Source organism: Carya illinoinensis, chromosome 8 (genome assembly GCF_018687715.1).
Source record: "Carya illinoinensis cultivar Pawnee chromosome 8, C.illinoinensisPawnee_v1, whole genome shotgun sequence".
In the NCBI taxonomy this organism is placed as follows: Eukaryota; Viridiplantae; Streptophyta; class Magnoliopsida; order Fagales; family Juglandaceae; genus Carya; species Carya illinoinensis.
The window spans coordinates 27075649-27147737 of record NC_056759.1 but is presented as its reverse complement, the minus strand read 5'-3'; the positions used below and the strand labels follow the sequence as shown (position 1 = coordinate 27147737).

Below are 72089 nucleotides of genomic sequence, written 5' to 3'. Positions count from 1 at the left end.
AGGCAAGCCAAACCCTAACTCATCAAATTTACGTTCAAACACACATCATTAATTGAAATTTCAGTGCATTATCCGTGAAAAATAATTCATACTCAAACTCAATTTGGGGTTTGGTCCTACTTAATGCATCATAATTAACTTCATCTTCATCCGTTGTTTTTTTCTGGAGCAGCATGCATGTGTGTGGACCTTGATACAACGGGGACAAAGGCTCCAACAAGTAGAAGCATATGATGTCGACTTTGGATGTTTCATTTGTAAATTATTGTCAAAAGATATCGTCATAGAAAAGATCAGACAAAGTAAAGAAAGAAAGAACGTGTTGACAGGTTCATGAAATAAGGGATACCGGTGGAAGACCGGTAGCTAGCTCTCTCTGATGCTGATGGAAAGTCTCTATGGATTATCGGAATGATGAATGACAACTTTTCTTTTAAAATATTGTTAGAATTTTCTTTGTTTTACAAAAGATGAGGTTGTCGTTCTAATTAGATGCGACTGTTCAGCAGATTTACATGAACCATAAAAACCACACAGCTTGACTAGTACTACTAGCCTACTTGTGACACATGAAATCAAAGAAAATTCAAAGAGCAACGTTTTTTTTTTTTTTTTTTTGGCTCGGGAAATGGGTGACTTTTCTGTAGATTTCCTGAGCACATGACTTTTCTGAGCATGGAAATTAGAAAAAGTGGCACTTGAATTTGGTGTTATGTAGCACATAGTCTTCATTCAGCTACAGGAAAAGCTATACTAGATAAGAAGCAGAACAAAATGATTAGATACTTGTTGAATTATATGATATTTTCAAAACAAGACCAAAATTATAATTAATTAGGTGTCTAATGAATATGCATGATCTTTCCAACACAAGACCAATGATCATTAACACAATTAACTCAGTTAGAGAGAGAGAGAGAGAGAGAGAGAGTAAAGTCTTCTAGGTCAGTAGAAAAAAAGTTATATTTCCTCAACTAAAGTTGGAGACATAATCATGGTGAAAAGATGTAGACAGGCTCTAAGCTTCTAGAGCATGTATTATTATTATTTTTTTATTTATTTAGAACATGGTTATGTTTTGCATGTATAATTATTTTTATAATTTTTTTATATAATTATATTTTAAATTGATGATATTTTTTTAAAATTGTGATATTTTTATAAGTTATTTTAGAAAAACACTTCTCATTTAAAATAGAGTTGTGTAGAAAGTTATGAAAATATTACTTAAAAGACTACGTCTAGTATTTTTCATAACCCTTTTCATATGAATAAATCTTCCCAACACCCCAACACCCCACCCTTTTTTTATTTTTTAATATTTTTTTAATATTTTTTTTTGAATTTATTTTTTTTAAATTAATTTAATTATTTTATTTATTATTTATATATTAAATATTGGATAAAAAATAAAATAATAAAAATTAAAAAATAAATGCTGTGTTAGGGTGTTGGGGGTGTTGTTTTCATATTAATATTACTCCTTAAGAAAACCATTTTAGGTGCTAGCTAGCCTAAGTTGCTGTTTACTAATATATTTGAGAAGAAAGAGGAATATTCTTGCAAGATACTATTTTATAAAAATAATAAATTTATTTTTATAAATTAATATGATTTATCGTAATTTTTATATTATAAAATTATTTTTATTATAAAATATATAGTACTAATTTATAAGATAAACATCAATTCATAAGATGGAATTTTATAAAATCCTTTCGTGGTTCTCGAAAATATTGTGGCAGCCACTTTTTTCAACTTCTTCGTCTTCTTATTTGCCAACTTTTTCGTCTTCTTATTTGTCACGGCAAAGCATGCATACACGTCGCTTTCTAGCTAGCCAGCAATAGTAGACACATCATGAACATCTTACACCATATATATATTACATTACTTTCAACGAAAAATACATGCATGTATGTGTATGCATGATGTGTTACATGCAATTCATGACACAGCTTTGAATGATCTTGTATATCTTCTTAGGACAAACACATCCAAATTATCTTACTTTATTTTATTTAATGGGCAAGAAAATATCCTAAACTGTATCTTATTTGAGGATTGCTACAAATACAAAAAAATTATATAAAATAAATTTATAAACTGATATAATTTTATAGGATCTGTTAGATTTATTTTATAATAAAAATAATTTTACAATCTGACGTACCACATCAAGTCAAATCAGTTTGTAAATTTATATAATTCTTTTGTGACTAAACTATTTTCCTTATTGACTATATTCCAAAGGAAGAACAAGTCCCAGTCAGCCATGGTACTGAAAGCCCTTTCTTTAATTATTTTCTTCTCATCTACGAAATAATTATTTGAGTTAAAAAATAAAGATCTCTTCAAGTTCTTATCCAAATTTGAGAACATCAAGTAAGAAAGAGATAGATAATATATGCTCTAAAACATATATTGAGTAATTAATATTGCCTCTAAAATCCGTAAAATCCATACAAATAACAAGAAATATTGTAAAACTTACGTCATATGTCTATATTTTTTGTACGAGAGCTCTAAAATTTGGACATTTGAGCTCTGAGATTTCAGAGTTAAAACCCAGTTCCAAATGTTGAGATTTAGGCCCAAGGTTGCAAATTTAACTCACCTATTGAAAAGGCCGTACAATATGGGCCCCTGCAAGCATGGGCTCCTCATTATTGCTGGTTGTGATCCGACGCAACAAGAGTTGGGCCAAGTAAGTTCTTCATATCATTAAAGCATTTAAAACACATTTGTATTTTCTTAGTAAACCTTTATAAGATTTTATTGAAAAGAAAGTTTTTGTCAACTTAAAGAAAAAATAAAAATAAATTATTCACTTTTATATAAAAAACAGAAAGACATGTAAAAAGCTTGATGACCTGATGATGTATGACCCGATTATCCAAATAAAAAATCTGGGTTCAAAACCCATACTCCTTTTATAAAAAATAAAATAAAAACAAAAACAAAACAGAGAGACATTTAAAAATAGGAAAAAACCCAGATCTAAGGAAAGTAGACATCTAAAAATCCTAACAAGTACACAAATTCAATGAAATTAAGACATATGCATATATATAGAGAGAGAGAGAGAGAGAGAGAGAGAGAGAGAGAGAGAGAGAGAGAGAGAGAGCTTAATTGCTTATATATTTACTAAACACTTGACAAGTTTTAATGTCCGTTCTTTATATTTTTCTTAATTACCAGAGAATATAAAATAGAAAAGACATGGGATGTGATGCCATCAGAAGATGCCCTCTTGCTATTTTCACCCTAGGGAAATTAATCAAGAGGATTCATTACTCAAGAATTAAAAACTTGCATAAATTGGGTTTGAACAACCTTGTCATGTATACATGAGGAGAGTCTCAAGCATATCTCTCTTTTTTTCAACTGTCGAGGGTAAAATATCACAGGGTCCTAAAATGGTTCTTGGGACCTAGCTCATCAAAGAGTAATCACTAGAGAATAAAAAAAGAGAAAAAGAGAGGGGACAAAGATGGGAAGGCAAAGAGCGGTGTTAGTGTGTTAGGAGGAAAATAGGGGAGGTGACATAAAGAACGAGTGAGGTGACATAAAGCAGGAATGAGGGAGTAGGAGATAAAAAGGGAGGGACTGACGGCTTTGGGAGACTTTTTGGTCAGGCTTCTCAAATAAGGCTTCTTTAACCTCAAGACATGGGTTCTAGCAAAGGGAACGGACTTGGAACAGAGATCTACAAAATTTGTTGTACAGTGAGGATAAGAAACCACGAGAAATTGTAAAACAAGTTTATTATAATGGAATATTCCCTCTCCAAAAGCTCGTGGACGTAGGTCTAGTATCGAACCACGTAAATCTACATATCCATCTCCCTTTACTTTTCTTGCATTTATCTATTGTTCATTATCATGGATGTCCACATAGCTGCACCGAACCACTATTAGGGGTCTACACAACACCGATCCAGGCCTAGCACAGCCTCAACAGGGCCGAGGATGGATCATTCTCCCTTTTCGAATGTCTGTGACATTTTGGATATTAATAGTCCTTTTGTAGAAAAGAACTGGAGGAGATTGTGAAATGAGAAAAAATAAATAAAATCTTAAAAAGAAAAAAGATCATAATAAATAAAACGAAAAGTGAAAACATAGCAACCAACAAATATATGCATGCTCACCGTATTTTGGTTGATTATAAAATAGTTGTAAAATTATTATTAAGATATAATTATACTACCAATCGAGTCGTAGCCGATCAGAGGCTATATTATTTAAATTAAGAATTGAATTATCCTGAATAATTAGTAACTTCTATTGCATAAGACTCATTTAATCTTTGAAATATATACCAAAGGCTAGGGGGCTAATGAAACGGTTGAATTAAAAATCAAGCTATAATGATTCTTAAAAATAAAAAATAAAAAAATCAGGCTTTAATGAAAGGGGAATTACCCCCTATTCGTGGCCCAATGGAGGTTGTTTAATTTGGATTGTTATAATGGTTAGGTTCACTGTTAGGCTGTAGTTGGGCCTACCTATAGTCTGTAGCACTTGGCCCATGAGTGTCAGTTGGTGGGCTTGGTGTTACTGTTTTTTTCAATTTTAATACAATGTATAGATGGCCCAATCAATGTGCCACCTTGCTTGCTCTTTGGTGCGTGAGCTACACGTGTCATTTTCAATACTTGTGAATTTGAGGCGTTGTCATTTGACGTAACATTGCTCCTAATTTCGATTCTCTCTTTTGCCAACACTTTCGTATTATCCCAACCAACAATGTGATATTATTCCCAACCAACAGTATCGCATCATCATGCAAACGTGGCATTTTCTATGCCAAGGTTTTAGCCCACATTTTTAAATACGAGAGTTTTACATTATGTATCTTCACTTAATTAATATATAATTTTTTTTTCTTTTTATCTCAATACTTAAATATATGTATTTGAATAAAATAATAAAAATAATAAATAATATATTTATTTGATAAAAGATGTAGTGTAAAACATTCTTTTAATATTTTCCTTTTTAATTTTTTTTTCTTTCTTTTCTTTTCTTGAAATCCACGATCGCGAAAGGCCACCATGCTTGCAACCGAGTACCAAGTGCCTATCAAAATGATGGGACTACCGGGAAAAAGCCAGCTATCACTCGAAGACACAGCTCCACCTTTTGAAAAAAGGGACCCTATCATCAGGCCAGACTGAGCTGATTCAGCTATACAATCTTACGTTGGACGAGGTTTCTACTCTTCATAATTTGTACATCATTTTTCACCTATGTAAAATCAATTAGGGCTTAAAAGATCATATATTAGCTGCGTTTGGACTTTAAATTGAGTTGAATTAAGTTAAATTTAATTTTTTTTTATAAATGATAATAAATTAAAATGATGGAGTGAGTTCTGTAAATTTCATCTAAGATAAATTTATATATTTTTATATGTTAAAATTAGTTTAGTACTATTTATGAGAAGTTAAAAAAGATTGTAGATTTAATGTGTAAAGATGTATTGAGTTGAAAAAGATTATAAATCTTATTTGTAAAAATGTTTTGAATTGAGATAGAGAGAATTGTGTGTTTGGATATTAAACTCAACTTAAAACTATTGAACTGAGTTGATTTCGATACAATCCAACAATCAAACTAGTCCTAATTAGTTGGTTATCTAAAACATTTGAGTAACAAAAATAAATCAAGATCTAGTTGTAGATTAGGATCCTACACATATATAGATATATATATATATATATATTTATATATATATATATATTTATATATATATATATATATATTTAAACTTGTCACGCTGTTACTGATAATCATTTACCCGATGATAGAGACGGAATCGAAAAATACAGGAACATCTAGAACTTAGTTTGAATACAAATTATCATCATCATCATGTATTAGAAATGAGTTTCTTTTTCCTAATTTTCTCTTTATTTCATGTATTACATTATGTACGTTGGGTTAGTCTACCGACAATAAATAAGCCAGCTAGGTACGTTGAAGTGTGGGATTGAAACACACTGAACTAGAAATGAATTAGGGATGAAATCGATACATATATTCACGTGTATAACATGATAACTAATGTTTTGGGAAGGGATTTTCATGAATAATGCAATAAGTACGTACATGCAACTGTAGTTTTAGCCTAAGTTAATTAATTATATATATAATATATTAAGGGATTAAAATGGAAGAAAATTAAAGGGCAAGTACTATCGCTTCTTTTAACCTACTTATTACCCTAAAGTACTCTAAAAGTGGTTCGAATTTCATTTCATCATGTGGTCAATGTTGATATATCTCTCATGTATATATGCATGCGTGCATGCATGCATCTCCCTTCCTATGTCACTTTCACATTATTAATAAAGGAAAAGAGAAGCCCCTAGCCTACGGTTTGTACGTAGTACCCGGCCCCATTAATTATTTTTACAAGAAGAAAACGTAAAGTTATGGACCCTGCATGCACGAATAGGAGAATGAATGTACGTACATACACTGAAAATTTCAAGTAGTACTACGGCACCATCGACAAGCTATCTCAAAATATTCAAATTAGTAATAGCTATACATATATAGCTAGCAAAGGGAACCCTGCCTTGGTCGGTGACCATATGCATCATGTTCCTCGTGGCATATACCTACACACACATATATATATAAATTATATTTATAATTTTAAAGTGTGTAAATCTCATATATTCTTTTAAATATATATATATCAAAGATTTTTATGAAAAAATTATTTTTTAATAGTAGAATATATTTAAAATAAATAAATACGTACACAGAAGTTATACACCATAAAACAGTATAAAGCATTATTCTATAATTAATTGTAACATGTTTTCATGAAAATATATGTGCATACGTACGGTTTTATTTCAGAAAAAGTACATGATGAGTATTTTGGAAGATATGCATGCAGTATGGATGCGTGTTCTACATCTTACTGTTTTCATTGGAAGACCCCGCAACAGTAGTACCGTATATACCGCAAAGAGCTCGAGGGACATACATAATATTGTTCAAGAAGTATGTACAATATTTGGATACGACGAGCTACCAGCTTCTTCTTTTTTGTCCTTCATTTGTATTTTTATTTTTATTTTTTTTGAAATGAGAACATGACTTGCATTAACAATAATCAAAGAATACAAGACTTGTCAAAAGAAACATAAGGTAAAACCACAACAGGTACTTCCTCCATCCAAACAATTTCGGTATTAATTATATATATATCGGTATTTATATGCATCAGGTCCTTCATTTGTATTTATATATATCGGTATGATTATGTTTTATTTTTTTAACATAGAGAGAGAATAAAAACGTGCAAAAACAGTGGTACTAGTACTACTTCATGATCAAGTTCCTCTCACATTTACACTTCAATATATATATATATATATATGCCTCTCGAAAACTTATTCCAATAAATCTGAGTTTATTAAATGTAATATATATATATATATATATTATACACACACTTGAATAATAAATCTCCATTTTTATTGTATCCTAATGTAGCGTTAGATCAGTTAGGAGTGATAATATGTGACACAACCTGTTAATCCAACATGAATACGACACAATAAAAGTAGGTTTGAGTTTAGTTTTAATGGGTACGGGTCATAACAAATTGACCTATTGAGACACGATTGCTTAAAAGGTCATTAACGGGTTGACCTGTTACTATCTATTAAGAAAGTTAAATTTATATTTTTACCATTATACCTAAAAACTAAAAAACCCTACTCACGCCGCACTCTAACTCAGACTCCCTCACAATCTCACATTCATTTTCAGATATATTGGCAGTTTGACAAGTGAGATAAGATACAAAATTCTTATTTTATCATTATAACTTTTTAAACTTTTCACATAAAATATAATAAACAATTCAACTTTTTAAATCTTAATTTAACTTTTTTAAATCTTAAAACAATAATAATATTAAAAAATAATATTTTAAACTTCCATCTAAAACTAAAAATTTTCATCTCAATATCCAAACCTGAGTTTCTCTTAGTTCTTAGTTGAGTTAGTTCTTACAAGTCATGACCGCCCCCCACACTTCCTATGGATTGTAATTTTGGTGTTTTTAATATTTGGATTGTAATTTTAGACTTATGTAGTTAGTTTTATATTTTTAAAAAATATTATGATTTTAAATTTTATGTGAAATTATATTGATCAGGTCAAATTGATTATTTGAGTCAATTCAACACATTTACATAAATAAGTCAAGGAAAATTCTATGTGCAGTCATTTTTGCGGACTCTTTTGTGCACTCCAGTGATATGATTGGTTGTGTATTAAAAAAAATTAATCCAGCCAATCATATCAGTGGAGTGCGCAGGGAGTGCGCAAAAATGACTGTATGTAGCATTACTCATAAGTCAAAACGAGTCTTGCTGTGTCGACATATTTTTAATTAATTCATAATAGGTCAAAACAGGTTATGTCGTGTAAACCTATTATTTTAATGAGTCGTATTAAGGTTTGGAAATTTGACTGATTAATCTTAACGAGTTTTGTTCAGGTTGACCCATATTATATAATATACACGACTTGACACGATATAAATATGACCCATTAACACAATTTGCCACCATGCAGTAGTTGTTCTCAAGATGTATGGCTACTTCGTATTAGTTGTATCTAATTTATTGGGTTATTTTTTGCATTCTATTTCTAATTTCCATACGAGTAGAAGACAAAATTAAGAAATTTTAGACCCTATTTTGATTGAATCTTAAGTGAACTTGGATGGTAATGTTAGAAACTTGGACTAATATTAATTTAAATGTATATATTTTAGTACTCAACGTGTAATTATTATTAGGAGAAAGATCTCCTTACTAATTCAGGGCTTGAAAACATATATATATATATATATATTTATAGATATATATGAAGTCGGTCTTACATCATTTAAAAATATTTATGCTAATATTTTTAAGCATTAAATGCTAATTAATAAATACAGCAGACTCAATTTATATATGTATCTCTCTCCCTCATAATCTTGATCTTATTAAATTAAAAATCAAGTTGATCATGTGGTTCCTTCTAGTAGTCTTAGATTTATATAACTATCTTCTTCTTAATTGTTTTATTTAGGAGCGTTTTCTATTTTTAATTTCTAACGACAGAGATCGATTAATAAGCTACATACTCAACCTATTAATAAAACTTTCCAACTAAATTGCGGTGGAGTAGAATCTAGTTCTCTAGTTACTACTAAAAAATACCAACCATTTATCTTCTTTTATTTTATTCATTGGATATATGCAATCACACATAAGATTCTTTAATATTGTTGGAATAACGTCTCAGCATATATTATATATGGAATATTATTGGGATCAAGATCTTCTAGCACACTCACACTTTCCTATACTTTGTAATAGTTAAGGATGTCAAATCATGTTAACAGGTCGTGTTTATGTCATGTCAAAATATGTATATTATATTATATAGCTCAACCATAATCTGATCCGTTAAGTTTATTGTGTCAAAATCTCAAATACTAACACAACCCATTAATATAACGAGTCATGTCGTGTCAATCCGTTTTGACCTATTAGTGAATATTACGAAATAAATTAACACAAAACAATACGACCCGCTTCAAACTGTTTATATAAATGGGTTGAATAGATCCGAAATTAACCAGTTTAACTTAATTAAATTTAACATAATTTTATATCAATTTTAAAATCACAATATTTATAAAAATTATTAAGCTAACTACAAGTCTAAAATTACAATCTAAATAATAAAAATATCGAAATTGAAATTTTAACAATTTTACTTTTAGGTATAAGGATATAATTGTAACTTTAACTTTTTTAACGTGTCATAACGGGTTGACCCGTTATCAACCTGTTAAGCAATCGTGTCTTAACAGGTCAATCCATTTTGACCCGAACTTATTAAAATTAAATCCTAATCTATTATTATTATGCCGTGTTCTTGTTGAATTAACAAATTATGTGACATATTATCAATCCTAATTACAACTATAAATTTGCCGCTAACAAAATCCTAATAGAGAAAATAAAAGAGATCAAGACCTCTCCATGATTTATGGGGTTTGGCATTTTAGAGAGAGAAAGCAATGGGTGTGAAACAAAAGTGACCAGTTTTTTTTCTGCATACTGTGGTGGATTAATGAGAATGAATCTGATATGCACAGTACGTACAGATTGGATCTGTCTCTGCAATTAATTACTTGTACTCTTATACATTATTATTAGTGTCGACGACGATGGAGCTATCGTATGTGTAGTCATGGGCGTAGCTTCACGGAAACAGCTGTCCGTCTGGCTGCCTCAACCAGACAGACATACATATATATTGGTATAAACCATTTAACTAGCATACAAAAACTGAGGAGAAATTAAAACATTATTTTTATGCTCAACGGTAACCAAGTGATCTGGTTCATTCATGTACAACATGTCCAAAATCGATTTTTTCCGAATAAAATATTAATTTCCCGAGGACTAACCGCAGGCTCAAACAGACTCAAACTTCGGTTTTGGTGTTCAGAGTTCCTCGATTCAGGCATTAGTATTCGATCAATAAAACTGAGTAGCAGGCCCACTTGGCTGCTGTTACTGCAGATCAACAAGTGTTTATCTGCAGACTCACTAGGCTGAGTAGCATACTAATGTTTTTCTATAAATAAATTCAATTGCAAGCTAAAAACCTAGCATGTTGCTTTTGGGTACCGTACGTGTTGATCAGACTCCTCGATAGACGTTTCATAAAACAGACCCTCTTGGCTGCTGCTGTTAACTGCAGATCAACGAATGATGGAGAGAAATAATCCATTTAAAGTTTGGGTAAAGTTAATTTAATTGTATTAATTTTGTTGATTGACACAATTAATTATACATTAGCATTAATAATTTAAATATCATAATATATTATAATGCAGGAAGTAGCTTGGGATAATCAAACACCTATTGCATTTCCATCACGTGATTTTAAGGAGTTGTTTACATTTTCACATAATTAAGGTCGGTTATGGACAAAAGTTAAAAGATGTTTCACAAGATCGATGCAAGGCATGCATGTGATTTTAAGGTGCATCGTGCATGTGTCTATATCGTTTTTATAATTTTTATAGGAATAAAGAATTATATTCTGCTGTCAACACAACACATGTCTTGCATCCATTCTGCATGGGAATAAAGAATTATATTCTGTTGTCAACACAACACATGTGTCATGTCTTGCATCCATTCTGCAAATTTTCTATTCCTCGGAGATTGTGCAGCTGAATGCATGTATGGCTGTCTGGCCTAGGAACAGGATCAGAAACAGGGACAGGTATAGCTGAAATGATTGTTAAGTACTATTCTATTACACCATTGATTCGAGTGCTTAATTACAAAGTTCGCTTTCACTATCAAAATTGTCTTTGTCACTGTGGTCCTTTAAAGATTGTGACGTTCCTAGCTCTCAAGTTTCAAATCGGGGTTGCTTCGAGGAAGGTCGTACATTCGGAACCAGACAAAGAGTTTAACCACAAACTTATTTTACTAATTGTTAGGTATCAGTTTTGAGAGAAAGTTAACTACTTTTGTTGAGCGACGTGTCCACCGGCCAATATCATTCCGAAACACTCCTGCTAGTATACGTTTCTTTTCTTCTTCTCAATTTGATTCTTTTGGTGAATACTGATATAAAAGTGCGAGTTTCACACTTCCAGGAAAAGAGATCAAAACGTACGACAGATGTAGCATATATTTTGGATATAAAACAATAATATATGGTATACGTACAATGTCGTTTCTTCATAAGTTTTTGTAAGAATTTAAGATTGTTTAAGTGGGAAATCGTTTAAGATCGTTTCTTGGAGTGGGCTCTTCTATATTCATTGTTACTGATAACAAATTTTTAGATAATAATACAAAATGCTACGTACGGTTCTCTCTCTCTCTCTCTCTCTCATCTTTTTTTTTTCTTTTTTTTTTTCTTTGTTTTTTCCCTTCATAGTTGGTTCCTTTCACGTTAAAGTAATGGGAGATTAATGGCCACGAAATCAATATGGGACCATGCGTGCATCAATCTCCACCTACCAGCCTTATCTTAATTATGTCCTTATAATTAAAGACAAACAAAAGCAGTACTGATATATATCATATTTCCATTTTAAACCCTTTACAGACATTATTTCTTTATACAACCGGCCGGCCATCACGTGAAGGAATCTCAACTCTCAGAGTTTAATGGAGGTCACGGTCGTGCGTGCGCGCGCCGGCCACCAGATAAGAGTAAAAGATGAAACGACGCAGGAGCTGCAAGCTAGCAACCCTAAAGAATAGAATATATAAATAACAGTACTGACAGATGAATATATAATATACAACTTAGATGTTATAATCTTTTAATATGTTAGGCTCCTAAAATATAAAGTAATTAAGCTGGTGCATGCGTGGTTTCTTCTCTACGTTTAGGGCATGCATAGAAGGAGTAGAATTCGTTTTATTTGATCAAAACGACGCAGAAGATCTAAGCTTAAAGATATGGGTAACGGGACAACCGATTCCACGAACCATCCTTATATTGTTCGCATATATCCACGATTGAAAATGATCAGTTTTTAGCTAGTTGGTTGTTCCATGCATGGAAAGTTGAATGCAAGTGGCCGGTGGGTGTGGCTGAGAGAACCCCCGAGGACTGCACCATCGTTTAGCGATGATCAATAAGTAGTTAATCGCTATAGATATCAAATGTAAATAATTAAAAAAAATAAAACTTTATTAGGTTTGATAGAAATAGCAATCTAATCCAAAGAAGGAACACCAGTGTAAGATCGAGTTCTTCCCCAAATAACAGAGAATATTTTGATTAATATTTTTTAACTAATAGTATATACATATTCAAGTATTTTAATTAAGAGTTTTGCTAGCTATAGTCATTTTTATGTAGTATTTTTTATACATTTTACTGATATAATTAGTTAAAATAATTATTTTATAATAAAAAAAGTTACGTACACATATTAATAAAATATACAATGAATATGAAAAATTGAATACATGTAGAATTTTTGTTTAATTAAATTTTCGTAACAGATATATATGATCAACTAGTGAATTATTTAAATCAATATTAATTCCTGAATACTCACTCACTTTAATTCATGTTGAAATCATCTAAATATTAAAAAGGAAGGAAAAGTGTGTGTGCATGCACGAAGTGTACACAGATAGGAAACAGCTTGTTATATATATCACTAACTAACTATTCAAGCAGCTGCATGGTTGGTCAGCCTTCTATATTGACGAGTGTGATCTTTCACATACACATACGAGTTTGCTAGGTTTGTACATGTGGCAGATCAGTGCGAATTTACCAACCATCTTTGCAGATATGTATTTATAATACGTACCTTCCCGGCCATCCTCGACAATGAGGGTTCCTCTTTGCTCATATATATATATATATATATATATCATTATTTTGATATATTACATTTTTGATATCATATAAAATCATCGTTTATTTTAAAATTTTAAATTAATTTTACTAAGTAAATTTAGTTATTTAAATTATACATTTAACAGTTATATATGTATATATGTTTTGGATAAGGATATCATCCATCGTGGCTCTCAAGTTGTTTGATCAAGATAGATCTAGTCCATTTGATGGAGTAGTTCCATTAAACAAATAGACCGACTTCATGAGGGCTTAATCTATTCATCAGCCTTACACCATATGCTATCTGGTTTTTGAATTCCATCTTGGTATGCATACGGCTAGCATCACTCCGATTCAAAGGCAAGACCTCCAAATCGGCTTTTTTTTACTTAGTTTTATTTTTCTTTTTTCAATGCTAGAAAAATACATATTTACAGCTTTCTGGCAACTCTTGAGTGACACACGGCACAAGCATATTCACAAGTCGAAAATTATTGAAAAAAAAAAGTGATAGTTCTGCAAAATTACCGCTCACATCTGTGAGTAATCCTCTTATAACTAACGAAAAGGACGTGTCACATCTATGTGTGGTTCTCTTATATAGGTAACTTTTCTCGACACATATGCCAGATTATTGAACTTGTCCCCACTAGTATGCGTGCAATTTTCTCAAATTAATAATAGTGAAATTTCTCTATGAAAAATAATTATCATAGAATGAATTTAGGTCCAGAGAGATAGAGAGTGCAATTTACCAATTAAGAATTCAAGCCACTAGATAATAGAAGAAGTCACTGATAATTTTTTTTAATGGAAATGACTTGTATAATTTTAAGGATGTATACAAGTTCTGTGTATTCTATTTAAAATAATTAGACATTTAAAATCCACATGAAAATTGAAATGATTTTGTAGGAGTGGAGTATACAAGCCACGTACTCCATCTAAAAAAAATAGGCGAATTTAAAATCCACATTAAAAATCTCACTTTTCAATTACGAGTCTAGCTATTTTTCGAATGAATAATTGGGGGTTACACACTTTAAGTTACATGCATCATTCTAAAATTACGCTAACTATTTTTAAATGATAGACTTTACTTTTATTCAAATAAATATATAAAATCTATATATGCTCAAATTTATATCTAACTTTGCTCCTTTTTAAATAGCCGAACACCACCTTGACCAAGCTGCCAGAATGAGAGAATAGGAGTCAGAGCTAGCATATTTGACCAAAGGAAAATACTATGATGTCCTCTCCCGTGTTCCCTTAAAATGACAGTTGGTCACAAAACTTTTTTTACTTAATAATTAAGGAAATAATTTTAAGTATATTGGTATTTTTTTATATTTTTTAAAAATATTTAAATATATTAAAAAAAAAAGAAAAAAAAAAAAAGGCTGTGCGTGCAAAAGGAGCGGTGCACTTTGCGGCGGCAGAGTAGCTAGCACCGTCCTTGGCCAAATCAACTTGTCAGAGGAGACCTTAAATTCTTATTTTACTATTAAAGGATTTTGTTACATGCAAGTAAAATCGCGTATTAATCTACGTATCAATACTGATTTTTTTATACTTAAAAGTTAAATTAGCACTGTTTTTAATAAAATCTACTTTTTGACCAATCACAATAAATTAATACACATATTAGTGCACAAATATGCTTACAACTAGACTTTTCCACTGTTAAATCCTACCTAAAAGATTTGACTATCCTCTAAAGAGTGCAGAATTCGTGGGAAAGCACCACTAATGGTCAATTTTTATTCTTTATTTTAAGGGCTGGTGAGCTGGTTTGGAATTAAAATCAGATTAAATTAGATGATTTTAGATAAAATATAAAAATTAAATAAAATAAAATATTATTTTTAAATGATTAATATTTTAAAATTTAAAAAATTAAATTGTAATTTAAAAAAATTAAATTATATATTATTTTTATTTTTAGTGTAAGTCTCAGATTTATATAATTTAAACATAAAGCCTACCATTAAAAGAATTTATTTTTAGTGTAAGTCTCAGATTTATATAATTTTTTTTTAAAGAAAAGTTTACAAAAATTATGTATCTGTACAAATCAGAGTAATTAAAATAAAATAAAAATCCAATAAAAATAAATTTATTAGAATATGTTTAGATAGTGAAATAAGAATTTTTAATTTTCGATGAAAGTTAAAATATTATTTTTTAATATTATTATTATTTTAAAATTTTAAAAAATTTAATTAAAATTTAAAAAAATCAAATTATTTATTATATTTTATATAAAAATATTAAAAAATTATAATAAGATTTGTCAAATCTTAACACTGTCCTAAGTTTCGTTTACCGGTGTGAGTGGTTTTACGGTGTCTTGGCCCAAGATCAGAAAAGGCTGAACTAAAGGAATCGTCCTGGCCCAACAAGTTTTGTTCCACGCGGATCCTACTATATAATTTATTGGAAAAATATAGTTATAAATATAATTGTGTATTAATCTATATATTAATATAACGTGATTGGTCAAAAAATAAATTATATTAAAAATAATATTAATTTAAAATTTAAATATAAATAAATTAATATTAATATATAAATTAGTCACGTGTATATAATAAAACTTAATAAATAATAATGTATGTACGTACGTACACAATTTACAAAAAAGCTTTCGCCAGCCAACTAGACTGATTTGTACCGTTTTATTAGAGCCTGTGCACCTGCTGCCTCAGAGGATAGCACCTCACCAGAATCTTCCACTGGAGCAGACCTTTCCAACGTCAGACATACCACTTGAGCATTTAGGAAATAACTATAATGTTATAAATTTAAACATCTTTTTGTTTATAATATGTCATGAATTAAATTATGCCCGAATTGCTTTGATGTAACAGCTTGTGAGACTTGGTCCAATTTCATTAAATTAAAAATGTTGAACCAAAAAAAAGTTATATTTGAAGTTTACGATATTAGTAATATATTTCGATAAAGAAATAATATTTACAGTTTTATAATAACAAAATTTAGTATACTTCTTTTTAAAAAAAATAAATAAATTTAAGATTCATATAAAAAAATTATTTTATTAATGATGTACCTTATATTTTTTCGAGAATGGTGCTATTCTGTCAGTTAAGTAGCATCGCTTATTGTTACTGCTAGTACACTTTTAAATTTATATATATATATTTAATATATTTAAATATTTTTAAAAAATAAAACAATGTACAAATATATTTAAAATTACTTTCTTAATTATTAAATAAAAAAAATTACGAGCTATCAACTAGAACAGTATATCAACTATCCATTGAGAACTAAATTAGAGAGATGAGAATAACTTATAACCGGTGGCTCCTATAAGCAGTGAAAATCAGAAACTAATGGCAACGTGCCACGTAAGACGTTGATGAAGACTTTACCTCCTCTGCAGCGTAGGGTATCTATTCCCTCCTCTTTCTCTGCTCTATCACTTTCTCTCATTTCTTTTCTTCTTCACGAAAACCATTCAAAAACAATCCAGAAAATCCCAGATTTTTTTCATCAAACCTTGTTAAACTCAAGAAGATGCTATTCTGCAATTGATTTAGACCTAAATAGATTAAAGATTCAAAAAATAAAAGTAAAAACCAATGCAAACAAAAACATTGATTTTTCATTCTAGATTACACAGATTTTACCATGATGAAGATTGTGGGTTCGTTGTTGTGCGAAAAGTGAAAAATCTAAGCCGAAAACCATCCTTCTCACGCCAAAACTTCTGTCGTCCTTGCGAGAGCCCGTGAGAATTCTTGTCTTCGATCGCCGTCGTGGGCGAAGGATTTTCTGGGTTGCGGTCGTCATCTCTTCGCCGTCTTTGATAGCCATTGTTGATCTCTGAAGGATTATGGTTATATGCTTTTATGCTTCGTGTCCAGGTCCTCACACTCCAGGTTTACTCTATTTTCTCTCCCATATCTCCTCCTGGTTTTTCTCCTTTACGGGTCTTTATCCTTGGACATTGCTGCTTTGTGTTTAACACAGAACAACCAAGCATTATCTAGCTCTCTTTTTGATTTCTCAGCCAGCCCCTTCCTCACCACGAAACTATCTGTTCAGCAACCCAAGCATGCATGCCCACTACGTCTCCAACTTTTACAACAAACTCCTCCTTCGCGTCTAGCCGTAGCACCCCGCAGGCATCAATGTTGCCCTTCAACACCATGCTTCAGCCCGTCATCTCTAGGCCGTAGAACCCATATCCTCAATTTCTGAAACCAACCACTATCCCTCCACGCCAACAACCACCCATCACCCTTAAGCCAACTGCACAAGGAAATCTACACTCTGTTTTCAAGCACCGAAACAGAGGATTTAGTTCCATTGGGAGCACCTCAGCCATCCATACTCAGCCATAGCCACCGTGTAAGAGAGATCAACCAAGAACAAGCTGATCATGCCCAGATCAGTTCGGCATTTCCTCGACCCAAACCCGACGTAGGAAGAGGGATGGTGAGAGGGATGATTTCGGGTTCGTTTTCATGGGTTTGGGTTAGAGTTTACGTGAAGGAGGAAGGTGAGACTTGGGAAGGAGAGTTATGGAAGGGGAGAGAGAGAGATTTCTGCAGACCAAACTCATCGGGAGAGAGAGAGAGCGCAGCGAAAGGGGGAGTTGGGGGAAAGATCCCCTGCAGCGTAATCTCTATACATGTCTTCCTCAATTTCTTATGTGGCAACTTCTTATTGGTCTCCGATTTTCTTCCCTTACAGGTGACATCGGCCCGAAGCGGTCCCCTTAGAGAGATCTAAATCAACAAGTTTCTTTTATTAGAACTCTAAGATATATTTATAATAATCTTAATTAATACTTAAATGCTGTTGTTCAACATCTTGATTCTAATTTTTTCTAATACATATTAACAATATACTCTTGTTTGGTTAATTTGAACATAACTTGTTTCATACAAATACAAATAAGTTGAGCTGACTTGCATATTTATTTTAGTTTTATTAATATAATTTCATATATAATATAAGATTAAATATATAAATAATTCAAAATTATAACAAAATTCATGATGAAATATTTTATAATTAATAACCAACCTAATAATAATTAAGAAAATTAACATAATAATATGACATATTAACAAACAAAAAAAGTTGAACAGTTTTGAGTTATTACACTAATCATTTTTACATTATATCTTCGTCTCTCATATTGGTAACTTAAGAAGACATGTAAGGGAGAATATTTGGATTGTAATGGTAATATTATATATAATTATGATTGTATAAACGTCGAGCATTTTTATTTTTATTTTTCTAAAAAGTGAGATGTATTATTATAAAAATTAATTAATTTTTTTTAATTTAAAATTTATATTTACTTTATTAAAAAAAAAAAAAAAACGCTTGGGTAATCCATGAGTTGCAAATATGAAGCCTGGACCGCAGTGCATACCTAGTTGAAGTCAGGGGATCTGAGTCTGGGTTAGGTCCAAAAGAGGCGACAGCAGTGTTTTTCTTAACTTTAACTGCAACCCTGCACGTCGGTATCGCATCGGGACTTGCATGGGGACCCGACGCCGGTGGGGCTTCTGTTTCTACAGGAGTATTTTTTTTTTTTTTTTTTGTAGTGAATAATTTATACAGTAGTTGGACAGCTCTTTCTGTGGTTTCTTTATTACCTATTTTGTCTTTTCCTTGTATTATTTTTATTTTTATTTTTGCAAACTCCTTTATATAATGAGCAAATGGGAGCACCAGCGTTTTGACCTCGTAAACCCCGTTCACCATTTAGCTCAGGCGCAAAGTCTTCAATGGTGTTTTGATGCCCATATGCTCCTCCACCCCCAAATTCAAGGGCCAAAACTATTCCTAGAAGGCAATACGGGAAGAACCCATCTTTCTTTAGCTTCCTTGGTTCTTGATCTGATCTTTGTGTTGTAGTCAACTGTGGTGAAAGACTTTGAAGGTTGGTCCGCCGTGGTGGCCATGGCGGACTTTGTGAAACAAATCTTGGCAACGCCGATCCAATTAGCTGACCAAGTTGCCAAGGCCGCAGAAGAGGCCAGTTCGTTCAAGCAGGAGTGTGCGGAGATTAAATCCAAGACCGAGAAGCTTGCCGGTCTGCTCCGGCAGGCTGCCAGAGCTAGCTCCGATCTCTACGAGCGACCCACCCGGCGGATCATTGACGACACCGATCAAGTCCTCGAGAAGGCTCTGTCCCTCGTGGTCAAGTGCCGCGTCAACGGCATCGTGAAGCGCGTTTTCACCCTCATCCCCGCCGCTGCCTTTCGCAAAATGTCCGCCCAGCTCGAGAATTCGATTGGGGACGTGTCTTGGCTGCTCCGCGTATCTGCTCCGGCCGACGATCGCGGCGACGAGTACTTGGGTCTGCCTCCTATTGCAGCAAACGAGCCAATTCTGTGTCTCATATGGGAACAGATTGCGATTCTTTCTACGGGTTCGCTCGAGGACCGATCCGATGCGGCGGCTTCACTGGTTTCCCTAGCCCGGGACAATGATCGCTACGGCAAGCTGATCATTGAGGAAGGTGGGGTGGGACCCTTGTTAAAACTGATCAAAGAGGGTAAACAGGAAGGGCAAGAGAACGCTGCCCGGGCGATTGGGCTACTGGGACGCGACCCGGAAAGCGTAGACCACATGATCCTCGCGGGTGTATGTTCGGTGTTTGCGAAAATCCTCAAGGAAGGCCCCATGAAAGTCCAGGCGGTGGTGGCTTGGGCTGTTTCGGAGCTCGCGGCTAATTACCGCAAGTGCCAAGATATTTTTGCCCAGAACAATGTAATTCGGTTGCTGGTGAGCCATCTTGCGTTTGAGACCGTTCAGGAGCACAGTAAGTATGCCATTACCAGCATCAGAGCAACATCCATCCACGCCGTTGTAATGGCAAGTAATAATCCAAACGCCATGAACAAGGCATTTGACGAGGACGACAAACATTGGCAGAATCAAATTCCCCATCCCATGGGGAATAAGACCCCGAGTCAGATGCACAATGTGGTAACCAACACCATGGCCATGAGGTCCCAGTCCAAGCCACTTCAACCGCAAGGCAATGTTTCGCCTCAAAACAACCACAACAATGCCACGAACAACAACCATAACAATGCGAAGCAGAATCACCAACTCCATCTACCCCACCATCAACATAACCATTCTCTTTCAGGGGCTGCTCTTAATCTCAAGGGGAGGGAACTGGAAGACCCTGATACGAAGGCCAACATGAAGGCAATGGCTGCAAGAGCTCTTTGGCACCTTTGCAAAGGAAACTCATCCATCTGCCGCAGCATTACTGAATCAAGAGCATTGTTATGCTTCGCAGTTCTCCTAGAGAAAGGGTCCAAAGATGTCAAGTATAATTCCGCCATGGCTTTGACGGAGATCACTGCGGTGGCTGAGAAAGATGCTGAATTGAGAAGATCTGCCTTCAAGCCCAATTCGCCTGCCTGTAAAGCTGTTGTTGACCAGTTGCTAAAGATCATTGAGGAAGAAGATTCAGACCTCCTTATTCCATGTATCAAGGCTATTGGGAATTTGGCAAGGACATTCAGGGCAACAGAGACAAGGATGATCGGCCCCTTAGTGCAGCTTCTCGATGAGAGAGAAGCTGAGATATCCAAGGAGGCTGCAATTACTCTCACAAAATTTGCCTGCAAAGAAAACTATCTCCACCTTGATCACTCAAAGGCAATCATCAGTGCCGGAGGACCAAAGCATTTGGTCCAGCTGGTGTATTTTGGAGAACAAGTTGTTCAAATCTCAGCACTGCCACTCCTATGCTACATTGCACTGCATGTCCCAGACAGCGAAATACTTGCGCAGGCCGAGGTGCTCACCGTGCTTGAATGGGCGTCCAAACAATCTCACCTGACCCAAAATGAAGCATTGGAGGTATTGTTAGAAGAAGCCAATAGCAGGTTGGAGCTCTATCAATCCAGACGTTCAAGGGCATTCCATTGATTCAATCAACAAAAACTGTAACTTCTTGTTGAAGAGGGAAAAAAACGAATAATTTCCCAAAATTCTTCTCATTTTGTGTTTTTTTTTTTTTTGGGGGGGGGGGTCTGTAATCATTCTCATGGGGTGTACAATGTACATACACTTAATTTTACTGCATTCTATAGTTGTTAAGAAGCATTTTCAATCCTTTAGATTGCATTCTCTTGTTCTGTTTTTCGTTTCCTGCGGATTTATGTTTACCCACGAGGCACCCAAATTAATTGACATTAAGTTGGATGTTCTGGATTTTTGTATTATTCCCTAGAATGATGTAAGAAAATCGAAGAGAGGTAAAACTCTGTGCCAAAACGTGAAGCCATGAATGGTCTGGTTACTGTTGCATATATCAAAGCATTTCCTCCCCATTTCCCCAGTGGTGTTGTCTCATAAAAGTCAAAACAACCTCAAAGCGAGTCGTAAACTAATGCTAATGTGAACAGACTAATCTGTTTTCTTCGAACCACAAACCTTTGTCTTGTACTTAGAAACAGACTCACACTGTCAATCTCAAGAGCGATAACCAATCTAAAACCTGAAGCCCAAAAAGTGCGTTATTAGAATTTTGGACACTTGGCATATATCAGATACTCTGGCGTTCTTTACCCTATATTTTAGGACCCCTTGACGTGAATCATATTTTGCTGGTTTTAGCAGAAGTAGATTTGTTCAAAGTGGTTGCAGTTGGCATAATTGATTGGAAAGGGTTTTGCTATATATAATCACAGTCATATATTAATCTGTATATCAATATTAATTTATTTATATTTAAAATTTAAATTAACACTATTTTTAATAAAATTTATTTTTTAATCAATCATATCACATTAATATATAAATTAATAATTATACTTGTAATTATATTTTTTTCAGTTGAAAATAATGTTGCTGATATGGAAGGAAATAATTTAGGTTGAGATAGGGCAGCTGGAAAAGAAATAAGGTGGGGAAAAGATGTCTCAAAGGTTATTATCACGACAGAGATTGTTGGATTTGAAAGCGTATATATATATATATATATATATATAAAGAAGGAAGAATGATATACTTACTAATTTATTACAACTTATTTACTATTTTTTTTATATTTAATTCTTTTAAAATTTTTTATTTAAATTAATGATTAAGGAAGTGAGTATTAGTAAAGTTATATTTTTTTTAATTTTTTCTTAATGATTAAGAATGTTAAAAAAATACATAAAAAAATAAAATAAAAATAAAAAAACTTATAATACACTTGAGTAGTGGATGGATAGTAATAGAATGGTAAGCCTATCACTACCCTATAAAGAATAGAGCATTCGTTAGAATGAGACCTTGAAATGGTACACTGGGAGATTTTCAGCATCGGGGCTCAGGCATAATTCGAACTTACTAAATTTAGATTACATGTCCTTTGTTTGTGTCCCCTGATGTATTCAACCCAGATTCCACACTATATTGTTCTTATCTTACATCCCATTCAGCAGAAAAATAAAACAGAAAAAAATACATTTTGCAGCCAAAAACCATAAGTAGTTTCCTTTTCTCTCTTTTTAAGGAACAGGGAAAAAGAATGGTACAGCAACATGGCTATACAGTTCAGGGAAATAAAATGAATAGGATCTGCAACGAATTCCTAGGTGTGGTTAATATTCGTTTCTTTTCCCAGAGTAAAAAGGGAACAAAGGAGAAGTTAGAACATCTAATCCAAGGAGGGAGGGCCGAGGGGTGTGTGAAGGATAAAAAAAATTTAAGTTCTAGAAATGGAAAATCGTTTCTATAAGATTGTGACAACTGCCCAATTAGTTGTGATGTCCTTCTCATGGTGGAAGATTCTCCAATCGGTGGTGATGTGGCTGTGCTAAATGGTCATGATTACATCAAGCGAATCGTCTTCAAGATGATGTTGCCGATCGGATCTCCTTCAAGGATGATGATGTTGATTAGTGGCTAATATCCTCGTCTACATCTATCATGATGATAAGGTAAACATACCTCAGCAAATGGGTACCACATGACCTCCTCCAAGTTTTAAGGTATGATATTATTCTCCCAGAAGCTGCATTCCATGATGACAATAATGGTGCTGAAACCCAGTGATAAAGTGGAGTATCTGTCATAGGAATCTGCTATATGTACCAACTGACGACTTTCCTAGTCCTCAGGGCCCTCATGAAAAAAGTGAGAAGTATCTACCTTAATTCTTTTAGTTAGAAGTGATATGAAGTTTAACAATAAAACAAAAACGAAGTTAATCCTCCAGAACCAAATACTGCAGTAAATGAATTATGAAATACTTTAAGCAGCCATGTATCGTTATCAGACTCCAGTGTGAAGCATTTCAACATACAAAATAGTGAGTAGACAGAGATGTGCTGAGATCAGATTATGCCTTACCGATTCAAACCTTCTTCCTCTTTTCCTCTTCTGTTGCCTTCAAAGACACTGTCAACACCCTGATTATTTATTCTTGGCATCAAGAAAGCAATTTTTTTGACTGGTCTACTAAGCAATCTTAAAACTTTTTTAGCACGTCAACAAACGGGTTTTAGACTAATTCAACCTAGACATTTAAAAGTACAATCAACTTTAAATACGCATCTCTTCCCACAATAATTGACCAAATGGACATTTCATTCAGCTAGGCTCGCTAATTCAAGGAGCAAAGGCAGGAGATCCAAAAGGCATATGAAAGTGAAAAAGAAAGTGAACATTCAAGAACTCACCATAGGTAGGATGCACAAATGCCTCAACTTGGTCATATTGCAGAGTTTGGACATTCTACCAGACATTACAGCAAAATTATTATTCGGAAATATCATATCATTAAAAGTACATTTAACAAAAATAATAGACAAGTAAACTTGTTGATAAAGATCAACCATCTTTAAAACTTATTGGGAATTAATCATCCTTCAGAAGAATCTATTTTGGCTTTTATCATCCTATGAGATAAATACCAATGCCCGAAATCAAACTTTGAAAACAATCTTCTCCAAAAGATGCCACCTACAATACTAGTGATAACCTAATGCTTTTTGATGTTAAAATTTGAGATTCCATTATACCATCAAGGCAATTCAGCTCAACTTTAAGACATGCAAGACATAATTGGTGTTAGAGTGTCACTCCCAAAATAAAGGCACAGAAAAACTGTAATCATTTAGACTCAACATTACTTTTTCTGATCAGAATGTAACATGCCTCCTCATTGATGCAACCATGAGACTTGAGACACGAAGTGACAAGTCTCTTTTAAAAGAAAATTTGATGCACCATTCATCCACAATTTTTGTTGTCAGACCACCATATGGGAGGAAAGCCTTGCTTAGCCCCACAAGTGCAGACAGAGAGGACGATGGTTTGCAGGTTCTATACATGCAACTTATATAATTGAAACTAAAGTGGAACCATATGCTTACAGAACTGAACTATCACGTGAAGCTCAATCTTGGCAGCGGATAGAGCTAACCAAACACATCACAAGAGCTCTGAGATTCCTACAATTTTAAAACATACTGTAGAATGATGAGAAAAATCCCCATCTCATAACAATGAAAGTTCTCTCTCGTTATAAATAGCATATATCAAACTCTATGCAGAATGAAATAATTCCATACAAGAAGATGGTGACATATTCATAATTCATCTTCCCAATGGACCAAGTGTAATACCCCACAATCCACATTCATTACCTTACAATTCTCATCCATTTTGTGTATGATTAGGAGAATTCTAAGGGCACATTCCCTATGAAATATGCAAATTTCATGAGTAATCATAAGGATATACAATCAATACTAAGAAAATAATTTCTTATGTGAGGATATGCAGAAATTGATCAAAGCCACCCTCTCATTGAAGCAGCCTTGAAATAGCTCTTTAAGCTCTAATAATAAACCCTCATATAATGTAAGCGGGGGAAATCTGCAGCTCAGAGCAAAACGTGGCACTGATATTACATGATGAACCAGCACAAAACAGCATATCGATAGTTAAATAGTGGGGAAAGAAGTCATGCAGTAGAGTAAACATGTGAACAGTAAATAAGATCGATGGCATGGTATATTATTTATTCTAGCAGTCTCTGTCATCGGCTCAAAATGTTTTAATGTCACTGTAAAAGTTGGACCAGGTTCATAGTGACTGATTAATCCCTCTCATCACCCACGCAGGGACCAAAGAAAGAAATTACAATTTAAATAATTTAAATATCCATCTTTCACTCTAATCTGGCTTTTCCGTATGTCTTTTGGTGGCATTTTACAATCAGTACATAACTCGCTTAATTGGAGAGATTAATTCTTGGCTAATAGAGTGGAAGAAGCTGTCATATATGTATCAAGAGACGCCGAAACCCCACGTTTCACTTGGAAAATTGAACTTTATATGCTTAAAAGCTTGTCAGCAAAGTTGGGAAGTACAAAATCGAACATCGAACTGCTCCTAGCACACTGGATTCCAAGGAGTCTGATCTCATCAACAAGCCAATCTTCTTAGAAAGTAATTAATATCAGATTACAACTATGGAAAGAAGTGATTCTAAGTATACATGAGAGAGAGAGAGAGAGAGAGCCTCAACTGTATAAATTGCAAGATGTCAGTCGTAAGTGAAATCAAAATCCTCCACTATTTAAGTTCTAACATTCTGCTACAACCAAATTGTCACTGACATGCATGTTATACCTACAACTGCAGAAACCTAAAGAGCCTGTGAAAATTTCTGAATGCTTGCTTTAACATGTATCTGAATTGGGTGTGGAGTGAAAGGAATGGAACATCCCTACTTCAGCACAGTATTAATACTAACTTTCTGCATTATCTGTAAAACTATCTATATGCAATCAATGTTGAAGAAAGTTGTGTGGATATAGTAATCTGAAAAAAATAATTGCAATTTCGAGGCGTATAAAACACTATCTTTAAGATGATAATTGCCCCTACTTGAAAGAGTTTGCTACTGGATTACAAGCAATTCACCTCCAGGATACAATAAAGTCACCAACTGCAGATAGTAATTCTGAAGTTTTTCCTTTAGAGTTTCTCTACAAGATTGTATAAGTGACTAAAAAAAATGAGAGAATGGAATAAATAAATTTGTGGGTCTCATCCTCTATTTATAGAGAATAAAGTGACACTATGTGAAAAGTCACAAGATAAAAATCACAACTCTTAACTTGTCACTTTTCAACTGATAGTTATAGTTTAAAGGTCATGATGTTTCATTTAGAGACTAAAGGACATGCCCGGTCAAGTGGTTGGACACCTCCCTTGCCCAAGGGAGGTTAGGGGTTCGAAACACACAAGTGGTTTGATGAAGCATTGCACCCATCTAAGTAGGTCTTCATGGGTCGGACCATGTGTGGCGCCTCTTTGGCCCACGCATCATGTCTCTTCTGCTCAACTGGTTTAGCCCATATGTTGTGCCTCTTTGGTCCAAGTATCATGTCTCTTCGGCCCAAGTATTGTGCCTCTTTGGGCTTGGCCCTCGAGCGCCTTCGGCTATTCCATAGGCTTGTTAAAATTAAAGCATCAAAGTTCTATGGTGGTTTGAACCTATAACCTCTCATTTGAAACAACACACTCTTACCATCAAACCAATGTATCTCTTTAAGCCTTAGACATAGTAGCTTCACTATCATAGTGCAAATAAATGGCTGATATCAGTAATGGCCATTCTGCCCCTTTGCTCGCTGCTGGTAAGGCTATAAATTCAGATTCCATTGTAGAATGTGAAATACCCGTCTATTTGTTAGAAGCCCATGAAACAGCTCTACCACTAAGGGTGAAAACCCAACCAGACGTAGCCTTATTATCACTTACACTAGTAATCCAACTAGGATCACAATATCCTTCTAGTATAGTAGGAAAATTGGTGTAATACAGTCCTAACGAACTAGTTCTTTTAAGGTATCCAATGACTCTACCAATTGCTTTTCAATGCTCCGTATTAGGATTACCCATATATCTAAAAAGTTTACATAATGCAAAGGAAATATTTCGCCTGGTGCAATGCATTGCATACATTAAACTACCAATTGCACTGGCATATTTTAATTGAGCAACTGCTCTACGAGCATTCTCAGTTAATTTAAATGAAGAGTCATAGGGGTATTTGCTTCTTAAATTTTAACATCTTTAATTCCTAGATGTTAAAATTTAAGAAGCATTTTCTTAATGTAATGAGATTGACATAAAGCATAGCCCCAACTATGTTTCTTTAATTTGACACCCAAAATAGTGTCAACTTCATTTTGGACTTTGAAAATAAATACTTCTTAGTTTCAGATATTCTTTTCATATTTGTTCTAAATATAAGCAAGTCATCCAAATGAAGACATATTATCACATCATAACAATTAGTGATTTAGAATAAATACATTTATTAGTATTATTATGCCTAAATTCATGAGATAAGATTACCTAATCAAATTTCTCATGCCATTGTTTTGGTGCTTGCTTTAACCCATACAATGACTTAATTAATTTCCAAACTTTCTTTTATTGCCCATGCATAACAAATCATTCTGGTTGTTCTATATACACCTCTTCATTTAGTTCATAATTTAGAAAAACGGTTTTAACATCCATTTGAAGTACATATAAGTTAGATATTGAAACTAGAGTTATAAGCACTCTAATGGATGTAAATCTAACCACTGGGCATATGTATAAAAATAGTCTATGTCATCTTTTTGTTTAAAACCTTTGGCTACTAATTTGGCCTTAAAAGTTTGAAGAGACCCATCTGTGTTGTATTTTCTCCTAAATACCCATTTACAACCAATAAGATTTGATCCAAGAGGCAAGTCAACTTAAACCCAAGTATTGTTTGACAATATTGAGTCCATTTTATCATTTATAGCCTCTTTCCAAAATGCAACATTTGTAGAAGTCATAGCTTCATGTTTTTGGATCTTCTTCTATATTTAATAGAATGGGTATCTTATTTAAAACATCATCTCTATTTCCTTTCAAAAGGAAAACAATAGCTTGAGATGACACAAAATCTATATTCAAGTTTTTCTCTTTTTTGATTCTTTGACTTCACCTCGGTTTAGACAATGTGTCAGGAATTATATAATTCATTTTCCAACTCAAGTCAGTTTATGGTATTTGAGTAGGATTTGATATTGCTTTAGAGTCATTATAGAATTTATTGATTCTACTATAGCATTAGAATCCAAATTTAAAAGTTTATATGCTTTTGAATTCTCAGCATGTCTTACAAAAATACTCTTGATTGCCCTTGGACCTAATTTTGTTCTTTTTAGGTCTGGAGCTCTATAAAAGCCTAAACAACCTCATACCCTTAAGTATTTCAGATTTGGTTTCCTACCTTTTCACAATTCATATGGTAAAATTTTAAATTTCATAGAAGGTATTCTATTATGCAAATAACATGCCGTGAGCAATGCTTCCCCCCACAAATTAAAAGACAATTTTATTTTCAAAATCATAGCATTTAACATATCAACTAGTCTCCTATTTTTTCTTTTTGCTAAATCATTTTGTTGTGGGATATAAGGTGCACTAGTTTGATATATTATGCCATTTCCCTCGTACTACAAAGAAATTCAGTAGGAAAATATTCATCACTTCTGTCACTATGAAGTATTTTAATTTTCTTTTTCTTTTGATTTTCAACAACAGACTTATAAGATTTGAACATATTGAAGGCCTCATCCTTTATTTTCATTAAGTAGACATGTATATATTGAAAAATCATCAATAAAAGTAATAAAATATCTATTGCTTCCTTTAGTTAAAAATTAAAACACCATTTAATTCACAAATATCAGAATGCACAAGTCTTAATAATTGTGTATTTCAGTCTATTTTAGGAAAACATTTCTGTCATTTTTGCTTGAATGCAAATTTCACATTTAGCACTATGTCCATGATTACAAGGAATTAAATTATGTTTAGACATAAACTTTAAAAATTTAAAATTCAAATGTGCTAAATGATTATGCCACAAAGTTGAAGACTCAACAATATAAGCAGAATCAGAACTTATTTTATTAATACTTAGTTTATAATTCCATCACAAAAGTACCATTTTCCAACAAACACTCCCTCATTGAAAAGAATTACATTAGTAGACTAGGGGTGTCCAGAAACCGACGCCACTGGCTGCCTCCGACGTGAACCGACAAGCCGCGTCAGGAACAGGTTGGAACTGCCTGTGAACCGGTCGACAGACGATAGATATTCTTCAAAACCGATCAACGTCGGTTCAACAGCGGTTTGACCCTGGTTCAAATCGCTGAACCCGCCGACTTAATAAGGTATATAATTTTTGATTTATACTTTACTTAAACGATGCCGTTTCACTTAAATAAGTGAAACGATGTTGTTTAATATCTGAAGTTAAAAAAAAAAAAACTTAATGAAACAATGCCGTTTGGCTTAAGCCAAAATGGTGCCGTTTTATTCTAGGGTTTAAAGTCCCCAAAGGTACCCTTCTTCTTCCTCGATTTTCTTCTCTCATTTCGTTTGTTCATCAGACACTGCCCCTCTCTCTCTCTCTCTCTCTCTCTCTCTCTCTCTCTCTCTCTCTCTCTCTCTCTCTCTCTCTCTCAGCGCATGCAGCTATGGCAGGATGGAGGGCCTCTCTCTCTCACTCTCAAATCGCAGTGTCGCACCTCTCAGCTCTCGGTGTCGTCTCTCACGGTCTCACCCAGTCGGCAGTCACTGCGGCATCATCACCTGAAAATAGGTTCCGTCGCCACTGAAGACGCCGATGAACCAATCGGAGTGACACCGAGACTGATGTAGATGGTTTTCTCTCTTTTAAAGGGCCGGTTTCGGTCGAGATTTATCATCTTTCAATGATATCGGTTCGGTTTTCACCCCTATAGTAGACTCAATTATGGTATTGACACCCTTTTTACAAAGCAAATTTGCAGATACGACATTTTTCTTTATTTCTGGGACATGAAGAACATTGATAAGAATAAATTTCTTCTTAGAAGTGAACTAAAGTTCCACAGTTCATTTTCCCACAACTTGCAGAATTGTGATTTCCCATTAGTACAACATGTCTATCTGCTGCATCTTCATAATTTTTAAATTGAGATTTCTGATTGCAAACATTGATAGTAGCACCTGAATCATATCACCAATCAGATGACTTGGTTGTAGCCATATTTAACTCTGTAATCATGTTAATGTGCATTTTAGAAACCATGACCACAATTTCCAAAGTCTCATTTTCGATCAGATTTGCACTATTGAAATTGCCATTTTCTTTCTTGTATTTCTTCTTCTACCTGCATTCACGCTTAAGTGCCAATTCTTTCCACAATTGTAGCAAGTTTTTATTTTCTTGGACTTTCACCATTGTTGAAAAAATCATTATAGTTTCTCTTATTCCTCCAAAATCACATTGAAACTAATTTTTCTCATCAACAAAATTCGCTTTAGAGCCATTTTGAGAAAATAATTTCTTATCACGAATTTGAATTTCCTCTTCAATTCGTAAAATTTTTTGAATTTGCTCTATAGTGAAATCTTCTATTGTGTGTATAAGTTTCTTTCTATAATTATTCAATTTGGAGGAAGTTTGGCAATAATTGCCCTAACTTGCAAAGATTTAAAAACTTCAACATTAAGATCTCGAAATTTATTCACCAAAACTTGCAATTTATGAACTTAATTCATTAAAGAAGTATTGTCATTCATTGTAAACTCAAAATATATCATAATAAGGAATTTATCCTTACCTTACTTTTAAGTTCTATACTTGAATTCCATTGCCTCCCAAGTAGCAAGTTTGAATTCAAAACATATGAAATCTCCAATGTAGTAAGAATGAACATCAACTTGTCTTTCAGCGAGTAAAAGAAATTATTTTGTAAGTTATAGAAACTATGCGTTTGCCATTAACATCAGCACAAACAGTAACATTGCATTCTCCAACTCCACTTCATTCAAAATTGGTCCCTCTTTACGGTTTCTTTGGATATTGATGAAGAATTACTCTTCTAATCCAATTTTAGACCAATACCGACATTGATTTTAAAACTAACATCTCACCCACCATCCAAAGCATTGGGGAGAAAAGTAAAAGTTGAACACACAGCTCATTACCATAAACAAAAGAATAATTAACTAGAATAATTGAAAAAAAAAACTCATAATAATACATGAATCGAACATTATAAGATCATGGCATTGATGTAAATACAAAATGAGGTAGAGATAGCAGTTTTGTTGACTGAAATGGGTTGGAATCGCTTTCTTCTAAATATCTTTAATGGTTAAACCGCAACAAATCTAAATACAATACAAATTAAATGATGTTATAGGTATGGGCACCAGACTATCATTCATATGTTTCACAAATAAACATTATGAAGGAAAGGGTTTAAAACAAGTAGAAATGAGAATTGATATATACATATAGAGGAAGAAAAAGTGGTAGTAGATGTTGGTGAGGAGGTTGAAGGGGAAGCTCGGGAACAGGGGGAACGCAGCTTGGTTGGAAAGATCTGCCTAGAGAGGTTGATTAGTAAGGAGGTTCTGTCAAGTACGATGAACAGAATCTGGCGCATTAGTAGGCCAGCTAAATTTCGTGAGGTTAGTGAAAATAAATTCGTAATTACATTTCATACTGTAGCTGATAAACTAAGAGTTATGGATGGCAGACCATGGTTATTTGATAACTAGTTGTTTGTCCTCAAGGTGTTTGATGTGTTTACTCAACTGCATGAATGGTGTTTTGATCATGAATTATTTTGGATCCAGATCCATAATCTACCTATGTTTTGTATGACAAAAGAGAAGGGACGTTTAATTGGTGAATCTCTAGGAAAATTAATGAAGGTGGATACTCATGAGAATGGTATAGGTTGGGGGGGTTTTCTGCGAGTCAGAGTAGAAATTCCTTTGAAAAAGGCTGTTGTTCGAGGGAGATGGATAAAGGTAAATGGCCAGAATGTGTGGGCTAGTGTGAAGTATGAAAAAATGCCTAGAATGTGTTTTCTTTGTGGCTGGTTAACTCACGGGGAGAAGGGATGTTTGATGGGAGGAGAGGGGTTAAGGAATGAAAGCTCTTCTCAAGAGCAATTTGTCTCGTGGCTTAGAGCTGAGAGGGGAATTAGAAAAAAAGGTTATAAGGGAGAAGGGGAGAAAAAATATTGGGAGAGGAAAATAAACGAGGAGGATAGTAGCAGAGGGGAGGAGGGTGCTTCTTATGAGGCTGTGGGAAAGGATAAGGCTACTGATTCTAGAGAAGAGGAGTCATTGGTGGTAAAACCAATGGAAGGTGAGGGAGAAAACATTGAGAGGGGCAATGGAAGGGAGTTAATGGTGGTGAAGAGGCAGGAGGGGTTAGAGGAAAAAATAAATAGCATGATAAGTGGGGGGGGAAAGGTTGGTTTAGAAAATGTGGTTAAGGAGGAGGTGGGGCAACAAGCTACGGGTTGTAAGGAGGTGGCAGGCAGGGAGGAGCTTGGATTAGAAAAAGTAGAAAAAATAAATGAGTTTAAAAAGACTTGGAAGAGGAGAGCTAGAGAGATGGTTAAATCAAAAAGCCCGGGGAAGTATGCAGGGATGAGTAAAAGGTTGATTAGGAGGGATGAGTGGGAGGAGGAAGGGAAGAGGTAAAAACAAAGAAAGTTAGGAGGGAGGATATTCATTCAGGCAGTGTGTTGTTATTGGCAGGTGCTGCAAGGCAGCCCTGTCAGGAGCAATGAGGGCTTTAAGTTGGAACTGCCGAGGGCTTGGCAACCCTCGGACAGTTCAGTTCCTTTGTAGACTTGCAAAGGAAAAGTTGCCAGACTTTATCTTCATCATGGAGACAAAGTTAAGATCTGAGAAAGTAGAAGCTGTGCGAAAGAAATTGGGTTTTGAAGGGTGTATGGTGGTGGAACCGAGAGGGTTGTGTGGAGAGTTGGTGATGATGTGGAGGGATGTAGAGGAGGTGGAATTATGGAATTACTCACAATGGCATATCAGTCTGTGGGTGAAGAATAAAGGGGAGAGCTCCAAGTGGCTCTTGATTGGTTTTTATGGGCATCCAGAGGCTGCAAAGAGGAGGGGTTCTTGGGAGTTATTGCAGATGCTAAAACCTTCTCCTGATGTGGGTTGGTGTGTGTTAGGAGATTTCAATGAGATAATGTCACAAGAGGAAAAATGGGGAGGGAATGAGAGGAAGGAGGGGCAAATGGAGGATTTTAGAGAGGCATTATCTAATGGAGGTTTGTGTGATTTGGGGTGGAGGGGTATGAAGTATACATGGAGCAATGGTCATGATAACAACTCTTTTGTTAAAGAGAGGTTAGACCGTGCTATTGCTAATCAAGTTTGGAGGAGTTTTTTTAATAAAGTAGTAGTGGATACTGTGGTAACATGGGTTTCTGACCATGTGCCTATTATCCTTACCTACTCAAAGGATAGACTTATCTATGAGAAAGGTAAGAGGATGTTTCGTTATGAGATGTGCTAGGATAAGGAAGAGGAGTGTGGGAAGACAATAGAAAAGGCATGGAAGAGGTATGATGGTATTGGGTTTGGAAGCCTACCAAGTGCACAAAGAAGATTGAATTCATGTAGACAGGCTCTCGGATTATGGGCCAAAGAAAAGTTTGCAAACAAAGGGGCTGATATTAAGCTCTTAACTAGCAGACTTAAAAGGTTAAAAGAAGTGGAAGGACCTGAAAATATAACTGAAATAAAAGATGTAAGTAGAAAGCTGGATGATCTACTAGAGCAGGAGAATATTTGGTGGAAGCAGAGAGCTAAGGCTCATTAGTTGAAGCAAGGAGATAGAAATACAAAATATTTTCATGCATGTGTCAACCAATGAAAGAAAAAGAATTCTATCTCTGAGATTACTAATGCTCAAGGGATGTTTGTGAGTAATCAGGCAGAAATTGAAAGGGCATTTAGTGACTATTTTGCTGAAGTGTACTTAACTAGTAGTCCTTCTGAAGATGTTATTGAGAAGTGTATTGGTGATATTGAGCCAAAGATTACCAAGGATATGAGGTGTGGGTTAGAAAGGACTTTTAACAAGGAAGAGGTGTAGGTGGCTCTGAATCAAATGTCACCATGGAAATCACCTGGGCCTGATGGTTTTGGGGCTGGTTTTTTTCAGAAGCATTGGAGTGTAATTGGCAGTGATATTAGCGAGGCTATTTTAGAGTTTCTAAATGGGGGATAGATGGTGGCAGAGTTAAACCACACTCATATAGCTTTGATACCAAAGGTAAAGGTGCCTAAGACTGTGATGGAGTTCAGACCAATTAGTTTATGCAATGTCTTGTATAAACTAATCTCAAAGGTCCTGGCAAATCGTGTGAAAAAGGTGCTGCATGCTACTATCTCACAGAATCAAAGTGCATTCATTGCTGACAAACTTATTACTGATAATATTATGGTTGCTTTTGAGTTACTTCACTCGATGCAGTCCAAACAAAAAGGAAAGACTGGTAATATGGCTATAAAAATTGATATGTCAAAGACATATGATCGTGTGAAATGGCCTTTTTTGCAAGCTATGTTAACAAGACTCGGATTTGGGGAGAAGATCACTAAACTGTTAATGCAGTGTGTACAATCAGTTTCTTACTCAATTGTAGTGAATGGGAGGCCAGGGAAGAAATTTTTTCCTTCAAGAGGATTGAGGCAGGGTGATCCTCTATCCCCTTATTTGTTCCTAATTTGTGTAGAAGGACAAAGCCAAATGTTTTTAAAGGCTGAAAGAGAAGGGGTAATGAGGGGAGTAGCTGCTATGAGGGGAGGGGGGGTTAAAAGTGAATCACCTGCTGTTTACAGATGATTGTGTGGTTTTTGGCAGGGCTACCTTGAATGAGTGGAGAAGTATGTATGAGATTCTTGAGGGTTATGAGAAGGCCTCGGGGCAGAAACTTAATAAGCAGAAGACCTCTATTTTTTTTAGCACCAATACAAAGGAGAATGTAAAGAGTGAAATTTATAAAGAGGCTGGGTCCTATAATTGTGATAGATATGAGAAATATATTGGGATGCCTGCGGTAGTAGGAAGATCAAAGTATAATGCTTTGAGGGGACTTAAAGAGAGAGTATGGAAGAGGATTCAAAATTGGAAGAATGGCTTCTTGTCAAAAGCTGGAAAGGAAATTTTGGTTAAGGCTGTGTTGCAAGCCATTCCTACATACACGATAAGTGTATTCAAACTACCTTAGAGATTGTGTGGTGAGATTGAACAACTTTTTTCTAAATTCTGGTGGTCTCAATACAGAAAGGAAGATGGGATGCATTGGTGGAAATGGAGTAGGATGGAGCAGAATAAGAAGGGAGGTGGATTGGGTTTTAGGCAACTAGAAGACTTTAATTTGGCTATGTTAGCTAAGCAAGGTTGGAGAATGTTGATGGATCCTTCTTCTCTTGTTGCCAGAATTTTTAAAGACAAATACTTCAAGAATGTCCCTTTACTTGAAGCTACTTTGGGTAAATCTCCTTCATTTATTTGGAGGAGTGTACGGTCGGGTTTAGGGGTGATCAGAAGAGGAATGAGGATGAGAATTGGAAATGGAGAGAACATCAGAATTTGGGGCCATAAATAGTTGCCAAAACCTATTACTGGTTGTGTACAATCTCATATTAAAATGTTACAAGTTGAGGATCGAGTTAGTGAGCTGATTGATAGAACTAGCAGGGAATGGAAGGTGGATTTAGTGAGGCAAATTTTTGACAGAGATGAAGCTGATCTGATTTTATCTTTACCAATCAGTCCAGTGGAAACAGATGATAGATTAATTTGGGGGTACTCAAAAGATGGTAAATTCTCGATTAGAAGTGCTTACCATATGGTGCAACAAGATAGAAGACTAAAGGGTGGAGAGAGTTCAGATTCAGGCAAAGAAGAAAGGACATGGACACAGATATGGAAGTTGGGAGTCCCAAATGCTGTCAAACTTTTCTTGTGGAGAGTTGCCAACAATATTCTGCCTATTATGATAAATCTAAGGAAAAGGAAGGTAGTGGAGAAGGCAAAATGTCCTATATGCTTGGAAAATGAGGAATCTGAAATGCATGCTATGTGGTGGTGTCCTACGGCCTCTGATGTGTGGGCTGAGTGGGGTAGTCCTATACAGAAATGGAGGGTGGGTGTTATAAATTTTTTACAGCTCTAGGAGGAAATGTATAGTAAACTCTCTATAGAGAATATAGAAAAAATGACCATGATCATGAGAAACATATGGCATAGAAGAAATAAATATGTGTTTGAGAAAAAATTCTTGATTCCTGCTAGTGTTGTACAGATTGCATTACCAGGTTATGAAGATTATAAGCTGGCTCAATAGTGTTTAAGGGGGGAGATAGATAAAAAAGCTATCAAGCAAACAATGAAGGAAGGTAATGGGTGGAGAAAGCCGAAGGATTCAATGCTAAAAGCTAATTTTGATGCTGCTACTTGTGAGTCTTCTAGGAGATTGAGGATTGGGGTGGTAATCAGAGATGGTGAGGGTGAAGTTTATGCTGCAAAATGTGCTGTAAAAGTGTTCAATGGCTGTGTGTTTGCTGTAGAATGTTTTGCTTTGTGGGAAGCCATGGTTTTATGTGAAGATTTGGGGTTAGGGAATGTCTAGTTTGAAGGGGATGCAAAGGGAGTTATTGATGCAGTAAGAAGGGGGGATAGGGATGACTCGAGTGCAGGACATCTGGTGGAGGCTTTGCAGCAGAAAATAAATTCTTTTTTCAGATGGAATGTGAGCTTTATTCGAAGAGAGGGCAATGAGGTTGCTCATCAATTAGCTAAGATGGCATTGAACTATGAAGAGGATAGGTATTGGGTTGAGGAGTGCCCTGAGGCAATTGGTAATCAAGTTGTTATAGATAAAATGTATGATGTAACTGATACTGTTTGAATATGAATACAATGAGGTTTTATTCAAAAAAAAAAAAAAAGAGAGCAGTTTTATTGAGTGAAATGAAATGGAGCAATTTTATCTGAAATATATTTAATTATTTAAAGGCTAAATTGCAATAATATTTAAATACAACATAAATCAAATCATCTTATTAGACACAAACCAATCATCAACATATCTCACATGCAACTATCATAAAAGAGACTTCTTCCTAATAGAAATGGGAATTAACAAACACAAGGATTGAAGTCCATATATACTACAATAATAACACTGCCTTCCTTGGTTCGCGCTCTCGATCGGCTTTGTAAGAACACAAAGAGGTAAAGAGAGGAGCTTTGTTAAGTGAGATGGACTGGAGTAATTTTCTCTTAAATATATTTAAAGGCTAAATTGCAATAATATCTAAATACAACATAAATAAAAAGATAAAATCAGTTTAGGCATTAGACAATCATCCTCATATCTAACATATGAGTATTATATGAAAAAATTCAGTTTATCCCTAATAGAAACTAAAATTGATCATGAACCCAAGAATTGAAGTCTATGCTACTACAAAAACATTACCCTTGTCGGTCTGTGCTTTTGGTTATGTAAGAATAAAATGTGATAAAGAGAACGATTTTGTTGAGTGAAATCTATGCTACTACAAAGTTGAGAGAGCAAACCGACAAATTTCACTCATCATCCCTACACCACACATGATTTTTTATCTTATTATTATTATTATTATTTTTTATCTTAACAAGTATGTGGTGTAGAGATGATAGGAGAATAACTCTAACATAATGCCATTTCCTCTAACTTATGTGTATCCTTTTAATTGTATTTACATGGGTATTTATACATGTTTGCATACAATATTCTGAGAATCGGTAACGGAATCAAAACTGTAGAAGAAAAATACAAATTTACAATGCTGTACAATGCCTACGGTTCCTTAGTAGGAGAAGGAATATCTTCTATATTAATATGCCCTTGCAAGTCCAAATGAGTATCGACAACTTTGAGACTCGACCTTAACCTAAAGAATCTGTCTACAACCAAAGGCTTAGTGAATATATCCGCAAGTTGATCTTTGGAGCTGATAAAGGATACATTGAGAGATTTTGCAGCAACACGGTCTCTAACAAAATGGAAATCAATATCCATATGTTTGGTTCTTGAATGAAAAACTGGATTGGTTGCCAAATAAGTGGCACCAATGTTGTCACACCATAATGTATGAGCTTATGAAGAGGAATACTAAGTTTAGATAAGAGAGTCTAAAGCCATATGAGCTCAACTGCAAAAGAGGCCATTGACTTGTACTCAGTCACCGTGCTAGACCTTGTAACAGTCTTTTGCTTCTTAGAGCTCCAAGAGACAAGATGTGTGTGAGTAGCTAGGTACCGACGGAGGCTATCATCAGCTACCAGAGCCTCTAACAATACTTCATCAAGGTGGGCATTCGTCCAGAGCCGGACCACCTTGATTCGAAGGAGTTCTTTCACGGTCGTTTTAGGGCAAAGTGTCTCATCATTGCCCAACACCCCTAGATGGCCCGAACAGGGTAGAGGCAATGAATGGCTTGACCCACAGGGAATTCCCACCGTATGCTAGATTGGAAGAAGAATTCATAACCCCAGTTTTTAACTTGGCCACATCCCACCTCCAGTGTGATCAATAGAATGAGGGGCATGAAGCTATATATGGAGGGAGAGTTGCATTCTCTTAGGCTCATACGCCAGGAGGAATCCACACGTCGTTAAATTTGGATAATCTAACCTAGCCTCCTCCATGGCACGACGCCAGAGAATGCAACACAACAAAAGGATCCTCCAGGCCTTAGGAATCAGTTGAGTAGGCAGTAACTGGAGGAACTCCAAGACCTCGCGCATCGGGCGACAGAAGGGCACCCTGAGGCCATTGAAAAGCATATTCGGAAACACCGACACCTTTGAGGCAAAACCCTCCAAATCCACCACCCCCTCGATGGGAGAAGGAACCTCGAGCACAATGCTTTTAGGGATCCTAAACGGTTTCCTTAATAACCCCAACTCATCAAAGGTCACCATCGAACACCACTAGAAGCCAACAAAATTCGCAAGAGTGTTGTCTTCTTGCTGAGGAGGGATTGGAGAAATAACAGGCGGTTTCTTGGGAACTATTCAACGATTGAGAATAAGAAGAGAAGGGATAGGAAGGTTTGGAGAAGAGAGAGACAGGAAGTTCATGCCCTGAAGAGAAAAAGACCTTATATAGGCCAAGGAAGCAGTGGTAATCTTGAGGTGAGAATGATGTGGCCACTATGGTGCGTGGCAAATGATGTGCCCAAAGAAATGTGGAGTTAACCGAGGGATCACAAGAAGGCACACTCTGCATGACATAAAAGGGGATGCTTGGAGACCGCTAGGCACAGGCTACTGGGACTCACTTTTGGGTTAGCAAGTGGAAGGGAAGAATTCATGTCAAACTCGTCCGACAAGAATTGGCGGGGTAATTATGAGGAGGTTCTCCCCGCGGGGCTTTTCTCTTTCTTCTCAGCAGTAAGGCCTATTGCTTACTCGCCCAAGCCCAAGAACCCCAGCAATGGCCCACGATAGCTCGGCAAACCAGGGGGAATCCTTGTATGAATATGGAGTGACTAGGGAATGGATGTGATCAGCAGCCTAAGTATAGCACCACCATCCCGCCTATTGGAAATTGGGCCCAACGAGAGAAGAATTCTGAATCTGTAAAATCATAATTTTTATCAAATCACACATTGCAGTATACTAGCATGTTGCATTTATAGCTACTCAGCCTGGCCAAACACCGCATTAATGGTGCCACCACTGAGGCATGTCGCATTAATGAGACTAAACCAGAAGTCATGATGTTGACAAGGGACCCATGAGAACAAAGAGGATCTGCCCCCCTCCTCGAACACGAATATAAATATCAATCCTTAGGTATGAGAAAGAGCGCTCTCGACTCTTTTACTTCAATGTTTATTTGCCATCTTCTCATCATCCCTACTAACTTTGGCATTGTAGGCTCCCCGGTCTTCAAGCCGGCCTCCTCTAGCTTCATTTTCTATAAGTTTTATATGCCCATTAATGAAGACTCAAGTCCTTGAAACCTAGTCCAAAAGCGTACAAAACATGACGTTAACAAATATAATAATTGAGATTGATGTACAACAAGAACACTACAACTTTTATTTGTTCGCTCTCTCGACTTTAAATGAAAAATACGAGCTAAAGAGAGCAGTTTTAATTTGTTGAGTGAAAGTGAATGAGGTAACTTTCTCCAATATATATTTAAAGGCTAAATCATAACAATACCTAAATATAACACAAATTAAATGATAAACGTGGCTTAGGCAGCATAGCATTGCATTCTTTGTTCACTCTCTTGGTTTTTTAAAACCAAAATGAGGTAAAAATAATATTTTAGACTGATTAGCTTTCACCTATATATTTAAAGGCTATTAATTCATAACAATATCAAATTACTAAACAAAATGAAAGATACAATATGCATAGACACCACACTATCATCCACATGTCTCATAGTCACATGTAAGCACTATAATCGAAAGAGTTTATATCAAATAAAAATGGAAATCGATGGAAACAAGATCAATTGAAGTTGATGCTTCAACTAGAACAAATGAATTAAACAAAGTAAATTAATTTAGAGAAGTTGGATGCATTAATAGCTTTCATCTAAATATATTTAAGGGATAAATCACTAAAATATGAGAATGCAATACAAATCTAAAGATTTATTATGTATAGGCACCACACTATCATGATTATATAAAGAAGTCTCTGCAATAACAAAAAGCTTGTCTTTTTTGGCTTGCTTTCTTAAATAGAGGCTTCCCATGCATAATCAATATGTGTTAAAAGAGCTCAGAAGTACTAATTTCACAATACAAGGGGCAGTTCAATACAAATTGAGGTCTAAGGTGAAATTTAAGTACTTACAATATCCTTGGGATTTCTGGGATGATTTAAAGGCGGAGCTTGAAGGAGTGAACTTAGTGGTGGTCCATCAATATAGGGAAGGAAATCGTGCAATTGATTTTTTGGCTAGAGAAGGAGAAATGGGAAAGAATGATATTTATGAAGGGCATCTTTGTTTACCACGACATCTAAAAGGTATTATCCGTGTTGAGAGGCTGGGTATTCCTTATTTTCGTAAATGAAGGTGTTGCTTCAGAGTTTTTGGTTATCCAACATTAGTAGCTCGGTTTTGGTCTTGTTTCTTAGGCTTGTTTAGATTTTCTTGTTTTATTATTTAGGCCCGTTTAGATTTTTCGGTGTTCTTCTGATAGGCTTGTTTAGACCATTCGTCTCTTTATTTTTCTTGTCTTGGTTTTGTTGGTTTGTATTTCGGATGATTTTAATGGTCTTACTAGTAATCTCTCAAATGCCTGACTTATAACCACGGTTTTTCTCTATCATAAGTGAGGGCTTATTAATAAATTTAGAACAAAACTATTATGGACATGTGGCTATCGGCTCTTAAAAAGAAAATTTAGTTATTTGTAATTATAATACAATAAAATATAAGTTATTATATAGAATATTTTTAACTTACACAGGTTAAGGGCCTCAGGCAATGGCCTCAATAGTCTTACCATTAAGCCGGCCATGTACAGTACCCAATAATATGTCCAAACGTGGGTTTAATTTTTTTTTAAAAGATGAGAAGGTGTTTGAAGTAAATTTGAGACTGCATGAGAGAGTTGAAGGTGATTATACGAACAAGTTTGAAAATTAAAAAGGGTGGGTTGTTCTTAATTATTTTTCTTCGTGTGACTACTTGTAATAATCTACCCTCATTAATTTTCTAGGGTCATGTCGATATATTGGTATATACGTAAGTTATTATATATGCTCTTCACGTTATTGGAAAATATTCAAATGATCATTTAGCAAAAATAAAAAAGGATGAGATTCGGACCTCCTAATTCAATTGGTGATTAGTAACATGATTCATTTACAGCAACAGACAAGTTTTATCTTCCCGTGAGCTGTGAATAATTACATTTTTCAAAATAACTACACGACGCTTATATACTTTACGACTATATGTAGTATTACTTTTTTTTTCTCGAGCTGTGAGAGTTATGCTTTAATTTCACAACAAATAATACTATAAATCTGATTTTTTTTCTTAAGATTTCCACATTTTTATATGAAAATTCTAATAATTGGAATGATGAATAGAATTACACATTTAAAAAAGATAAATAGTAATTTATCATTTAAATGGTCACTGCTTCTGTGCAATTAAGGTCTCCTCAAGTTTAAGGTCCTTAATTGGAATAGATTAATACATAAAATGACTCATTTAGTTTTTATCAGTTATTTAATGTTATCTAAAACATTTTTACGGACATCAATAAATGTTGTATTTCATATAATTTTTTTTTTTTTTCTCTCCTACTTGATGCTCTCAAGTCTCAAATTCAATACGAACTTAACGGAATCTTTCTCTCAAGTCTAATATCATTGCTAAATTTTAATATTATATGAATGATAGCTCGAAGAGATAGAAATATTTTATCCTACATTAAATTATGCTAACAATTCACTAGGTGTAAATTCAATCATTTGTCTAGGTTTGAGTTAAATTATTTGAGAGAGAGCGAGAGAACAATCAACATTACTTTTATAAAATATTAAAGCAGTAAAAACTTATATTTGAAAGATTTCTTAACTCTATCTACTTTTACAAATGTTAATACAAAACATATTTAGAAAAAAAAACAATTATTATCTAAATTATCCTATCTACTTTTACAATACCCAATAAATAAGATTTAATTTTTAAAAATTCTATTGCAAATCAAATCATGCAATATAAACAATGCAAAACTACTACCTCGAGAATTCCAACCGATAAGTGTAAAATGTACTTTTTTTTTGAGTTTTTTTTTTTGCATATTTTTTAAATTACTTTAAATATTGAAAAGGAATTTACATATTCTTTAAAAAAATATCTTTAACTAAAAAAAAAAAAGTCAAATTTGTTATGAATTGATTTGTATGACTATCTTTAACCATCAATTAAGACCATTTAGCCATCAATTATGATTTAAGCTATACTTAACCCCCTTTATACTCCTATATAGATGGGTATCATTCACTTATATATGATAACTGTTGAATGTGGTAATGAATATCCTTATACTACTTCTATGATTTCGGGCTAAAAGCTCGTATTGAAAAAACTATCAGCTTTCTCTTTGAGATGATATTATACAACAATTGAATCAAATATATATATATATATATATATATTTGATACTCAAACTTCCAACTTCATTAAATCAAAGAGAAGATTACAGACATAAATCAAACCATAAGGTTTGATAAAAAGTCCGGAATACAATCCCACTAAGTTGCAATACTATCAAGATGTCTACCATGTTGAGCTAAAGAATGGGCTGCCTTGTTAGCTTCCCTATAAACATGTGTAAACAAGCAATTTCAGAACAAAGAAGACAACTTCTGAATCTCCAAATACATCCCTCCATACTGTGAGTTGAACATACTATCACTGTTTAAAGCTTCAATTACCAAAAGACAATCACTTTCCACTTGGATATTAGAAATACCCATACCTGCACAAAGCTGTAACCCACGGAAAATAGCTAAAAGTTCAATGTGCTCCACTTCATCAACACATACTTCCGGTATTGCTGCTACCAACAGAGTGCTGCCCATATTATCTCGTAATATAGCTCCAATACCAGCTGTTCCAGCTTCTATACGCAAAGAACCATCCACGTTAAGCTTAAAAAAATCTGCTTGAGGCACCTGCCAGTGATAAAGAGCTCGCACTTGTCTTCGGTTTTGTTTTTGTACAGACTTATAACTTCTCAACACAGATAAAGCATGATCAGCAGCATGATATGGAGAAACAACAATTTGATCATAATAAAACTTATTGCGTCTATACCAAAAACCCCAAGCCACTATAAAGAAGATAGATAAACTCTCCCAACTCTTGTCCAAACAAAACTGGAAAGCAAGATCAAAAAAATTTGAATGAGATGATGCATGCGTAGACGCATGATAAGTGATATTATGATGCAAATATTATGATGCATGATAAGTGATATGATTCAAAATATTTGTATATTTTTTATGATTTACTTGATCATCTGAAATCAATTATAATAAATCGAATAATTTTCATATGGATGTCTATAAAAGAATCGAAAGATTCTTTTACTATAAAGTCTTCTCACCATAAGTGGAAAGAAAAATTTGCTAGAAGCAAATAAAATGAAATAATTCGACATTATATTGATTATCATAGGTGAATTAGAAGTTTAAATGATAATTAATTTATGGATGCAATTAGCTAAAAAAAATTCTCATATTCTAGCTACTAAAATCTCAGCCAGGATTGTAATCGTAAGATAATTAAGAAATTTAGCAGTCTAATGAACATAAGACATGTCTAAAAGAGTGGGAGATCTATTCATATAAAAGATAAAGCATCCCAAAAGAGAAAAGCACAAAAAAAAAAAAGAAATTGGTGCTTCTGAATAGGCCGTACTCATAAAACAAGTAATAAAATCCATCCAAACTTTTTGTACAAAATTCTCTTATAATAAAAACTCTTGAAGAGTATCTCCTGAAAATAATCCTCTTGAAGAGAAAACTCTTTAAGAGGATTTTTATGAAATGTCTTCCCTTGAAAAGGGACAGGTACCTGAAAATAACGATATCTAGATACATTTCTTGGGTAAGAGAGAAATTCTGAATAAAAATAAAACCGTTGTCAATAACATATTTTCATTAAGATGGCACTTAACATTATTAGAAGTAATAAATAAAGTGAGGCAAGAACTGTCGAAGAATACCAACGTAAAAATATTGGCCAAAATAGAAAGAAATAATTCCTGCAAAATTGATATCACTTGTAATACATATAAACTTGTACTTCAAACACCTAAGAGGTGATGCTTGTTAAATATCAGTAGATAGTTGTACAAAGGAAATGAAAATATGATATATAAATCACGAGTCAGTTTCTCGCAGAAATAATATTGATATGTTTTTGAAGTTGATAAAATTATATTGAGGTTTTTATTCGCTTGATAGTTACCTAGAGTTTGAGTATGCATAATTAACTGCATATTTATATGGATTACTGGATATGAAATGCATGAACCATATAGTCCTGAAATACTTATTCTATCAAATTTCAAAAATCTTTATATGATATAAAACAATCCAAATGCATGTGGAACAAACTATTTGTCATATATTTACAGTATATAGATTAGCTTTTATTGCAGTTTATATAGATAATTTAAATGTCATTGAGATTCCAGAAAAGCTAATGAAAACTGTACATATCTAAAATATAAATCAGAAACCCTTATAGCTTCGAGGAGAAGATAAATAAAATTAATAGTTTTGAAATACCATATCTTAAATGCAAGTAGTATTTCAGATTCATAATACAGTTTTGTAAAAAATGTGCATGATTAAAAGAGAAATAAAATGGAGCACACAGAATATCTACAAGAAGATAGAAACAGAAGGTGAATATTTATAAAATATTATTTTATTATCTCGAAACAAAATTACAGAAATTTGAGACTCTTCGCCTCATTCTTTAAACGATCTTACTCTTCAAAACTTTGCATAGCATTTCTATCTAAAGAAGTAGGCAATTGAAAAGAAGAGTCAAGCAAGGATTTTAAATTCATATTCTCTTACTTTATTACTTTTACTTTCATGTTAGACTCCAGAAGAAGTCGCTGAATGATAGAAATTTTCTCGTTGAGTTTGTCAATCTTACAAGTTTTGGATTGTAGTCGCTGAGAAAATGCGACAATAGTTTATGAGTATCAGGTATCGAGACTTACAAGTTTGTAGATAGCATCATCAACTAACTTATTAGTCAATTATTTTTGTATTGCATTATAGCATCTATGGTAGAAGCAAAAACAACTGGTAAACGAGGTGTATAATACCTCATATATTGGTCATAAGAAAATTATTGGGCCATTGCAGAGTAAGAATGTAAACTAATTACAGAAAAGTGAAAAAGATATGATGCGAATGAAGATGAACTGAATATTTCTTTTATAAAGAAAATTATGAAAGACAGAATTACATATATTGATAGAGGATACGCTAAATACAGATATCTTACAGTTATTTACTAGGCCATAAAATTAAAAGCAACTTGCCCCTACTCTCTTAGAAGTTGGAATTTTTCAGATATCTGCGGCGAGATTAAATGCAGCTTGTCCTTATTCTCTAAATCTTTGAACTTCTTCAAATATATGTTTCTGTTGATCCCGTATTTAAGCTCATTCTCTTTCCATATCCTCTATACATGGCTGAAGATCACGGGCATACTGTTTTAGCGCATTATTTTCTTCCTTCAGTTTCTTGTTCTTGTTCTTACAACTTTTCACAAAGAGCTTCTAACGCAATTAAGATATTTGATTATTAAATTTATTGACCTCATTCACTTTAGCTAATAACCTCCGAGACATGGTTGTAACAGAGGTAAAATATTAAGTACTAAGAAATCTTAATTCTGAAATGACATCAGAATAACTCCTTTCAGAAAAATGAATTTTTGCTCTTATCATAAGAACAACATCCTCAGGTGAGTAAAAGGAAAGATAAAGCATATCTATTGCTTCACAACGTCTCTAGTGAAGCATATCTCTATATATATAAAAAAAGAGATGTAGCATCATAATCCTGCGGCGCCTGCCAAGTCTTGAAGAGCTGTAAAATCATGCGGTGCTTATTTGGTCTAAAAAGGTGGCCACCATTTTTGTTAAATATGGAGGTTGGTGGATTAATTTTGATGACTTCTCCACTAATTATGTTATTCACAAGAACTACAGAAGAGCACAATTCTAGAAGAGTAGTAAATTTAATGTTAAAACTATCTTGAATCAATATGACAAATTTGTTTACCAAAACATTACCAACTGCATCATTTAAAGAGTTGGTACATAATATTGAGATGCATTAATGCAAAGACCTTTCACTATAAAGTCTTGAAACACTTTTATATGGACAAAGCTTATCACCTGAGGACTCCAATAGTTATTCGATCACTTGATGTTCAGAAAGATTCATTTCGTCCTTGTGAAGACGATAGAAATTCTTAATCCTGAAGTATCTTATTCTCAGTGCAATTGGAGTCCTGATATATCTTACAAATTGCACTCGGTTTGATATTATATTTCAGCTAATTTACTTGCAAGATATAATTCAGCACCAATTCGAAGACATTGGAATGATATTAAACATGTCATTCGTTACCTCCAAGGTACGATTAATATGTTATTATTTTATCAACATGGATCAAGTCCACAATTAGTTGGATATGCGAATGCATGTTATCTTACGAATCTACACAGAGAAATCATTGTAATTCATGAGGAGAAATGTGAAATTAATGTCAAGCAGATACAATCAAGTGATAATCTGGCATATTTATTCACTAAAATATTACCAACTACAACATTTAAAAAGATTGTGCAGGACATTAGAATGCGAAAATTTGAAAATCTATTATCATGAATTTTTTAGGGGAGTAAATGTCTTGAAGACTTGTGCTGATTGTACTCTTTTTCCTTTGCTAAAGTTATATCCCACTGGGTTTTCATTTACAAGATTTTAATGAGGCAATCTTAAAACACTTGGTAGTATATATGAATGTTGTACTCTTTTTCTTTCGCCATTAATTTTTTCTCACTGAGTTTTTCCTTGGTAAAATCTTAACAATGCATATTCTTTATGGTTAGTCATCTAAAAGGGGAGTGTTATAAATTAATTTGTATGACCATCTTTAGCCATCAATTAAGATCATCTTTAGCTATCAATTATAACCATTTAGTCATCAATTAAGGCCATTCTTTAACCATCAATTAAGACCATCTTTTACCATCAATTATGACTTAAGCTATACATAAATCTTTTTGTACTCCTATATATATGAATATCATTCACTTATATATAATGAAGGTTTTCATTATTAAATAACAACTTGTTCTCTTATAATATTATTTTTCTTTTAATTTCATAACAAAATTCTCAAAACAATTTGTTATTGGCATAAGCATTTTCCTAAACGACATACAAAGTGTACTGTGTTACCCATGCATAAATGCAAATAGAACTTTTGAACTAAATCTAAGAGAAATTATCTTCGAACAAAGACAAAATTATTGTAAAATATTCTCAAAATTTTTTCTTAACCAAACATACCTTCTGTGTTTGATTAGTAAGCAAACTAACTATTACATAATTAAGAGTATAGGAAATTGATCTATTAACTAAGCTCTTGTTTGGTTTTATAAATAATTTCAATTCATCTCATTTTAATATTTAAATACTATTTAAATATAAATATTTTTTAATTTTAAATTTATAATTTTTTCATCTAATCATTACTTAATCATTATAACTTTTTAAAATTTTTAAACAAAATATAAAAAACAACTAAATTTTATTAAATTTGGAAAGAACAATAATATTAAAAAATTATAATTTAATAATATTTTTAATTTTATAACATTTTAATTTTAAAATTTTCTTTCCTCTTATCCCAAAATATGTAAAACATCTTAACTTAAATTATTTTATTACTAATTATATATTATCTTAAATTTTATATAAATATTTAATTTTAATTTAAAAAATCTATTTATTATTTTTTATTTTTATCAGGTCTAATATTAGATAATAAATTTAAAAATAAAATATAATTTCATAACGATGAGAAAATATGAGCGCAGGAGGAGGCAAAGAGCAAGAGCTTGTTCTTGAAAGATAGGCGAGAAAATATTATATGGCAACTCTGCAAGAAGAGTTCTCCAATTTTCGTTCGTACTGGTTTGGGGTTCAAGTTTGATCCAATGACAGAAGAGAGGTCGACAGGCGTGGTGCGTTGGTTCAACGACGTCAAGGGTTTTGGGTTCATCGCGCCCGAAGACGGAGGAGAAGATCTGTTATTCCATCAGTCCGTTATCAAGTCCGATGGTTTTCGCAGCCTGGCCGAGGGCGAGCGTGTCGAGTTCCAGATCGAGCTCGGCGTTGACGACAGGACTCAGGCCGTGAACGTCACCCGTCCTGACGGATCTCCTCTCCAGGGTAACAAGAAGGACAGTTACGCCAGGTCCGGACGCGGCGGCGGGGGTTGGAGAATCGGTTGTGGAGGAGATAGGCGAAACGGTGGCGGTAGGGCCGGCGTTACTGGTTGTTACAATTGTGGTGATCCTAGACATCTGGCCAGTGATTGTTATAAAGGGAACATCGGAGGCGGAGGCAGCGGTTGTTTCAGTTGTGGTGAGGTTGGGCACATGGCTAGGGACTGTCCTCAAGGAAACGATGGCGGTGGCGGTGGCGGTGGTGGCGCATGTTATAACTGTGGTGGGTACGGGCATTTGGCCAGGGACTGTAGAGGTGGCGGTAGTGGTGGCCCGTGCTATACCTGCGGGGAATTCGGTCATCTGACTAGGGATTGCCGCAACATTGGCGTTTCCGGGAGGTTCAGCGGTGGCAGTGGGGGTCCCGGAGGAAGAAGCGGCTGTTTCAACTGTGGGAAGCAAGGGCACCTTGCCAAAGAGTGCCCGGACGCCACTTGAATAAGAAGAAAAGAGAGTAGGTACATATTCTCTTTTATCTTTTCATCCTTTTTTTTTTTTTTTTTGTTTATGAGTACCCTCTTTCACCAGCGGATTCTTTATCTTCATATATAAAATTATATCTTTTAAAAATTAATTTTAAATTTAAAAAAAAATTTTATATTAGATTTTGTATTTTTTATCCAAATAATAATAAAATATTAATTTTTATTTTTTTTTTTAAATTCCTAAGCTGAAGGTGGTACACTCCTCATTTACTCTCTTTTCCCATGTTTTTATTTTTCTTATGTTATTTATGCCTATACGTGAGTTTTCCTTCCACAAGCTGTTGTCCCCAACATTAAGGAAAAATTCAATAAATTCCATATATATATTCAATAAAAATTCTATATCTAAGTCCAATAAATTCAATCTACCATATATTTCTTTTTGATAAATATTGCAAATGGAAATAAAATAATCATGTACCCTCCCTAAAGTTACTACAAGAAAACCAGACCATTTCACGAGGAAGATGTCCTGAAGGGAACTTGAGAAATATTACTATAGTCATCTTCCTACACAAAATTGGCGTGTAGTCACCAATCTGCTTTGTAGATGACAAAATCTATCATATATATTCAGCAACACAGAAAAATCCACACATACTCTGTGTGGTCTAATTTCATACAAATTCACAACTTAGACAATTATATTCCATACAAATTTAATGTTTGCAAAATGTATGCCATACAAATTCCACATCCAAGTTCAATAAATTCAATCTACCATATATATTCAGCAAGACAGAAAATTCCACACATACTCTATGTGACTTCTAATTTCATACAAATTCACAAGTTGGACAATTCTACTCATACAATTCAGTGTTTGCAAAATATGTTCCATACAAATTCAGCTTCTAACCAAAAGAACCTCCATACAAATTTAAATAAATCCCATGTATTAAAATCAACTTAATAGAAAATCCACAAAGTTGATTTTAATACAACTTGGCAGCTCCACAGCAGCTCCACGGCAGCTCCACAGCAGCTCCATGGCAGCACCACTCAGCTCCACAGCAACAACCACCAGCTCCACGGCAGCTCTCAGCATTTTCCAAAGCAAATTGTTAGCAAACAGTAGTACAAAAAAATGATAGAATTTGGTGCAACCAGCAGTACAAACAGACCCAAAATAATGTCACCACAGTATTTACAATTTCAAAATACCCAAAATAAGTAACCATAGTCAAAACTATGTACAAGATATGGCCCTATTCCTTTGTTCCTCAATGATCTCCATTTGAAGATTATGGAAATACTCTTGCTGCACACCATTCAGCGAATCAATATCTTTGGACATAATTTCAATATCAACCTTTCTCTTTTTAAGAGTTACTAAGTTAGATCTATCTTCTTCAGTTTTAATTTCCAAATCAAGTTTTCTCTTCTTAAGAAGTAGTAACTCAGATCTTTCATTCTCATACTTCAATTGTGATTCTCTTCTCTCCATCATACAAGTCCTCCTATCATCTGTAATTTGGCTTAAGGCCTTCTTAATTATTAGATTTTGTCTTTCGTTACATTTTCTTTCTTTCTCTCTTACTTTTTCAACTTTCTTTCCAGGAGGTCTCTCACAATCGACGGGCACAGTTTCCATGTCCTCCCCTAAAGGTATTGAGTTTGGAGTAATACCTGAACTTGACCCATTTTTCTTTTTTATGAGGTCCATGTGTGCTTGCCATTTCGGTTGGTGTCTCAATAGATTCCAACAATGATCCATGGTAAAGTTATGTTTGAGGTTCTCTCGGTACAAGATTTTTGCCTTATCAATCTACAAAATAGTTTCCACAATCAGTACTAATGTCATTGCAAATACTTAATAATTAGAACCACAAAACAGCAGTAAAAAGCATTATACCTTGTCCTGCTCAGTTGCACCGCTTGGATGCATTCCTTCAACTTGGGTTAAGCTACCACATAATTTATTGACGCATTTTTGAATGATTGACCACTGATTGGTCAAAGAGGTTGTAGACTGTTCTTGACAATTAGGTTTTTTATATGTGGAGTAGTACTCATAAATTCTACTCCACATTTGTGTAGATGATTGGTCAGTCCCCCGTATGGGATTCATGCTAATGTTAAGCCAAGCTGAAATGAGGATAGTATCTTCCTCTACAGTAAATGACACACCCTGGGATTTTTGTTTGCTTTTTTCCCGTTGGGGTTGTGTCGCTTGGACATCAACACTTGCACTGCCCATAGGGGGATTGTTAATATCAGTTTTGCCAATTTCCAACAGTGTGGTGAAGAAGGGATCATCATCAATTAAACAATTCATCATTCAACAAAATATTGAAGGATAAAGTGTTACTAAAACATCACATTGGAAAAGTATGTATGCAATGCCATATGAGAGATTATAAAACAAAATATATGGCTACTGCATGCTGAATGCAAGTGATGTGCATCTAGTCTAAAGGCATACATAAACATGTTGTGCATCTTTGCTCAAATGACATACAAAAACATGGCATAGTTGCTGATACTTTTTTATTAAATGTCCAAAAAACAAGGCAGTACACAAACAAAACAATAATAAAACCAAAAAAACACAGGTATTATGGTTTAAGGAGATTTTGTTATATTTTCTATCTTTCTGAATGGTTGTAACTCAGATCACCTATTGTAATCTATTATACTGCAGTAATTTTGTTTTACTTTCCTACATTTTTCAACAACTAAAATGTACCTTCAGTGTGTATGTTTCTATGATAATTTGTATTATCTATGGAAATGTGACATGGACTTTAGGTTGCTGCAGTATACATTGCTAAATATGAATTCTGCTAGCCGATTGATATGGAATGCAGTTAAGGATGCTTGTATGACCCTGTAACACTTTCTGGTGAGCTACCATAAACCTTTTAAGGCATAATTAATTCTCTATTTATTAAAACCTTTTAAGGCATAATTAATTCTCTATTTATCAAAAAAATTAATTCTTGGGTCTGAAATTTGCAATCACCTTCTAGTGTAGCATGAACCCACACATAGAAGAGTTATTGCAGTTTTTATATTAAATTGCAAACTTACATATCTTGGGTCTGAAGGTGGGAATTACACTTTCTTTTTCCTTTATTGATAAGTAGGTGGGGATGACACATTCTTATGGAAACAGCAGACGGGTGGAGGACAGCAAGTCATTGGGTGAACTTAGCTTCCAGGTAAAATAAAATAGATGTATCCATATACAATTATGCATTGAATATATTTTTAAGTTCAATATGCAGTTAATTCATGGATTACCTTTTCAGGCTGCATGAGCTACTTTTTCATTCCCAGAAGCCTTCTAACATATTGATATAGCACATGCTCTCTCTCTCTCTCTCTCTCTCTCTCTCTCTCTCTCTCTCTCCCCCCCCCCCCCTCTCCCGCAACATAGCTATAAGCTAATAGAGAATTTTCGAAAATCTCTGCCAAAGTAAGCAACAATCTTCCACATCACTGGCATAACTAAGATGATTAGCTCCCAACAATTAATACAAGCAATCTCTTTCTAGAGCACTAAGAATGCAACCTAGCCCCAAATCAACTCTATTCCGAAATGTAATTGCTGTCCCACCTACCTTCCGAAGTCGGTGCCGGAAAGGATTACTTTACTACTAGAGATTTTCTTAAGTTGGATTCTCAGAGATGAGTACAAAAAACCCCATCAACAAAGTACAGTGTCTAGAGATAACGATAGGGACAGAACACTCTTAATTCATGTACACGATCAGGTGAATCAAATGCATGTACAAGATCAGGGGAAATTAAAAAAACCGAAGAACCAACCCAGTTTTCTCTATCTATCTCTATTCTCAATTCAATATTAGGGGCAATCACATAAAAAAAAAACCCTAAAAAATTCTAATCAGGCCAAATAACACAGAAAAAAATTCTGCAACCAAATCCACAAATGGGTTACATGAAATCACCTTTTGGGCGAGAGAAGAGGCCGCTGTTGATGAAGAAACCACCGGAAAATTGTGGGCATCCAAGAGAGAAAACAGAGCAACGAGAGAGAGAGAGAGAGAGAGGGATAAAATGGGTTTCGAAGAGAAGACGAGAGAGCTGTTCGGATGGAGAGAGAAGAAGAGAAGAAGAGGAGAGGAGAGAGCTGTTCGGGGATGGAGAGTGTTCGGCGATGGAGAGAGAAGAGAAAAGAGAAGAAGAGAGAGCGTTCCTGGATGGAGGCGTTCGGGGATGGAGAAAGAAGAGAAGAGAAGAGAAGAAAGAGAGAGAAGAGAAAAAAGAAAAGATAGAAAAAGAGAGAGCCGTTTGGGATGGAGAGAGAAAAAATAATAAAATATTATTTGAAGAATGAAAAGGTGGTCTTTATGTTTAAATAATAATTGTAGCTAGTTATTTATAATTTTACATATGAATAAGCCAATGTAGATGTTTTTAAAGGCATATTCTTCAAATTTAAAAATAAAAATGAAGATGAAGAATCTATTGCCAATGGTCTTAGTCGCTTAGAGCATTGGCAATGGCAATGGCCTATGCATCTTCATATTCATCTTTATATTTACATAATATCCTTTTAAATTAGTCTACATTGAATTATGCATTTTTAAAATTTTACATAACTATAAATAGTGTTTATTCAAGTTTGAAGAAGTACAATTCACTCTTCAAATATTATTTTACTATTTTTTCTCTCTCCTACCCATTAAAATCAATTTTGTGAAATTTGTATTGAGATGATTTTGATATATTAAATTTATATTAAGTTGATGATACAAAGTGTTTTTTAAGTATATATTAATATTTATTGATAAAAGTGGTCATTTTGATATATAAAATTGGTAATATTTAGATATATAGAATTTGTATTTTTTAGCACATTGTTTTAATTGTAAAATATATAAAAATAATAGTTTTAAGAAAAAAATAAAAATATATTTATTATTATTTGATTAAAAAATGCATAATCCAATGTGAGAGTTTTTCTTTATATGGAAAATCAATCTTCAAAAGTTGTGATTTTGAAAATGCATATAGAGAAACCAATGCAACTGTTTTTAGTGGTTGCTTTTTGAAATTGGGTTTTTTTTTTGGGGGGGGGGGGGGGGGGGGGGGGGGGGGTGTTATACATTGGATTTTTTTTCTTTTTATTTATTTTTGTGTTTGTTTTAATATGGCGATCTGCTGTTTGATCAGCAATTTTTCTCGTCTGCCTAACAAGCAGATATGTGATTTGGTTCTGATAAGAATTAGGGTTTTTGTTATCAATTACTGACTGCGGCATAAGTTTATCTAATAGAGCAGTTCGCATGTTGAAGTGTGAATTAATCATCTTCAATATCTAGCTGGTTGATATATGAATCTAGTAATTATGTTTTGCATCATCATTAGTTCTCGTGTGGTATTTATTTGTTATTATCTTTTCATGTAGTTGTGATACTTTGTGTACTTTTTTATTGGTACTTCAAGCTCTCAATTTAGTTAAGATGAGATATTCTAGATCTCGCATTGGGTCTATGTTCAAATCGTGTGCATATGTTAATAGTTAAGCACTTAACTTGACCATTCAATTTGAAGACATTGCCTATTTTCCATGGTTGTCTTGTTTTGGCGTTGATCTAGAGCCTCTACAACTGCATTGTTAGGATGTATTTACAAGCATGTCAGTTTGGTTTACTTTTGTATATACAATCATTGTTCTGGCATTGATCTAGTGTAATTGTTGATGTGTTTCTTGTGTTTCTTTATGAGTATTGGAACTTCTGCTACCTTCAGTAGACAAGCCCTGGTGACTGGTTTGGCTCCAGTTTCGGTTGCAAGTGAAGTTCATTCTGTATTGAGGTTTGGCTCCAGTTTCGGTTGCAAGTGAAGTTCACGCTGTATTGAGCCCAAAATTATATACGTGTGTGTGTGATGATATCAATCGCACAGATACAATGGTCTTGGTTAATGTTCTTCTCCTATTCAGCCTTTTTGTCTCCTTTTATTTTCTGAATTGTGTTTGGTTGATATAATTTTAAAACATTAGAGCTTGTAGACTTATTGGTTGATGACAGAAAGAGGGTTTTTCAAGATACTAACTTTAAGACCATTGGATCATTTGATAGTTGTCCCCTGTTATTAGTAGGCTATCCTGTGTGCATGTTGCTTCTGTTCAGAAGTAAGTTCTGAGATTGGCTTCTGGCTCTTGATTGGTATTCCCTTTAATTTGTGAAATCTCAAAATGGACATCTGGTTTCTTTTTTACCTAAACTTATTGCCTCTAATATATGGGGATTTTAATCACGGTACGGGTTAGGATGCTCTGGTTATATGCTGAATGCACAAGTCATTCAACAAGGTTTAAATATCGAGCTACGAAGTAATAACCAGGAGCAGCAGGATTTCTTGGCATGCAATGAGCAGGTGAAATGCTGGACTCTGCACATGCAACATGGTTACATTACAGGTAAGAAAAAGTACTTCTTCACCTTGGGCTTGGATTTTTCAAATACCGCTGAAACTTTTGGGAGGTGGCAGTTTATCGGAGCTACATGTTATGTTGCATTTTTATGAATTTTGGATTTAAAGTTCATAGATTTAAACTTGATCCCTATCCCTGCCGGAACTCCTTTGCACAGCCAAATTAGTACAATGTGTGGCCGGAGTTGGGATTCCGTAATCCTTTTGGACTCTTCCTTCAGCTTTAGCATCTTTGACTTGGGCAAACAAACCGGGGTTGCAGACTGCAGTTGTCTGTATTCTAGGGTTCTCCAGGTTTATCCGGCTGGACCCTTTAGTTACATAAAAGGACACTTTAATCGACCGACTATCCCATTAACGTCAGCCCACGACTGGGTTGATCACGACCGGTTTAACAAAAGAGATTGTCAAGTTGCTTGCTTCCAGTTTTGGTTCATGATCCTACGTTTGTTTAATATATCATTAACATAAGCTTGAGGGAAACCAAAACCAACGTAAACAGCCTCTTCCTTTCCTTCAAAGGGCAGAGACGCAGTTCCAAGAATCATCGCAGTTATTACTATTAGCTTTGGCAACCCCTTTTCTGTGAAAGCGGAAAAACATGTGTGCTGGAACGTCATTCAGGTTATGACTTGGATTTTGACTGTCCTCGTACAAAAATTTGATACATCATACTATTATTTTATTATAGAAGATTTGATAATTTACTATATAATATTTGACATATTTATTATCTTTTTATTAAATCATTATTTATCGTAATAATAAATATCTCGGCGTACATCCAGAAATATCTGGACGTAGCTTGTACCGGAAATAACTCCACGTAGCTTTAAGAACACGTCAAAAGTAAATGGACATGTTGTGGACGGCGAGGTCCTTGCTGTGTATTATGGCCTGCCCTGGTTTTAATTACCTTAGAATCCTGTGATTTGCGAGGGAGAGAGAATATTATAAATAGTTCAGAGTGCCCATTTGATCACTAACTAGAGTATCTAAATTTGAAACCGTCCAGACCGACGAGAGGTCGGAAGAGATTACTACCACTTGTTAAATCATATCTTTTATTAATATTCTGGCTGTTGCGCCAGAAGCATCTTTTGACCCCTCCTAAATAGCTTCAACCTTCACACTACCAACACAGAAAAAGATAATAACAGGAAAAAGAAGAGCCTCGCTCAGCAGAGTCTCACTCAGAGAAGGGTTCTTTCCTGCTACCAACCTAAGTTTGGCGTCGTGTATGTAGTATGTACTAGCCTCAGCCCCAAGTTGGGCCAACCCGTTTTGTCAGGACCCATAACGTCTCACCCCATACCCCCGGCACATGCCCCTCACATACCCAACTTTCTATAAATGCATCTTCCTTCTGCCAACATGCTTACAAATTCCTCTCACTCCCAGCGTAGGTTTTAAAATATTGTTTTCCCAAAATACCCAAGTTTTAGTACTCCAAGCTCTGTCCGTTCTCTATTCACAATGGCCTCCTTCAAACTTTCTATCATTCTGCTCTCTTTGTCTCTGCTCCATATTCTATCAGGTTAGACAAATCTTGTTTAGCTACTGCATAGTTATATAAAGATCAGATTAAGCTTCTGAGATAAAAGTCACTAAATATATCATGGTCGTTTTCTTCCCTCTGTTTTTTTATTTTGGTTTGATATTCTGGCAGGTGTGTATTCAACAACATTCACGATACTAAACAAGTGCAGCTACACAGTTTGGCCGGGCATTCTATCTGGCGCAGGGACGCCACAGCTCTCCACCACAGGCTTCGCCCTCCAACCCGACGAATCCAGCACACTCGATGTACCGACCTCGTGGTCAGGCCGTTTTTGGGGTCGAACACGTTGCGCTCAGGACCCCACGGGTAAATTCTCATGCGTCACGGGAGATTGCGGCTCCTCCACAATAGAATGTGCCGGTGGTGGAGCGGCGCCTCCAGTCACCTTGGCCGAGTTCACTCTGAATGGTGCCGGTGGGCTCGACTTCTACGACGTCAGCCTCGTGGACGGATACAACCTCGCCATGACGGTTGTGCCCCAGGGTGGAACCGGAGGAAACTGTAGGTCGACGGGGTGCGTGGCGGACCTGAACGGTGCGTGTCCGACGGCGCTGAAAGTGATGAGCGGCGGTGAGGGGGGCGAGAGCGTGGCGTGCAAGAGCGCATGCGAGGCGTTCGGGGACCCGCAGTACTGCTGCAGTGGGGACTACGCGACGCCAGCAACATGTAAGCCCAGTTCTTACTCGGAGTTGTTCAAGGCAGCGTGCCCCCGCGCTTACAGCTACGCCTACGACGATGGTACCAGCACCTTCACCTGCGCATCTGCGGATTACGTAATCACGTTCTGCCCTTCACCATCCGCCAGGTATTTATTTGTTTATTTATATGATATGTATATTAAATTAAGGGACTTTATTTGTAATCCTGGATGAGATGCTCCTCATGTTGTATTTTTCCAATTAAAAAAATTGTTACTTTTATTATCTGCCATACAAATTAAGCTGGTAGCTGAAATATTGGCGGTGTAATGCAGTGTCAAGTCCGCGAATGGAGAATTTCCATCTGCTCTCGAAGTCTCAGCTGGCACACGTGAAGCATCGGCAAGTTTCATTGGCTGTTTCCTCGCAGTTATGGCGGTTATGGCTGCTGCTTGGACTCTGGCAGGACACTAATCAATGCTTCCCAGGCACTGCCTTGGAATTAGCAAAGTTACCTTTGTCGCCGGACTGAACCTTCGGCGGGACCTGGTGTAGGGCCCGAAGTTTTGGCAGAGAGAGAGAGAGAGAGAGAGAGACAAGAGGTTACAATTTTGGTACTTGTGTTGATGGAGGGTTAAAATTGGGATGTGGCCCAAAGGTCGGTCCTCATCGTTGGTCTGCTGCTGGTTTGTTTGGTCCAGTGTTCTTTCCCGGCATCGAGAACCAAACTTTCAGATACAGATGGATGATGGGGAGTTTTCATTTGTAATTACAGAAGAATGCAAACAGTATGATTCATCGTGAGGATCATCCCCTGCCCCAGCTTTTATTTTGGAGATTGAGAGCAATTGTTTAAGCGTATTATATTTTTTTTTCTACCAATTTAAGCGTGTTATATATTTGATTACATGAATTTAATGAAACAGGGCTTGCATTCTCATGTTTTTCCTACATTTGATTGGATAATGATTTTTTTTACACTTTCTTTATTATTGATTTACTATTTAGTTGGATAATGATATTTTTACACTTTCTTTATTACTATTTACTTTCTTTTTTTCACTCTTTGAATATGGATTGAAAATCTGAAAAACATAAACTTCTTGGATAATCTAAAATAAGATACATTTAATCAAACAACGGAATGATATAATTTAATTAAAAATTAATTTGATTTGATAAAAATTAATATTCTTTTATTTTTTGAGTCAGTTTTTATAAAATTAAATTTATTATTAATTAAATAACATAATTACGTTGGTTAATTGCATTTATTTTCTTTTAGATTATAAAGTTTATGTTATGATATTTTTAATCTAAATTTAAATAGCAAAAAGAAAAAAAAAATAACTAGGTAATAAAACAATAAGAAATGAGGTATAAGGGTTTCATACCCTATCTAATTAAAACCTAATAAATTTTTAAGGCCGAAGAATACTCAACAATATTACAAGTACTATTCAAGTGACTTTTTATTGGAGAGTGAGATAATATGAGAATTTTGTTAGTAAGTAAGATATTTTGTGAATGGTAGTGAGATAGTTTAAGTTAATATTTTTTAGGGTTTTGACAAAGTAGAGAGAAAAATTTGAATAAAAAATATTATAAAATTAAAATATTGTTAGAATATAAATTTTTAATATAATCTTTATTTTTAGATTTAAAAAGGTTGATTTTTTTTTATTTTTTATTTGAAAGTTTATAAAAGTTGTAATTATTAGTTTAAAAGTATTTGTATTTGAATGACGTTTAGAATTTAAAAAAATTAAATTATTTTTTTCTTTTTTGTTTGAAAGTTAGAGAAGTTGTAATTATTAGTTTAAAAAAGTTGTAATTATTAATTTAAAAATTTTATATTCCAATTATGTTTAGGAAAAAGATGAAATGAGATGAGAATTTTGAGATGAATTTATTTATAAACAAGCCCAACATAGTTCCACTTTCTTTGGATTAAATACTAACATGTAAATAGTACTGCAAGCTACCAGAAATCGACTACATCAAATCACTTTTCTTTTTTCCCTTTTTCTTTTAAATAAAAAGTAAAGATCAAAAAGCATTTACATATTCATGACATTAATGCAGAGTCAAAAAGCCACTGATCAGTAAAGATCAAATTGCTGTTTCTATTTCTCCAATACATGCAGTATGCTGCATTAATAGGATCACTGGCAAAAGGCTTAGAAGACCCAAATATGGGGAGTCCAGCCTCACTAGACGGCCCCTTGGCCCATTAAAGGTCCCCAACCTCAAAGTTGAGGTCGACCAATAGCCATAATCAAATGGGAAATCTCAAAATACAAGGAAGAATGGGACACATCGCGTCGACACGCCCCTATGACACCTAACCTCAAAGAACCTATGTAGGCAGGTGGGTAGGAAACGTGGAGAGCCCTTGATTCTCTAATAGCAAGGAAGGAGGAGCCTAGCGGTGTGCACCTGCAAGACGGAAAGGATAATAAGCCACGCTTCGTTAAATGCACTGCCCTAAGAGTGATGCAGTATTGAAGGATTCTGACAAGGGGACAGTTGAGAAGACATGTGCCCTTGACATAGGGTATGGACAGTCCCCCCGAAGCCTAATATAAAAACCTATCCCTAAGTATAAAGAACTCTCGCTAATTCCTCTACAGTCTCACATAAAGTATTAAAGATATACTAACTTAGCATTGGAAACTTCCTAGCCTCCACCAAGGCCCCCAACTCTTTGTATTTTCTTTAAGTATGTGAAAGACCAAAGACCCGAGTAGCTAGAGCCTAGCCCAAAGGCGTATGAAACACAATGTTAACAGTGGCGCTATCTATGGAATGACTATAGACTTCGGACTATAGACTTCGGATGTCCTTTGTATTCCTGTGGCAATCCGTTCTCAGACAATTCGAGGGCAAGAAGAAGCGACATCGACAAACATGAAGCAGGGTTTGCAGCAATGGAACAACTGGTAGGGATGGAGAATGAGATGCTTAAAAGGGCCACTAACGTGCCAGAGAACGACATAGGGCCAAGCAACAGCAAGTACGAAGACTCCGGGAAAGCTGGAGGGAGAGGCGATGCGACGAGAGAAAGGAAGAACATGCAAAATGTCCTCGCACCTTTGCCTGAGCGCACCTTGGCAAATGTCTAGATCCAAGACGAGCAAACACTTAGGAAGGTGGAGACAAACGAACCATTGGAGTTGGTCCCTCTGGACCTGAGTCGTTCGGAGGCCATCGCCAAGATCAGCATCGAGGTGACTCTTGAAATGAGGGGCGCCATGCAATAGTTCTTCCTCATGGAGCACCGAGATATCTTCACCTGGAGTCATGAGAACATGCCTGAAATGACCCGAAAGTCATGCAACATCACTTGAGTGTGGACCAAAGGCTTAGGGCGGTAAGGCAGAAACACTGAAGCTTCAATGCCGAGAAGAATGCTGTCATCGCCGTAAAAGTTGATCGGCTACTTGCAACGAGGACCATATGAGAGACCCATTACCCAGATTTGATATTCGACATGGTGTTAGTGAAGAAACAAAATGGCAAATAGAGGATGTGCATTAACTTTACCAACCTAAATAACACTTGCCCGAAGGACAGCTTTCCACTTCCCTGCATCGACCTAATTGTTGACTCCACAACGAATTATTGTATATTGAGTTTCATGGATGCCTACTCTGGGTTTCTTCCCCTTTTCCTTCACAGGTAGACTAGGGGGATGCTTGTAGACCTGAGGAGCAGCCACCCACATCTAGATGCCCTGGTCTGCAAAACTTGAATTGGACTGGGGAGGCAATTATTGTCGTAGGTTGTCATCGTCCAACAAAGTCTCGATACTGCTGATTTCTTCAAGAGTCGTCGTGGACTTAATACATTTGTCATCCTTCATTGCCCCCCAGATGCCTTGAATGAGGTATTCGCACCAATTGATCTGCCTAATTGAAAACTCATATCCCTTGCTGGACACAAAGAAGAAGTGTCAACTCCATCCTTTCACCCTATTGTACTGCAACTCTAGACAAGCCAATGCCTGAATAAAGCAGAAACTGCAAGTATTCCCACTTTGCCTCAGAAGATTATGGGTGAGGAGGAACTCACGGATGATGAGGTCAGATTGATCAGAACCAACTTAGTAGCACACTAGGATCCTCCATGTGTTTAGGTGGAGTTAGGCATGAGCCAAACTCATAAAGTCCATCACATCACGAAATGGATGGAAAAAAGGCAGCTTGAGGCCGCTAGAGAACATGCTAGGATACAGAACCACCTTCAAATGATGCCTAGTACCTTCATCAAGGGACGACACCTCTAGTTCAACGATGCCTAGTACCTTAAACTTTGTCTTAAGTGACTCCAACTCACTAGGAGTCACCGTCGACCGTCACGAGAAGCAGTCAAACCTTTGTGCTTTGGTATCGATCTCGAGTGGGTCCAGGTCCCCGGGGGTCCTAAGAGGACTAGAAGGCTTGGCTGACTTGGGGTTTTTAGGGCTTTTTGGGACAAGAAGTGAAGAATTCTTGGGAGCCATGAGAGTGTGAAGATGGAAGACATAACACGCATAGAGGAATTTGAAGAGGAAGGAAAGAAACTCGAAATACTCTGAGAAAGGAAGAAGAGATAAAGAGGGCACCAACTGCGAAGGGAGGGGGACTTAAATTGGCTCCAGGCGATGATTGGTGTCCCAAAGTCATGGAAACATGTGCGCCCCACGAAGCCAGTGAGTCCTGCTGCATGTACTACATAATGCAACATGGCAGGAGCTACCTGACTCCATCAATGTTGAGGGGACAAAAGCAGATGCAATCGAGTGCCGAAATTTAACCGTTATAAAACCTGCTAATAAAGTTGAGAAGGGAACTGTCGCACATCATAGTAACTGATGAAAAGACCAAGCAGGAATGTCCAAGGACTTGACACGTGAAAGAGCTAGGAAGTAAAATGGCTGCCCCTTTCAAAAAGAAAGGATATCAAACAATAACAACCATGGGGAGACATAAAGACATAGGCAAAAATAAATTTCCATTGGACTAGTCCAATAAGAATTGGCGGGGTAATTGTAAGGGGATTTTTTCCCTTTGGTCAAAGACCCAGAAGACTAGCCCAAATATGGAGAGCTCAACCCGACTAGAGACCCCTCAGCCCATTAAGGGTCCTCAAACTCAAAGCTGAGATCAACGCATGGCCATAATCATTCGGGAAATCCCAAAATGCAAGGAAGAACGGGACACGTCACCCCGGCATGCCTTTACGACACCTAGCCTCAAATAACTTGTGTAGGTAGGTGGGCAAGAAATGCAGAGAGCCCTTGATCTTTTGACAATAAGGGAGGATGAATCTAGCGGCGTGCACCTACAGGACAGAAAGGACAAGAAGCCATGCCGCGTTAAATGGGCTACCACAAGAGCCATGCTGCATTGAATGATTCTGACTAAAGGGACAGTTGAGGGGACATATACCCTAACACAGGGTATGGGTGGTCCCCCTGAAGCCTAGTATAAGACTGACCCCTAGATACGAAGAACTCTTGCTGATTCCTCTACACTCTTGCACGGATTATTAAGGAGATACTAACTTAAACATCGGAGACTCCCCAGCCTTCACTAGGGCTCCTGACTCTCAATGTTTTCTTCAAGTGTGTAGGTGAAAGACCAAAAACCCGAGTCACTAGAGCTTAATCCAAAAGCGTACGAAACATGACGTTAACATTGCATATCTTATAATTTTGTTCCTTGGCTAATTGTATTGCATCTTCAATGTTGTTTGGAAAATAATTTGTGAATACAAGTGAAATAATTTGAGTTAAAATGTTTTATTGAATTTTGAAAAATGATAAATAAAGACTTAAATAAAAATATTATAAAGTAAAAATTGATAGAATATAATCTCTTATTATTATTTTTGTTTTGAAACTTAAAAAAGTAATATTATTTTTTATTATTTGTTTGGAAGTTTGAGAAATTTGTAATAATTAGATAAAAATGTTGAAAATTTGAAATTAAAGAGTATTTGTGCTTGAGTGATGTTTGTAAATGAAATTATAAAAAATATTGACATACATAAGATAATATAGTTTGTATTCCCATACAAGCTCTTAGAATTAACAGCTCATAGTGTACATAGGTCTTGTCCGGTCCAAGTGGTGATGGACGGTCCATCATTTTTCTTGAACCAAACATCCATAGGGACCGGTTCGGTTTAATTATTTTTTTCTTTTTTTTTTCAAATAAATTAACAAAAAAATTATTTAAATTACTAAATTAAAACTAAGTGAATTATTAATGTAGATTATGTAACTAACTCATTAAAAAAATATTTTTTATAGTCAATAATAATAAATTAGATAAAACTTACATCACAACTTATATAATTACTATATAAAAATAATATATTAAATTATTACAAATACTTTTAAAATATATGTAGGAGTTCGGTTAGGTCTGGTTCGGTTCAAAATTTTATGGTCAATGGTTTCGGTCCACAACTTTTGAGATCAAAACCAACTGGTATAGAATTCAATTTGGTTCAAAGGGGCCGGTCGCTCAAATTCGACCAGACCTACTAGCTTACACTCCTATTAAAAGTCATTAATCTTGTATGAAGAAGTAAGAACCCTAATAATCTTGTTGTTTTTCTTTCCTTTTCTTTCAATAATGACGTCAAAAATAAATTAATTAAATTAGACTCATGCATGCATGCATGCCAACGTTTAATGCAAACCTCAATAGTCAATACTTTAGTTGTCTTTTTCCACGAGTATTATATAATATGCCATGAGTACCTAAGAAACCCAATATTTTTTTTAAGTTTCGTACTCTCTATTAACCTACATAATCTCTTTTGTTCTCTTTTGTTTTGTCTTAGCTATAGAGATTTTATATATTAATAGGACACCTTATATATACATACATATATATATGTAGTATTTTTTAGGCTGGCAACAAATTAAGCTCCCAGTCCTTTTTAACACAAAGGGAACCATGCAAACATGACATACTACTGATAATTGGTCTATATTATATATGCTTTCACATTTAATCTAATTAGTCCCCAGTTGCTGTGTACGTGTGTCGGATTTCACATCATCAACTTGTATGTATCCTTTAACTATGCAGATTCTCCATTTGTGACCACAAATCGCCTAACATGTATACACGTATATATATGTACTAGGAGATGAAATGCCTGTTTCAATGATGACTGCAGCCATTATATGTAGCAATATTCCTGGCCACATATTTTGTGGATAAGATATTCATCAATATATACATGCTGTACTCATGTTGCTGATGATCAAGCTGAAACGCGCAGAACCATCCAGTACTAGTACTTGTAAAACAAGTACATCAATCGGGTTGGGTGGCCATGAGCCTCGAAAGGTATAACATATAGATATAGAGTAACGTCAATTCATAAAACTTGACTTTTATGAAATCTCTTTACAAACTTAACATGACTTCCCTTGAAATATATAGTTGCTAATAGACAAGTTTCTTCTCCTTTTTTACAAGAGTATATATCCAAAGTAATTTAATTGTTCAACCAATTTCTTCGGCACATGCAATCCCACCAATGAATTCGAATATCAATGGGTCCGGTAGGCTACAAGAAAACTATTTAGATATGACTAGTTATTTCCTGTGAAAATGATTATTTTCTATCAAAATGAGTCTGTTTTGATAGTAAATAGTCATTCCTATCGCATATAATCTGTCATGTACAAATGATCATTTATCTTGTAGAAGATTCCAAGAATCCAATATCCATTTTTCTTGTAGTTAGTATAACCGGTTATGCTAGACATAGAGACGGATTCCAAAAGGATTATATTAGATATTGAGCAAGCAGATGATCATCAGTTTAATTTCGTAATATCTCAGGTTGTATATAAGAAGCTGATGGTGAATGGATATTGGATTCTACACATTAATTTCTTGAGAACGAGAAATTCTGATTTTTCAGAGTATGGATTTATGCAATCGAGAGTACTTTACTAATAGAGAGCTGTTATATGTATTAATAAATTTACGTGGATTTGCAACGGATGGACTTAATTAATGGAAGTTTTGATCAATTGTAGTCAACAAAATTTTCCTAGTGCTGGGTGTCAGCTAAGTGGCTTGCTTCACCTGATGATGAATTCGTTGATCTTAGGCAGTTAATATTCTACGTACTTTACTGATCTCAAGACCATTTCTTTTTTGAGAATCATATAATATAGGCCGGACAAAGTGCCTTTTCTTGATCCCCAGCTAGCTACGTAAACACCAGCTAGATGCCTTACTCATGTCAACGACGGCTAGGGCTAAATCCTGACTATCATCAGGTCATTCTCTAGATCCTCACTCTGTACGTCCACATGAGTGGATTTCCAACTCATCGCAAGTAACCTTATCATAGCTAGTAGAAGTTCACCTCAGCAAGCTAGCAATGCTTTGATTCTGATCTCTCTTTCTCTCTCTCTCTCTCTCTCTCTGGTATATATATATATAGTACGTACGTAGGTGATGGTGTTTTTAGCACACATGAATGGTGTCATGCACATGTTATTTTAAGGCATGATTTGCATAACCCATATCGAGACAGTACTCTTTATAGTTTGGGGAGTTTGTTTATATATATGTTGATTGTATGTATTGATCTACATGCACATAAATGATGTCATGATCAAAATCTTGTGCTTGAAAACAAAGACAGTTTTGTTGAGATAATCAAAAGAGCTATATAGCTTTTGAATATTAAGAACAAAAGCACAAATTAAGAAGGGACATATAATATATACTTTCACAAATTAAGTACCATTCTTGATAAGTTAGAAAATAAAGATAGCCAGCGCCATTTTGCTAGCTTTTCCTTCTCTTGCATGCATGTTTATTTGCTCTTCCACCTCATCATGTACTACTTTACCTTTTCCTTTCCTTTGACCTCCATTTCTTATCTTCAATCTGTAATATATTTATCCTTGTTAATTATTTCTATTTCCTTTTTCATAATCGGGTCCGAATTCTTCCCATATATATTTTCTCTTTCGTTATGCCAAACGTCCTTAATGTGATCAGACCCTCTCTTCATCATGTATTATATAACACAAACCCTTAATTTTGCCTTGAAAAACAAGTCATTACACTCCCCAAAAAAGCTTAAGAAACAAATTAAAGGTTTTCAAAGCCTAGCCTTTTCACAAAGAATATTGTTTTCGCTATCAAAATTTCTGAAGTGATAATGGGGTGACGAAAATCTTTAAAAAAAGAAAAGAAAATAAAAGAACGGTCATATGAAAAAAATGGAAAATTGACCATCACACGTAGAGAGAAAAAATAGAAAATTAATGGAGAGGTCGATGCTTATGCAAAAGCTATATAAAGTCATAAATGTTATCCATACGAGTAGTACTTTACACGGCCATATACAGCATCAATTGTCATTGCGATGTTGATGGGAGTATAAGCTTTTTGGAAGAGATAAAAAGTCTTGATCATGATATATAGGATCGTCACTTTATACATATTACAACTAATTTAATGGCAACTTTATGCTATTTTTTTGCAGTTATCATCGATTCATCATTTTCTTGGGTAAATTATCATTTATTGTATCATAATAAAATAATAAATTTCCACCGCACGTTAATTAGTACTATCGATCATTTTTATTAAGTTGATCTTTGTTGATGTAAATTATGTTTGTTGATATGTTCCAGAGTGACAAATTAAACCTAGTGATCTATTTATTTCGGATGTAATTTAATTGATTAAGTTAAAAGCGAGTGAGTCCATCGATTTTTCAAGCAAAACTCACACAAAGAGTTTTCTCGAAGTTCACTCAACATTAACTCAAGCAAAGTTTAAACTTTCTAATGAGTCGATCGATTATTCAAGCAAAACTCACACAAAGAGTTTAATTCCTCGAAGTTCACTCAACATTAACTCGAGCAAAGTTCAAACTTTCTACATGAAAGTTTGCTCCGCTATTGCATGTGTGATTCTAGCTCAAGCAAAAAATATTACAGCAAATACTAGAATGCTCGATTTATATATTTGGATAGTCAATTGTGGGTTTTATGTACTCATATTCCAACTTTAATTATATATATCATGATCATCAATATTGTATATATAGATTTGGAAGATTTACAGTTTGTAACGTGGCATTCATATTGAGTACATAGTACTGTATGATCACTAGTAATTTGTATATATATATATATATATATATCATAATTCTGCATGCCATAAAACTGAGACATTTGCATGATATAGATAAGCGAGCGCTAGCTGTGCCATTAATTCAGACATCAACCACATGATTTTGTTCATGAGTACGTACCATTCGACGTCTCTTTCTTCCCAATGTTCTGGGAAAAGAAATCTTTTAGAATCAAATAGATTTGTGAAAGTCAGTAATATATATACTTGGAGGTACTGTTTGGCTATGAACTTATATATAAATTAGGAAGGAATGAAATTGGAAACCATACAATTATTAGCAAATTAGACCAATTGATATCATGTTGATCATGACTGTAAATTCAAATTTTGTACGTATGACGTACGGCGTTCCAATTAATTCTGATGAAATTTTCTATATGCGAAGTTTAAGATGCATATATGAGAATGACTACAACTACAAAAAGATTTTATAAAAATAAATTTACAAACTAACGTTGATATATTGGATCTACTTTACAATAAAAGTAGATTTATAATCTAACGTACGTACCACATTAAGACATATCATTTTATTTATTTTTATGTAATCTTTTATGTATCTGTAAAAAATTTCTCTCTCTCTCTACATATGTATATATATATATATATAGAGAGAGAGAGAGAGAGAGAGAGAGTAATTAAGTTATGATAATCATGTGGATCAACACTCGATGGCAAGGAAAGAATATAACTATCTTTTGATTTTCTAATGCCAAAACGTATGCACGTAGCTTCCTTTGGGATTTTGAAAGATAGAACATGATCAGGCATCATGTGATGCCCATGTTTGGAATCGATCTTTTGATATTGATCTGATTATTAATTCCCTCCCATCAATTCTTTTTGTATTTTTTAAATAGCGACACTTGTAATTCCATTAGCTAAAGTTGATGCTATCAATCACAATATTATTCTATATTAATTATCATGTATTAATCGGCAAAAACGAAGCAATTTTTACCATATTGTGTTCGTGCGATCAATGACAAATAAAGATCCAAGTTGATTAATACTTAAAATAGTTAATTTACTTATATAATATTGTTAGGTCCAAATTTATAAATTTTAAAAATTCATATAAAAAAGTATCTTGTTTTCTTTTATGGACTAAACTCCCCTATTTAAGTGTGACCATATATGTATATCTAGTTTAAGGCTGTAAAATTATCTGTTCGGACCAAAAAAACTGATCAGATTGGACCAGACTGATAGTCTTATTGGTCGGTCTTGGAGTACTGTGGTTTTTTTGGGCTAAACCGAATGTGTGTATATGTATTTTTAAATATATTATTTTATATAGTAGTTGTATAAGTTAATTATGTAATTTTCATTTAAGTGATCACCATTAACCATATATATAATGAAATTATTTAATAATGATCATTATAACCATGTATAAAATGTTAAAGAGATCGCTTAATTTTAATTTTACTAATTTAATTAATTTTTTGTATTAATTTTTATGTCAAAAAAAGAAAGAAGAGGAAAAAAATTCATGGACTAAATCAGACTAAATGGACCAACCAGACTTATAGTTAACGGTCCAGTCTAGCAAAAAAATTAGATTGAGATTTTCAATTCGTGACCCATTGGACCGGACCGGACCAATTACACCCCTAATCTAGCTAGAGAGAGAGAGAGAGAGAGAGAGATCTACTCATAGCGATGATGATCTAGTCGAATTAATCCAAGATTTTTATACGCTCTATGGAGACAAATCGAACCCCTCCAATCTCATCAAAATATATCATAGTTGGCCATAGAAATTAGTTGGAATATTGATCCATCAATCCATGTCTCAAAATATATATTCACTCCATGCATGCTTATTAGAGGACCCATTTAGTGGTTCCAGCCTAATGGAGAAGATTCTTTATCACACGGCCCTAACTAAAAGTCCCAGACCCAGTAGGGATCTATGCACTGCCTTGCATGGAGGGATAAGAATTTCATACATGTACGTGGTTATTTTGATTATTCAGGGATAATCCACACTGATAAACATCACCTGAGATAGACATCACGTGAGCGTGATCTAACTGTAGTGTTGATCTAATTTAACTTAAAGCCTCTATATATACTAGGTAATTTCAAAGACAATCTCGATCTATTTTCTTGATTACTTGGGGAAAATTCTTTACTGACTTAAACATTGGAGTGTTTGTAGGTGTATCACGTCAACGTTCTCTTACATCTTGCAATTGAATGGTTACGTTTGAGGTGGTGGGACACGTCCTTAACGGTGGCATCGTCTATGGGATATGGGTTCAGTTTTTCATTGTATATCAACGTGATTCTCACATGCCGATAGTAACCCATTTCTTAGCAAACCGAGAGATGGATATGTTACCAACGGCCATGGAAGCATGACTAATAGTGACTGAAGAAAAGCTAAAAAAGGCCATGGAGGCTCTAAAGAAAGAAAACGATGATTTACGGCAAAAGAACTTAGAATTCAACGACATCGCCGCACCCGATCACAGTGAGTAGGGTGAAGGCGAAGCTCATTACAATGGAGAGTCGAGCCTCAGAGTGGCGGAGAAGAAAAAGATGCACGGTGAGCTGAGAAATTTAGCAGGAAAATATGAGGAGATGGCGAAGAAGATGGGGGGATCTTCCTAGGTAGAATGTCTATTAAACCAAACCGATCTATCATACAGTGAAAAAATTATAACCATGTCGCTCCCACCAAAATTCAAGGTATCCCAAATAGATATGTACGATGGGTTCAAAGATCTGGTGGACCATCTGGAGAACTTTAAAACCCACATCATACTTCATGGTTTTCCTGGAGAAATTGCTTGTCGAGCTTTCCCCTTAACCCTAAAGGGGGCAGTAAGAGGGTGGTTCGGGACCCTTAGGCCGAGATCAATAAACAACTTTGAAGAACTGGCTAAGCAGTTCCTTACACAGATTATGCCCAGAAGGAGGCATCGGCGCCTAGCTACCTATCTGCTAACGGTCAAACAAAAGGAGGATGAGAACTTGAAGGCCTATCTTACCCATTTTGACAAGGAAATGTTAACAACGGACAACAAGAACGAGAAGATTACCCTCGCAACCCTCCTAGGTAGGATTTGGCCATGAAGTCTCTTCATGGCTGAATTGGCTAGAAAGACTCCTTCCACCCTTAGGGAATTCATAGATAGGGTGGATAATTTTGTTAACGCCAAAGATACACTACAAGCGTTGGTGGATCCAAGGAAGGGGAACAACAAAATTGAGCAGAGAAGTTGGTAGGTGGACAATAAGCCTGGATCAAATCGTCAAGAGAAAAGGAAAGAAAGACAGCTAGACCACAATCCTAGGTTGACACACAGCAATCTGAACGTGCGAGAAGAGGAGAAGGACAACAAGGAACA

General features: G+C 34.9%; 3 protein-coding genes across 16 annotated transcripts; all 3 read left to right on the top strand.

Moving 5' to 3' along the window:
• Positions 1-19110: 19110 nt before the first annotated feature.
• Positions 19111-21668, top strand: LOC122319125. The gene has a single exon (XM_043137044.1). The coding sequence runs from the start codon at positions 19392-19394 to the stop codon at positions 21381-21383; it is 1992 nt and encodes a 663-aa protein (XP_042992978.1). The 5' UTR covers positions 19111-19391; the 3' UTR covers positions 21384-21668.
• A 27336-nt stretch (positions 21669-49004) lies between these two features.
• Positions 49005-53799, top strand: LOC122318563 (cold shock domain-containing protein 3-like). Of its 10 annotated transcripts, XM_043136038.1 has the most exons (5): positions 49005-49909; positions 51497-51544; positions 52688-52781; positions 53026-53100; positions 53191-53799. In XM_043136038.1, exon 1 carries the CDS (start codon positions 49161-49163, stop codon positions 49887-49889), a length of 729 nt encoding a protein of 242 aa, XP_042991972.1. In that variant the 5' UTR covers positions 49005-49160; the 3' UTR covers positions 49890-49909; positions 51497-51544; positions 52688-52781; positions 53026-53100; positions 53191-53799. The 10 variants fall into 10 exon arrangements, with proteins under 10 accessions (XP_042991972.1, XP_042991977.1, XP_042991974.1 ...); XM_043136043.1 differs by having other exon boundaries at positions 49005-49905; positions 52698-52781; positions 53026-53799; XM_043136040.1 differs by having other exon boundaries at positions 49005-49905; positions 53026-53799.
• LOC122318562 (pathogenesis-related thaumatin-like protein 3.5) lies at positions 52717-59499 on the top strand. Of its 5 annotated transcripts, XM_043136033.1 has the most exons (6): positions 52717-52781; positions 53026-53100; positions 55661-56079; positions 56184-56333; positions 58017-58713; positions 58882-59499. In XM_043136033.1, the coding sequence occupies exons 4-6, from the start codon at positions 56198-56200 to the stop codon at positions 59018-59020; spliced, it is 972 nt and encodes a 323-aa protein (XP_042991967.1). In that variant the 5' UTR covers positions 52717-52781; positions 53026-53100; positions 55661-56079; positions 56184-56197; the 3' UTR covers positions 59021-59499. The 5 variants fall into 5 exon arrangements, with proteins under 5 accessions (XP_042991967.1, XP_042991965.1, XP_042991968.1 ...); XM_043136031.1 differs by having other exon boundaries at positions 55661-56333; XM_043136034.1 differs by lacking the exon at positions 55661-56079 and having other exon boundaries at positions 52728-52781.
• Positions 59500-72089: the final 12590 nt, after the last annotated feature.

Bases quoted from the DNA above. Each gene is read 5' to 3' on its own strand.
- LOC122319125 (XM_043137044.1), top strand. From the start codon at position 19,392: ATGGCGGACTTTGTGAAACAAATCTTGGCAACGCCGATCCAATTAGCT.
- LOC122318562 (XM_043136033.1), top strand. From the start codon at position 56,198: ATGCTGAATGCACAAGTCATTCAACAAGGTTTAAATATCGAGCTACGA. The intron at 56,334-58,016 runs GTAAGAAAAAGT...ATATTCTGGCAG, and splicing joins GCAACATGGTTACATTACAG to GTGTGTATTCAACAACATTC. The intron at 58,714-58,881 runs GTATTTATTTGT...GGTGTAATGCAG, and splicing joins TGCCCTTCACCATCCGCCAG to TGTCAAGTCCGCGAATGGAG.
- LOC122318563 (XM_043136046.1), top strand. From the start codon at position 49,161: ATGACAGAAGAGAGGTCGACAGGCGTGGTGCGTTGGTTCAACGACGTC.